Below are 72,089 nucleotides of genomic sequence, written 5' to 3' on the forward strand. Positions count from 1 at the left end.
ACATCAGAATCGAACTTCTTTAAACTGAGTTTAATTGCATGTATTGCAGTTTGTTTGTTTATTCTACATTGGCTAGAGGTATAGGGGAGGATTGAGATCTCACAAAACGTATAAAACCCCACCGCAATTCTTCCTCTGGCCTTTGCTACTAATGTTTGTTTTTTTTTTAAATTTTGGTTCATTTATATGTTTCAGTGTTTATTGTGACGTACATTTTCGCTGGACTAGTACACATATTTTGGCCTCCGGGAGAGGGATTCTCTCGCTTGGTTTACTTTCTCATTGACATATTCTCCGTTTCAATTATCTGGGGTTTTTTTCAAATAAATTTAACAAAATCTTTATAACGAATAATATATGACGTTTGTCATCTTCCTTTTTAGCTAGGGTATAAGGTAAGTTGAACCCTTTTCGACTTCTGTGCTGACATGATTATCATTGGTATGGTTATATTTATAAATTAACTGTTTACAAAACTTTTGAATTTTTTAAATACTAAGGCTGTTTCTACCCCTGGAATAGATTACCTTAGCTGTATTTAGCAAAACTTTTAGGAATTTGGTCCCTAATGCTCTACAACTTCGTACTTTATTATGCCTTTTTAAACTTTTTGGATTCAAGCGTCACTGTTGAGTCTTTTGTAGACGAAACGCGTATCTGACGTAAATACAAAATTAAACCCTAGTATCTATGATTAGTTTATTTACAGAAGTAAAAAAAAATGCGGTATTGTTCTCGTATGTAATAACATTTTCAAAAGATATGAGAAAAAGATATATATACGCATTTTTACAGATCTTTTATTGAAATGGAAGTATAACTCTGAAAAGAGAACTGTTTGTCAGACTGTTGTATATCTATTGATTTTTTTGTGATAAAATGTGTGGTTAACATTTTTTGAAATTCTTATATTTTTGTCAAAGGGTCAAAGTAAATAATTTGTCAAAATTGTATAATAAACACGCCAAATTAAATTTAGTCAAGGTGTTTGGTACTACCTTGAGAGGAGGTTTCAAGCCTTTCATGGAATAAATTCATATCCATTTAAAAAGTGTATTGGGATAATTATAATGGTAAATATATTTCTTAGCCTGTTGAAATTGCGTTAAATGATTGACATAAATTTGGTGACATAAATTCTTTTAAAAGATATGATAAGTTGTTAGAATTCAAACCCATAGCTTTCTTGACCAGTAAGAAAATTTAAATTTCGAAGGATAATGAAACGATATGTAGTGTCAATATTGAAAGTACTTACCAATACATTATTAATATTATAAATAAAACATCATAACAATTAATAAGCTTAACATACTGAGGGTTGGCAATATACATACTTTTGCAATCACCATTGTGGTTCATTAGTCTTCTCTTCGAGTGGCACGCATGAGGTAAATATAATTACATGTATATAAGTGACAAATATATTTGCATTGATGGTATACAAGTTAAGCAGTAAGTGAAGTTTACTGTACTATCGTTTATTTGATACAACTGTCATACAAGTAAGAGTTTTAGCTAGCTATAAAACCAGGTTTAATCCACAATTTTCTAATTAAAAAAATGCCTGTACTAAGTCAATGTCAAGTTTATGACAGTTGATATCCATTCGTTTGATGTTTTTGAGCTTTTGATTTTGCCATTTGATTAGGGACTTTCCTTTTTTAAATTTTTCTCGGAGTTCAGTATTTTTTGTTATTCTACAGTACTATCGTTAAACGAAATTGCTGCGTTTCGACTATCTTGTAAGAAAGTTGCTAAACATGTTGACAGAAATAAACATATTGTTATAATTTAGTAATGGAATTCATGAGGAGATATATCTTATCGATTGATTGTTTTTGGCAAATAGTATATGCATGTTGAGGATGAGAACAAATCAACACTTAAGGATTAATGCAATAGGAAGTAGATCACGCAATAGGGTTTTGACTGAGATGAGGGTATATACGATAGGGACAAAATTGTTTTCCTCGCAACAGACCAAATACGGACCCCTCAACAAAATGATGTATGAGCTCTGTGCATTCTATGTGAACGAGGCAGCGGAATTATCGTTTCCACTTTGACCGCAAGTGACTGTGTATTTATTCATCCTGCAAAACCAAAGGGATATTAGTAGAATTTAACCAGTTATTCCTCAATTCTTATATTTAAAACATATCTCCGTGTTCTTCTTGATTCATTTTTGTGTCCAAGCTTTGAATATGACATACGAAAAAGAAAGAATATTTACCCCATATTAAAATCTGTTCAAGTTGTTTTTGATAAGATGAGATGCGAACATTTATTAGCGAGACAACAGTTTGGTTTGGCTGGTACTTATCAATTTCTATCTACAATATCTGAATTAGAGTAAAAAAATATTTGTATTTTTTTTCTAGATCTGCTCAGCGAACATGAAGACTCTTTTATATTTGACAGTCCTAGTAGGGATTTGCTATGGACAAGGTAAATATATATATGAACAATTACATTTTGTTATTCTTACGTATTTTTCTCTCTCCTAGATTTACATAATATCAACAGAGATTCGGTATTACAATGGGTAGTAAGTGTACACCATCTTCTGGCCGTTTTGTTTTTGTACTAATATGAACTGATTCATACAGAATTTTCTCAAGAATGAAAAAATGTAAGCTTCGAACAAAATTCTGTAATTCATCATTTAGATATATTGACGATACCACCTGCCACTCATTTTCCAACCTTGTATCTCATATATCCATGTTAACTTGAGATAAAGGTTACTACCGAATCTAGAATGTCTTTTCTACGTCTTAATCTTTTCTGTGACAAAAGCGTAATGATTTCATCTTCCAATTACGCAACAGAAGCATATATCCTCTGCCCAATCGTATATCTACTTTGGTAGACGTACACAATTTCAATCTTGGTACATATGATGAGTTTATTTACTACTAAAGTTTAAATATTTGTTTTATAATGGTCAACAAAACTACGTGCATATACCATTTGTTTGGTACACAATATATACTTTATATATTTTTTAAATCAATCTTAAATTTATTTAATTTTTTGTTTTTAAGTTTGCAAAAAAGTATGAACTTGATCTTGTTTTGTTTTTTTGTACTCTTGTTATGCTGTTCTCTTTGCATGTACATAATGGGAAATAGTATGAAGTTTTCCAGGCATTATGTTGCCATTTTGTGTTCTTTGGAAAGCTACTTGAAAGAGCTTTAATGTATTAGTATAACCTATTTGGTTTTTTTTATTATGAATAACGGCAGTTTGTTTATTTGAATAGTTTCAAAACACACGGTAATATTCTTACATTAAGTTTGAATTTTCAAAAATACATTTTTTTTTGTATATATGTATGATGACTACTAAATGATGGTCACTGTGGATATGTTTTTTTTTTAAGTTCAAAATGAAGATGGTAATACTTGTATATCTTCTTAAACAGAGTTCAAATTTAATGCAATTCTATCACACTAAAATAACTTTCACTCCAGGTTAAATAACAAAATGCAATCAAATTTAGAAAATGTGATACATTGTAATTGTCGCCTATGGTGACAGAAAAGCTGCAAACAACGCACCACTGATGTACACAGATTTTTATAATTTTTACCTATTATGTCTGTTTGTTTTTTTGACACATCGTTGTCAATATAATGAAATTTTATACGACTGTCATACAAGAGAGAAGTTTAGCTAGCTATAAAACCAGGTTAAATTCACCATTTTCTATATACACATGTAAGAACTTTCCGTCTTGGATTTTACTCGGATATAACTTAATTTGAAAAACAATACAAGAAAATAATTCATTGGTCTGGATGAATATAGAGCGATATTTAATCATAAATAATGAATAAATATACATTATTTAATTTAGTTGGCAGTGTAAATGTGTTAAATACATATTAATTGTATAGTTGTAGTATATTAATATTATAACAGCGATTTCGCAAGTATCCTGTTCTTGTTTTAAAGCAGACACATTAACTGTAAGGTTCCACCAATAGAAAGTACTGCCGACAACGGCATCAAATGTAACGTCTTTGGAATATTGCCACACTAGCTTTTCTAGGTGCGGAAAAGATGTGATATAAGAATGGTCTCTATCTAAATGTAAGTTGTCCATTGTTTATGTGGTTCATAAGTGTTTCTCGTTTCTCATTTTTTTTATATACATTTAGATAAGACCGTTGGTTTTCCCATTTGAATGGTTTTGCACTAGTCATTTTTGGGACCCTTTATAGCTTGCTGTTCGGTGTGAGCCTAGGCTCCGTATTGAAGACCGTACCTTGCCCTATAATGATTTACAATTATAAATTGTGATTTGGAGGGAGAGTTGTCTCATTGGCACTCATGAGCACTCATAGTCTCATACCACATCTTCATATATCTTATTAATTAGTTTTCCCAGTACTCGTTTCAGTAACAGTCTGAGACTCAAAGAGCTGTTCAGTCTATTTGAATTTGAAATAAAAATATAAAATAAAACCTTTAAAAGATTTCCCCGGATCTTTGCTTAAATATCAAGATGATTCATGAATGTGCTTATTAATACTGACAAGTTGCCAAATTGCAGTCATTAAGTCTCGTTTCTGAATATATAATTCAATCTTTAGAAATACGACATTTTTTTTGTTAGAACATCAAAGTACATACTTGATGCTAAGTTACTGTAAATTTTAAAATGGAACTAGATGACTTTTCTATTAATAGTCCTGACGTAAAGAGGGCCTGTGTCAAGTTAGATAACACGTTGAATGTATAATTATATACTTGTTCTTTTAGTGTAACAATATGGTTTTTAGCATTATAAATAACTGTTCAACATGACAAACACAGTTCCCCTCTTTTTTTAAATAAATGGTAGTTTTTATATTGTTGATTTTAAATGCAGAGAATGTTGTAAAGACAAGACGGCGCGAATAGCGCACTAATTAAAGTCTTACATCTGTGATGCGGTTTAACCCTTGTCAAAGAGATATGGTCAATGAAGAAATGCCCATCAGTAAATATTTCTTATAAATGTTATTTTATTAATTACAGGAAGAGATAACCAAGGCACAGAGTTTTTGCTTGGTTTTATGAACAACAGAGGTAGGTAGTTTACAAACTGTCAAATGATACAGTAGAAAAATGATATTCAATAGGATTGCAAAAGGTACATAAGGCAGTTGCGAATCCAGAGGGCAATGGGTTTTGGGATTCGATGCGTCCTTTATTTTTCCTCCCTTTTTTCCTCTTTGAAAGAAACACATTGAGGAGAATTTCATGTTTTAAATTGTAGACTTAACTTTCATTTTATCTATATAAAAATAAGTTGCTGTGGTATGATTGCCAACAGTAATCAACGAGGAAGATAAGATTAAATAATATACGTCACCGACGGCCTTTAACAATGAGCAACCCCTATACTATATAGTTACCCTGGCTATAAAAGGTACCGACGTAAGCACTATGTAAATACACATCTTATGATAAACAAACTTCCAATTTTACTGGTTTCTGTAATCTTGATCAGGTTGATAGCTACGGACGCTTCCATCAGTCAAATGCCATCGAAATTAAGGGCATCTCATTTTTTTGACAAACTTGAAGTCCTAAAAAATGTGTATGCAGTGATAGAATTAAAATTGAGAATGGAAATGGGAATATGTCAAAGAGACAACAACCCGATCAAAGAGCAGATAACAGCCGCAGGCTACTAATGGGTCTTTAATGTAGCGAGAAAAGCCCTCATTCAGTAGTGGGCATCAGCTGGCCCCTAAATAAAAATGTGTACTTATTCAGTGAAAATTGTCATCAACTAAACTTAGAAATATATTATTAAATGAACTAAAATTAAAAAACATACAAGACTACAAGACTACAAGACAAGATTCGAGAGTTAAATGGGGGGGGGGGGGGGGGGGTTGAGATCGTACAAAACATGTTTAACCCCGCCGCATTTTTGCGCCTGTCCCAAGTCAGGAGCCTCTGGCCTTTGTTAGTCTTGTATTATTTTAATTTTAGTTTCTTGTGTACAATTTAGAAATTAGTATGGCGTTCATTATCACTGAACTAGTATATATTTGTTTAGGGACCAGCTGAAGGACGCCTCCGGGTGTGGGAATTTCTCGCTACATTGAAGACCTGCTGGTGACCTTCTGCTGTTGTTTTTTTCTATGGTCGGGTTGTTGTCTCTTTGGCACATTCCCCATTTCCATTCTCAATCTTATCTAACAAAAGCCAGAGGCTCCTGAATATAGACAGGCGCAAAAATGCGGCGGTGTTAAGCATGTTTTGTAAGATCTCAACACTCCCCCTTTAACTCTCGAAAATGTAGAATAAAGAAACTCATAACAAAACACAGAGTAAAACTCAGTTAAAAAGAGGTAAAAATCCAATGTCAGAGTAGGTAACAAAAGCAACTGAGCAAAATGACAATGATACATACATTAACAAAGGACTACTAGCAGTTTCTGAAATGTCATCTCTAGACCTCAATTAGACTAACAGAATGTTTATCTCTTCATTATAAGTAAATTTATCTTTAAAATATTTATATAACTTGGTGCTTCCGCATTTCCAGAATACTAAAAATGTTCTCATCTTTGTTTTAATGTGCAAGCTTTTGTATTAAACTTTGTTTTCTTCATATAACCAGAGGCGGTCAGAGCGACAGCAAACCAGATTTTATCACTTACAGTAACAACATATTAAAATTTTAAAAATTTAGTTGAACGTTTCATGAGTTAAAGTACGGACATGACTTGAAACACCACTTTTCAAATTTTTAAGGACCATAACTCCTGAACGGTGAAATTGAAAATCGTCAATATCAAATTTGACTTCCATTCTGTCATCAATAACAATATATTAACATTTGAAAAGCTTCGGTTGAATGGTTCGTGAGTAAATGAACGACGTGACTGGAAACACCATTTTTCAATCTTTCAAGAGCCATAAATCCTGAAAAGTATAAGTCAAAATCGTCATTATTGAACTTGACCGCCATTTTGTCATAAGTAACAATATATTAAAATTTGAAAATCTTTGGTTGAACGGTTCCTGAGTAAATACACGGACACAACTGAAAACGCCTATTTTCAATCTTTCAAGACTCACTACTCCTGAAAGGTAAAAGTCAAAATCGTCATTATTGAACTTGACCTCCACTTTGTTGTAATTTACAACATATTAAAATTCAAAAAAGCTTTGGCTGAACGGTTCATGAGTTAATGCACGGACAACTGAACATTTTGCTGCCGTCCGCCTGACCGCCCGCTCGCCGTACGTCCCCAAATCAAAAACCGACATTTTCGACGAAAATCCGGTTAATTATAATCAAAATTTAATCCTCCTGGCCATTAATTTTACAGAAAGACATGAATTTCATATTTATACCTTACACATTTTTACTAATTGAAATGATATGTTTTCTATAGTTTCAGGATCTTCAACTAATGACCTTGAACTCTTTGTGACCACAAGCTCTAACGCAGCAGTAGATGTAACGGTAACAGCTCCTTTATATTCACCCGGAAGTACACTTGCGTCTACAACTGTCACTCGTGGTAATATTGAAAAGATAACCATAACGATGAACCTTCGCGGGGAAGATGTAGAACTAGGAAATAAAGGTGTCTTGGTCGAAGCAACAGACGAAATCACCGTATTCGCTGTAAACAAAGAGTTATACTCCACAGATGGATTCGTAGGTTTTCCGACCGACACATTAGGAACAGAATATGTACTGATCACATGGTCTAAAGACGGACAGTTTATGGTTGTTGGCGTAACTGATGGAACCACTTTAACCATTACACTTCCGACATTTGTGTCTACTACCTTATCCGTTACATACAACGGCAATACATATACTAATGGTGATTCATTCACCGTTGTTCTTGATCGCTACCAAACATTTCATTGTTATCAAACCGATGGTGACTTCACCGGAACAAGGATCCAATCAACTCATCCAGTATCAGTTTTCAGCGGAGCTAAAAAGGTAGCAGTAGAAGATACAATGACAGGTTCAAGTTCTGACCATCTTGTAGAACAGCTAATGTCAGTGGACACTTGGGGCAAAGACTTCTTCACAATAAGTACACCAGAAAGAACTATTGGTGATTACTTCAGAATAGTCGCAAGTGAAGATTCTACCACTGTGTCATTGGCCGGTTCAACACATGGAACCATCAATGCATATGAATACATTGAACTGAACGTCGACACAGGGGATTATAAAACCATTACATCTGACAAAGCAGTCATGGTCGTTATGTTCGGGAAAACCGTTAGTTCCCAGGTGGGAGATGCACCTAACGGCGGTGATCCACAGATGACGGTAATACCACCTCTTCCCCAATTTCCGTCAGACTATACCTTTAGCACAGTTGAAACACCAAGCGGCGATTTTACAAATTACGCCCTGATTGTTATAGATACATCAAAAACTTCCGATTTAATGGTTGACAATGTTGCTGCAAGCGCATCATGGACATCGATTGCTGGGTCAGCCAATTTGGTCACTGCAACGTTTGATATAAGTCCTGGTTCACACTCAGTCTTCAGTAACGACCCGGCTGCAACTTTCATGGCAATAGCCTTCGGCAACGCTCAGACTAATTCATATGCTTATGCATGTGGTTTTCGATTAGCACAAATCAATGCAGTAAGTATATAGATTTAGCCGTTTCAGAATCTAATGTATTCTGGGTAATATTTCCAAAAGTGTATACCAAAACGTAGTGATTGGTTTAAAACGTGATAAACAATAGAAATTCAACCAATGACGTCATGCTATTTTCATTTTGGTGTACGAACAATGAGATTACCCATAGTCCTTTAGATTTTGGAAAGGTGAATAAATACAAAAAGTAGATAAAAAAAGAAAACACTGATGGTTTTAACCCATGTAATTTGTACTTCAGCGCTGTGTAAAAAAAACATGTCGTCACCTCTTTGCCTATCAAAACTTATTGTTTCGCCGTGTGATATTATTTGTTTACGAGAAATTCTGCTTTTAATTGCATTCGATGAATTAGTATTTCCTTTATGTACATATTTGAACACCAGAAATCCTGATGTGATGCTTACTTTCACTTGCTAGGTTTTTTTTTAACAAATTTAATTATTTCTTTGAATTTAACAAAAAGAAAAAAAGAAATATCAGAAAGTTCTAGCTTTCTTAGACGGTGTCATCACAATGCCTTACTGTCTTGTAGTGTCTGCAGTTCGTTTAAAAGTATAATTATTCGAAATATCATTTTAAACAATTGTAGCTTTAGTAAGTATATTGATACCGAAATGTATTATATTTCAAATCAAAACAACTTCGTTATACCTTCGAAGTATTGTATATACTAATGAATATAACTCTTTCATGGTTAAACGAATTTTAAATGCCATTAAAAAAGAGGATCTGTAGGTGATAAAAAGAATGCATTACACAAAAAATACATAGATAAAAAATAATAAATCGATGTGAAACCGACTTAATACGAAATACAATGTATGTAATAGAGTAATTTTTTTATTTTGGGTTTATGAAATAATATTTACCCTTTCTTTTTTACAAAACTCATGTTTATCAACGATTTTAAGTTAGATTATATAATTTGCCTGTATTGAAAAATTATTTTCTGTCAGACTTTAAACGAAAAATAATTAAACTGTCAAATTTGGCAATATTATAGACATAAGCAAGTGATTAAGAAATATCAGTTTGTATGTTGTCCAGCCCTGAGTCATAAATTCAAGAGTTAATAAAATACATTTGTATGTTATATAGCCATGTAGCACCACATCAACAGTTGCCGGTGACATCTTGGATAACGATTGCGATGGATGGATTGACGAAGAGACCGACAACGGAATAGGTAATGTAATACAGGACCCGGATTTACAAGTAATCAAATATTCACTTTTTTTTGCCAATATAGTCACATTATCATTGATTATAGAATTTTTTAACAACACGATCAAACAATACAAAACTAAGAGCCTTGATTACCAAATAATCAAATAATCATGAAATATTTAGATTGGTAATCAAATAATCACTATAAAACGGTCAAGTAATCACATAATCAAAACCCCACGAGGAGGCTCAATATGTGTAGTTTTAATTTGAAGTGTCACTAATAAATCTGAAATGTAGCACAATTATTTAACAATAGGAATCAAATAAAGAAAGTGGTTATGTAATTCAAGTAATAAATAACGTAACTTGCATCATAACAATGATATCCGCTTGATAGTTTGCCGTCCATATTAATGCTATTCTAACATTTAAGTATTTACTGTTCTCATCTAGATTTAAAACAACAACACTGGTAATTTCTAAGGCATTGTATACATGTTCGACAGATGACTAAAATAGCCTATATCCAGAGAGTCATCACAGAGTGTGGTTTCAATTTTGTTTAAAGATTCTTTGTGTCGTACATGTACATTGTACCATATATATTTCATACCTAACGTTAAGCAGTTTGCAGCTGTACAGATATAATTAAGATCGAAATCAATTATAAATAGTTTGTATTTTATTTTTCGAAATAAAATTTTGTCTTTTTCAATTGTATGAATTCAAATTTCCCTTCTCGGCATTTTATCCAAAGGTGGGTTTCGTCTTTCAATGTGATTCTTTGAAGAACTTTCCTCTAGGCTAACTTAATCAATTAATAAAAATAGCAAAACAATAACACATGCATCTTGATATCGGACATTTTTTTTATAATTGCAGACGATGACGGTGATGGACTGATAGATGAAGATTTAGCTACTGCTCCACGAGGTAATAATTGTATCATATTTATAAAATGATGATTTTCCACGTTCAAGTTCCATATTTACACATAGAAACTTATTCAAAATGTACGCTTGATAATTTCAAGATTAAAAAAAAAACTTTCTCACGTGGGAATAAATATTATTCTGTCAATTGTATACGTTTCTTTTCTTTTTTTCAGTTGACGGAAACTGGGCAGCTTGGGCTGCTTGGAGCGCATGCTCCGTAACTTGCGATTCTGGATCCGGTTCACAGATCAGAACGAGAGCATGCACAGACCCTGCTCCTGCGAACAATGGATTGGATTGCACTGGTGATTCATCCGAAACACAGTCCTGTTCATCTGTCACGCCTTGCCCAAGTGCGTATATCCATAATAAGTCAATAAAATTTTGCAAGATAACCTAAATTACATGAATTCAGAATTGTAATCATTGTAACCCCTTAATATTTGTAGAAATAGTAAAAGTTACTTGAAAGATCAGATAGAAATATTGTAGGTACATGTATTGTGTAGACGTAAGAAAAATTGTGTGTTTCGCGGATATATATATATCAATACATTATTTAAAAAAAATATTCGCAACTTATCTCGACACGGGCTGATTAAGAACTCCCCCATACATGTACTTTGCTATTGTCTATGACAGCATTCTGACCCATTGACCTTTTGTTAGAATTTTTTATTATTTTTTAAATTGATTTTTCAAGGTTGCCTTATCCGTAACGTATATCGCTCATCGATGTTTACCGTAATAAAACTGAATAATTTAAACAAAGAATCATACACTAGCTGTGACAACATTTCTATCATTACAGTTGATGGAAACTGGGGATCATGGGCAGTATGGACTGACTGTATGGTGTCATGTGGAACTGGTGAAATCAACAGAACACGTGAGTGTGACAGTCCAGCTCCTCAATATGGCGGGGACAACTGTACTACCGGAACTGCTGTAGAAACTGACAGCTGCTGGAATGGAACCTGTTACCCGTCAGTTATTGGAAATATTGATAGAGTATGTTTGTTATTATATATTACTCCATTTATTGGATTTTCTAATGTGGTTTAGATTTTCAGAAACGTTCTCTGATTGAAAAAAAACAACAGTCCATTATACAGCGTTTCAACAGTTGACAACACTGAACCATCAACTTAACATTGCAATTGAAGCTTCTTTAAAGTATTAAAAAACACAACAATCATATAAAAACAAGATTTGATGCCTTTTTATTGGTTGTATGCAAGGTTACTCAGTATAAAAATATACATCAACCTCGACATAAGACCTCGGTTAATATTAATTTTCTTGGGTCACCAATTGTATATTATGACATGGTAGAAAAAAAATGACATTTTCAACTTTTACTGTGTACAATTTCGATAGCAGTTGGATATAAAACTTTATAAGTGTTGACCTTCATGTATATATGTTAATATAGTGCCTTTGTGTTTTATAGGCGTGCTCGAATTCTCAAGGGAGGTCAAATATCAAATATATGTTTTTGGCATGATAGTTTCTTAATGTATGAAGGGTGAATTTCAAATATAATCTAAATAATGTAATTGTTGTGCTTGTTTGGTGGTTCTACACGCAGCGTTCAAAACCCCTTTCAAACGCGTATTAATCTTGTCTTTTGTTGGTATGAATACAGTTTTACCACTAATTCCTTCAAAAAAGATTACACAATTGTGTATCTTCTATTGCCCATAATTCAAATTATATGTCGCGCTTAATTCCATATTGCTTTGAGTGAAACGCTTACGAAAACGTGCACTGTTTCATGTTTGTATACATCGATTTCAGAATTGTTCTTGGACATGGTTTGGATGTAAAGATGGTGCCATTACATGTATAGATTTCTCCTTCCGGTGTGATGGATCCGAGGACTGTGACGATGGCAGCGATGAGTCAGCAGAAATTGCAGGATGTCCAACACAGTGTAACGGAGCAGGTAATTTATTTTTAACGTGAGGTAACTGATCCGATTACGAAATGATATGATGGACAAGGTTTGTGATCACTAAACCAAAAATAAGTCGATGTAGTGAGATTGCCAATGAGGCAATTATTGACAAGAGACCAAACGACGTATATATGTCAGCAACTATGGGTCACCTTACGGTCTTCAACAATGAGCAAAACCCATATCATATAGCTATAAAATCTCCCCGACAGAATAGAAAGTAATACAATTTAAAAATGTTGCTTTATCGGAGCGGATATCCTTCTCGAATAGAATTTGATAGATGTTTTGTTTTCATTATACAACGGAGAAGGTCTGTAATTTTAAACAGGGTGTAACATAATTGTTGTTTTAATAAGGATGCAAAAGAAACATTGTTTTATTTCATTAATGATACGCAAGGTATTATGAGCGCGAGGAAAGAATATAAACTAAAGAAATATTGAGCATTCGTTAATGAGACAAGAGCCTAACGAATCTAGACAACTTAATAAATGTCGAAGAGCTTTTCCAGATTTACTTTCACTAGGAACGTTCAAACTCTAGAACATTTTAAAACCAAGCTTGTGTAATACGTAGAATCGTAAGAATCTTTATGACAGAAACGGAGGAAAGAATAGACGAATTCAGTTAACATATGGTCGTCCTTTAATTAGTTATATCTCATTTCACGTTCTTCATTGCCATTAGCCTTAATGAAGTTATGAATACTAAAGCGCAAAAACGAAAAATGACGTTATGTAAGTTATGGTACAGTTTCCAAGTATTTTTAAATGAGTAAGTGCTTAATTTGTCATCTTCTTATTTTTAGGTATCATGTCAGTATCCAGTATTTTGATTGGTACGATTATCTGCTTCCTATATGTGACAATGATGGGACACTTTTAACCTTTGAACTTCAACTAATTAAGTTATTTAGTTGAAATGTATGTTATTGATTTGTATATTTATTTATTTTCTAAAATGTATTTTGTATTATTAATTTATGTAATAAACTCTACCATTTATACGTAGCTAGTAGCATTTTACTTAATTGTTCTTTTTGTACTCTTAGTTAGCAGAGGCGTCTTAGTATAATAGTTAAGTCTGACTGTACTTTTACGATTTATGGTTATGATTGGTCTGTGTTTTTTTCTTATCGATCCAATTAAGCATATCATCCATAGAGATACCAAGATGCAGGTTGTATCGTCGTCATGTCGATAAGCGTTTATTTAAGTGTCATGATTTGGTGCAAAGGGCGTGATTAAGTTAGGTCACTCCTCCAAATGGTATAAGTTCTCTAAAAATAACAAAACAGACAAGATTATGATTCTAATCAGTAGTTGACATTAAGGACCATCAAGGTTTCAGTATTGAACTTGTGTTTGTTGAAACAATATAGAAAATTGACATGGTTTTACGGTCGCCATCATGAGCTGAGGTAGCAATACACAGTTAGGAAAAAAACTTAAAATTGACACTCATAATTTTTAAACACCCTCTTTCCCCTCCTGTCTAACAAAGAAGGCTTTATATGTGTGTTATGCATGTATATGCTTGTAGAAAGAAAATCTTCCATAGATTTGATTTTTAATGGTCATAAGGGTAAAATATAATCCCTTTTGGCTGTAACCATGGCAACAATCTGCATTTCTTAGATACAAAATATAGCAAAAAGGGGGGTGAACATGTCACAAAAGTCTCCAAAATTTGGTCTAAAGGAAAATTTCAATGAACTACAGTGATACCTTTCCTGAATCCATAGGTTTATATCTATCAAGTGGTCCAAAAAAAATCATATGCTTTCCTGCTCGTTTTTCCATAAAATTGAATTGAAAAGATCGAGCGCAAAATCTTTGTTGATAAACACTACAATAATTTATGGACCTATGAACGGTACGGATAGGAAAATACGGACTGTCAATCATAGAAATGGCCTATAAAACATGTTAAAATCAATCTAAATGGTCATATAAACCCACTAAGAAGGCTATATTATTCTTCAATTATCTAAAAATCAATTTTATTGTACAAAAACTTTCATATTTAAAAAATTCACAGGGGCCATAATGCGAAACTAAACTTCTAACTGTGTATTGCTACCTGATTGGCCATTATGACAAAAGTGTGTCAGAAATCATATCTGATATTCTTTCTCAGTCATATTGACCTTCCATCATTACCGAACTGAACAAAGAAATAACACGACGGGTGCCGTATACGGTGCAGGAAATGGTTACTCTTCCGGAGCACCTGATTTCACTCCCGGTTTTTAGTGGAGTTCGTGTTGTTTCTTATTTATTATTTATAACTGTTGATGTAAATGTCTTTCGGTTTTATGAGTCTTTGTTTACTACTTGGTTTTGATTGTTATTGTTTGTTTAAGCAATTGCCATGGCGCAGCTTATTATAAGTGTTCCTAATTTTATCATGTTAACGTTTAGATAAAATTGAGATTATTTTACGTAGATATTTTTAAAAAGCGTCTGTCTACAAAACACCCAATTCACAATGTATACCAAAACGACTATGAAGCAACGTTACATTAATCCCGTTTTTTGTGAGAGAAAAATCGCCATCAAGGCCTCGAAATTGTGTGCTAGCAAGGGAGTTTTCTAGCCACCAAGAAATATACAAATACATGTAGAAAGAAATGTAGTATCTCATCATCAATACCTACCAATGAGCCAATGGATGGAGTATAATTGTTTTTAAAAATCGTCGTCAAAATACGTTTCTTGTGACAGTATCACCATATCAACATAAGGGATCGGTTTGGATGACGACGGGACAAATATCCGCCAAAGTTCAAATGAAGAGTATATAAGCAATTTTACGCCATGTATGTTTCGTTATTATTTTGGGTTTATTTGGTTTTTTCTGCGTCAATCAAAAACGGAAATCAAGTAAATAAATCAAACTAGCTAGCTAGGCATGGGAAAACACTACTGAATATATAACAGACATATTCATTTTTAAACATACCAAACAGTCTGAAGCCAAAAATGAAACTAAAACCATTCTTCTTCATTTCATTATATATTAGGAGATATGGCGTGATTGCCAATGAGCCAAGATGAGATATGGCGTGATTGCCAATGAGACAAGAGGAGATATGGCCTGATTGCCAATGAGACAAGAGGAGATATGGCGTGATTACCAATGAGACAAGAGGAGATATGGTGTGATTGCCAATGAGACAAGATGAGATATGACGTGATTACCAATGAGACAAGAGGAGATATGGCCTGATTGCCAATGAGACAAGAGGAGATATGGCCTGATTGCCATTTCATTATAAATTAGGAGATATGGCGTGATTGCCAATGAGACAAGATGAGATATGGCGTGATTACCAATGAGACCAGAGGAGATATGGCCTGATTGCCAATGAGACAAGAGGAGATATGGCGTGATTACCAATGAGACAAGAGGAGATATGGCGTGATTGCCAATGAGACAAGAGGAGATATGACGTGATTGCCAATGAGACAAGAGGAGATATGGCGTGATTGACAATGAGACAAGAGGAGATATGGCTTGATTGCCAATGAGACAAGAGGAGATATGGCGTGATTGCCAATGAGACAAGTATTCACCGGGGACCAAATAATGTAGAAGTTATCAACTATAGGTCATCGTTTTGCATTCAACAAATAGCAAAAATCCAGACCATAAAGCAAACTGTTTTTTTTAGCAAACTACACTTATTTTTATTAGAACCTGACAATGTTTAAGAACAAACAAAGATACATGTACCAGATAGTTCACAACACCCCGTTAACGAATAATTTCTTAAATTTGTATAGATTTTCTCAATTTGAACTAATGGAAATGTGCAGTTTCAGTTAATAAACTTAAGTGCCACCTAAATCAAATGACTCTAGAAATAAATACATTAACTTTTTCAACAGTAGGCATATGTAGTCTATACAGTATGGCTGGCTCTAAATCTATAAAAGTGAATAAATTAAACAGAAACAATCAAAAGATTTATGTATATTGTAATATTTGTATATTTTTGTATTGGTTTCACACCATAGACAAAAGAAGCTACGGCAAGTTAATGCACAGTCTTTACATGGAACGAAGAGGTAGAGTAAACTCCCCAGACATTTATGTCAAAGCAGGGTCATTTTCAAAAGGTCTTTCAACTCCAAAAACAGTATTATATGTGTTGTAAAAACGTAATGGCTTAATTCTAAACAAATTGCTCAGTTGTAAGGCATGAAAGATAGTCCAAAAACACAGCTTTTGAGACAGGTTTTATTTATTAATTATCTTTTATTCTGTTGAACCAAGAGTTCCAAGTGTTGAAGTTAAAAATTCTTATCTTATATTTGCATTTTTTCTAAATAACCCTTCACCATCGTTTCGACTACTCTGTATTTTATGAGACAATCTGGCGGATCGTACTTTGCACTCAACCTCTTCAACTTTGTTTTTTATTTGGCCTTTTCAACATTTTTGATTCGAGCGTCACTCATAAGTCTTTTGTAGACGAAACGCGCGGGTGGCATCAATATAAAATTTCAATCCTGGTATCTATGATGAGTTTATTTAAAACCACTGGGTCGATGCCACTGCTGGTGGAGTTTTAATTCCCCGATGATATCACCAGCCAAGTAGTCAGCACTTCTGTATCACTGATGAGTTTTTTTTAGACGAAACGCGCGTCTAGCGTAAATATAAAATTTCAATCCTGGTATCTATGATGAGTTTATTTAAAACCACTAGGTCGATGCAATTGCTGGTGGAGTTTTAGTTACCCGAGCGTATCACCAGCCCAGAAGCAGCACTTCTGTGTTGACTTGAGTTACCATTGATATGTTCATAATTGTTAATTAACTGTTAACAAACTTTGAATTTTTGAAAATACTAAGGCTTTTCTACCTCAAGAATAGATTACCTTAGCTGTATTTGGCATAACGTTTAGGATTTGGTGGTCCTCAATTCTCTTCAACTTTGTACTTTATATGACCGTTTTAACATTTTTTTATTCGAGCGACACTGATGAGTCTTTTGTAGACGAAACGCGCGTCTAGTGTAAATATAAAATTTCAATCATGAGTTTATTTACAACCACTTGGTCGATGCCACTGCTGGTGGAGTTTTAGTTACCCGAGGGTTTCACTAACCCAGTAGTCAGCACTTCTGTGTTGACTTGAGTTACCATTTATATGTTCATAATTATAAATTATCCGTTAACAAAACTTTGAATTTTTTAAATACTAAGGCTTTTCTACATCAAGAATAGATTATCGTAGCTGTATTTGGCAAAACTGTTAAGAAAGTTTTGATCCTGAATGCTCTTCAACTTCATTCTTTTTTTGGCCTTTTTAACATTTATGATTCGAGCGTCACTGATGAGTCTTTTGTAGACGAAAGGCGCGTCTGGCGTAAATATAAAATTTCAATCCTGGTATCTATGATGAGTTTATTTAAAACCACTGGGTCGATGCCACTGCTGGTGCAGTTTTAATTCCACGATGATATACCAGCCAAGTAGTCAGCACTTCTGTTTCACTGATTAGTTTTTTGTAGACGAAACGCGCGTCTAGCGTAAATATAAAATTTCAATCCTGGTATCTATGATGGGTTTATTTAAAACCACTGGGTCGATGCAATTGCTGGTGGAATTTTAGTTACACGAGGGTATCACCAGCCCAGTAGTCAGCAAGGCGTAAATATAAAATTTCAATCCTGGTATCTATGATGAGTTTATTTAAAACCACTGGGTCGATGCCACTGCTGGTGGAGTTTTAATTCCCCGATGATATCACCAGCCAAGTAGTCAGCACTTCTGTATCACTGATGAGTTTTTTTTAGACGAAACGCGCGTCTAGCGTAAATATAAAATTTCAATCCTGGTATCTATGATGAGTTTATTTAAAACCACTAGGTCGATGCAATTGCTGGTGGAGTTTTAGTTACCCGAGCGTATCACCAGCCCAGAAGCAGCACTTCTGTGTTGACTTGAGTTACCATTGATATGTTCATAATTGTTAATTAACTGTTAACAAACTTTGAATTTTTGAAAATACTAAGGCTTTTCTACCTCAGGAATAGATTACCTTAGCTGTATTTGGCATAACGTTTAGGATTTGGTGGTCCTCAATTCTCTTCAGCTTTGTACTTTATATGACCGTTTTAACATTTTTTTATTCGAGCGACACTGATGAGTCTTTTGTAGACGAAACGCGCGTCTAGTGTAAATATAAAATTTCAATCCTGGTATTTATGATGAGTTTATTTACAACCACTTGGTCGATGCCACTGCTGGTGGGGTTTTAGTTACCCGAGGGTATCACTAACCCAGTAGTCAGCACTTCTGTGTTGACTTGAGTTACCATTCATATGTTCATAATTATAAATTAACCGTTAACAAAACTTTGAATTTTTTAAATACTAAGGCTTTTCTACCTCAAGAATAGATTATCGTAGCTGTATTTGGCAAAACTGTTAGGAAAGTTTTGATCCTGAATGCTCTTCAACTTAATTCTTTTTTTGGCATTTTTAACATTTATGATTCGAGCGTCACTGATGAGTCTTTTGTAGACGAAAGGCGCGTCTGGCGTAAATATAAAATTTCAATCCTGGTATCTATGATGAGTTTATTTAAAACCACTGGGTCGATGCCACTGCTGGTGCAGTTTTAATTCCACGATGATATACCAGCCAAGTAGTCAACACTTCTGTTTCACTGATTAGTTTTTTGTAGACGAAACGCGCGTCTAGCGTAAGTAAATATAAAATTTCAATCCTGGTATCTATGATGGGTTTATTTAAAACCACTGGGTCGATGCAGTTGCTGGTGGAATTTTAGTTACACGAGGGTATCACCAGCCCAGTAGTGAGCAAGCGTAAATATAAATATTCAATCCTGGTATCTATGATGAGTTTATTTAAAACCATTGGGTCGATGCCACTGCTGGTGGAGTTTTAATTCCCCGATGATATCACCAGCCCAGTAGTCATCACTTCTGTGTTGACTTGAGCTATCATTGATATGTTCATAATTATAAATTAACTGTTAACAAAACTTTGAATTTTTGAAATACTAAGGCTTTTCTACCTCCAGGAATAGATTACATTAGCTGTATTTAAAAAAAACTTTAGGATTTTTTTTATCCTCAATGCTCTTCAACTTAGTACTGTATTTGGTCTTTTTAACATTTTTTGATTCGAGCGTCACTGATGAGCTCTTTGTAGACGAAACGCGGGTCTGGCGTAAATATAAAATTTAAATCCTGGTATCTATGATGAGTTTATTTAGATCGCGTTGTATTTTAACAGGATGCATAGCCTATTTTGTTTTCTGCGGTCTTGAAGGCTTTCCCATTTTAATGATTTTACCATATTTGTTACACAGCCAGATGTGCAGTCTGTAAACTTGTTGTTTGCAAATCTGGCTGTTCTTTTTTTGCAACATCAGTTGTCTTTATTTGGTCTGGATTGTTTTGGGGGGGTCCCATACTAAGCATGCATATTCAACTGAAGGTCTTACTATTGTTGAATATGCTGTTGCTTTAACGGGTTTAGAGAAATCTTTTACGTTTCTTCTTATGAAGCCTAGTGTTTTGTTGCCTTCACTCACTATGTTGTCAATATGTCTGTCCCAGGTTAGGTTATCACTTATTGTTACTCCTAGGTATTTCCTGGCTTCCATGGTGTTGGTATTACTGGACGGTTGAATTGTATTTGGATTACAATGCATTTTTTTTTTGGCATTGAAGCTCATTTATTTTCCCAGTCCTCTTGTGATGTCACCAGCCCAGTAGTCATCACTTCTGTGTTGACTTGAGCTATCATTGATATGTTCATAATTATAAATTAACTGTTAACAGAACTTTGAATTTTTGAAATACTAAGGCTTTTCTACCTCAGGAATAGATTACCTTGGCTGTATTTTGCAAAATTTTAGGAATTTTTAGTCCTCTCATGATGTTAGGTCTTTCTGTAGTAGGTTGCTTTCTGCTTGGTTACTTATTGTTCTGTGGAGAAGGCTGTCATTCGTAAATAGTTTGGTCTCTGATGATGTTGCTGTCTCTGGCATGTCGTTTATGTAGGCCATGAACAACAGGAGTCCAACACACACTCATTCACTGTCCAATGCACATTCACTCATCTACTCTTCCTCCTTTTTTTACTCACTTACTCACATTTCCACACTCTCTTACACTACCTCGCTTACACTCACACTGACTCGCTTACTATCTGTCCCACATTCACTCACTAACTCTCTCCCACACTCAGTCTTTCTTCTACACTAACTATTTCTTCCTCCTATACTCACTCTCGCACTCTTCTTTCTCCTACTGAAACTTTCTTTTACAGTCACTCTCTCTCTCCTTTCCCCACACTTTCTCTCCTCTTCTCCTGTCTCTCCTACTCTCTCTTACTCTCATTCTATCTACTCTCTCACCCCTACACTCACTCTCTCTCCTACATTATCTCACTTGGTCTCACTCACTCCCTCCCTCCGTCCATCCTTCACTATCCACTATGTCTAATGTTGGATAATCTTCAAATGCTTGGTTAAATTTAGCGTCCTTTTTATTTACATTTTACTATAACACACTCGCCCATTCGTCACCTGAACAATAAATGTAGAAATTTAAGATGTTTTATTGTTAAAATTATGTTCTCTTCATTCAAATTGCTACCCACTCATCTAATAGTTACATCACTAGATTAATATGAAAATCCCATGATTTTTTTTTATCAAAGAATCTTTATCATATTCTGAGATTTAAAAAAACCGATGTCGTACACCAATTTTATTTTTTAAATGTTTCTTTCTTGATTATTCATTTTAAAACCGAAAGATTATTTTGTTTATTGACTTGACAGTTTCACATTTGTACGTCATTTTTTTACATTTAATTCCTTAATTTTTTTTTATATTGGTTTCTCAATTGAAATATGCTTAGATCACATATTTTTGTACCATTAATTAAAGAATCGAATTCTTTTGTACAGCACAACGATCTTCGTATTAAAAATATTAAAAATGTACACGATCAACCCTTTAACAACCCTATAAAATTATAAAAAGAAGCATTTCATTCTTACAATTACATGTTGTTCAGTCGACAACCAAGAACTAAGAGTTATTCATACTTAAATTATTTAAGATAGTCATGGAGCGCATGTGAAGTCAAAGCTGTCAGTGTATTTCATTTGAGAAAAATAGGAGTATCTAGCGATTGTTGTTATCCAATCAAAATTACGGATTATAATAAATGCCTTATAGGTAATTATTTATAGATATGATTGTTTGTTCAAATGATATTGTCGCACAAATTCATATTCGCTGTAAATACACATTCTTCGGTTATTATAATTCCTTCACAAAATTATTGGTTTTAGATTAAATAAAATTCAAAATGATCTGCAGTATTTTGATTATTTATTAAATATTCAAATATCTTTTTAAATTATAATATTAAAGTTAATATTTTGGTTTCGAATTTCATAATTATTTCATTAAAATACGACCAAAAGTTCGAAGTATATTAACTAGTAAAGAAGATTACAGCAATAAAAATTGGGATCTTTCTAAAACTCTTCATCTTCAAGTCTAGGAACACAAACGGTATGTATTATAATGCTTTTGTTTGGGGTTGTTTTTTTTTTTCGCTTTGAAACATATTGAGGCTAACAGTTTAAACAAAAGGACCTCTGGTCCAAAAAGAACAGAACGGTAGGTATATAGTTATATCATTAGTCTTACACATTAAAACAAGGTACTAGTCAGAAATTTTCCTTATGGAATTTAACAGCGAGTACAAATGTACAAGTTGACGCCTGACGTTTTTGTTTTATTTACATTGCGCTTCTGTGTTTAATTTTCTCCCCCAAACATATATAAGGGAATGTGAAATCCATATATATTCATTATTTATCATATTATATTTACTTTGTCACAAGCTTCAGAAAAGGGAGTTAACACCGGAGGGAAAATATGATACAAGCCCAAACGAAAAAATATAAACGAGTCTAAATTGAAAACTACGTTTAAACCTATGATTGCGTTGGATAAAAATAAATATATATTCTGAAACTGCTACATTTTGAAACAACGATAGTCGATTTTCTTAGACATAGACCCTTAAGAAGACACGATGTATAGTATATTCTGTATTTGTTCATAATAGCTTTCGCCTTTTTGAAATAATAACATTTGCATTTGTTGCCAATAGCTATTGCAATTGCTGATAATAGCTTTTACATTTGTTGATTATAGCTTTTGCATTTGTTGATTCAATTAAATTGCATTTGCATTTTATGATAATTCCATTTACATTTGTTGATAATAGCTTTTGCCTTTGTTGATAGTAGTTTTTGCATTTGTTGATTAAAAACTTTTGTATTTGTTAATTATAGCTTTTGTGTTTGATTTTATCTATTTCCGTTGACCTTACTTGTTAGGCATGCTTATTTATTACAGATTTAAAAGCGAGTTATGAGGACAGCTTTGGTTTTGGTGGCCCTCTTTGGCGCTTGTCTTGGACAAGGTAAGCTAAATAACAAAACTATAAGGGGAAATGTACAAAGCTTTTGGGAAAATTATATAAAAAAAAAAATATGCTAAATGCATTGTTCTTTACATAACAATACTACTGTGTCATGATTAATATTATGTTAAACAATAACTCATTTTTTCAGGTCGGGATAATCAAGGCACAGAATTCTTGTTTGGTTTTATGGATAATTTAATATATGGTGGTAAGTAATGACCCTTCTTTCAAAGTATAACACTAGAGGTATCGGGTGAGAGTTGAGATCTCACATAAAATGTTTAACCCAACCGCATTTTTGCGCCTATCCAAAAATAGGAGCCTCTGGTCTTTGTGAGTCTTGTCTTTTTTTTTTAGTTCATTTGTATGTTTTGGAGTTTAGTATGACGTCTATTTTCACTGAACTAGTACACATTCTCATTTAAGGGGCAACTGAAGACCACCTCCAGGTGCGGGATTTTCTCGCTGCGTTGAAGGCCCACTGATGGCATTCGGCTGGTATCTGTTCTTTAGTCTGGTTGCTGTCTCTTTGACATATTCCCCAAATTAACTATACAATAATATCAAATATAGAGAATACGTAAAGAAAAATAAAAAAAAATCAACAATTACATTATTTATGTATATTCTGATGAAAATAATCAAAAAGAATAAAATTGATACAGTTGTAAAATTATATTCGTCATTTTTTACTTTTTACTAAAAAAACATTATAATTCAAATAGATCAGGTTCTTTTCATCTTTTTATCTCTTAAAAGGTACAAACGGAAATGACCTCGAGTTGTTTGTAACAACATCTTCAAACACACCTGCAGATGTAACCATTACCGCACCACTTTACTCACCCGGAACAACTCTTGGATCAACCACTGTCAGCAGAGGAAATATAGAAAAAATAAGTCTATCTTACAATCTGAGAGGGACTGGCGTTGAACTAAGCAACAAAGGAATTTTGATTGAGGCTACAGAAGAAATAACAGTGTTTGGAGTTAACAAGGAAACGTACTCTACCGATGGCTTCGTTGCTTTTCCCACCGATACACTTGGAACAGAATACATACTGATCACGTGGTCCTCCGATGGACAGTTTATGATCACCGGTGTAACCGATGGTACTACTGTGACTATTACACTTCCGACATTTGTTTCCACCACCTTATCAGTTAATTACAATGGGAACACATATTCCAACGGCGATTCGTTCACAGTTGTTCTTGATCGCTACCAGACATTTCACTGCTACCAAAGCAACGGTGACTTCACTGGAACAAGGATCGAATCGACGAATCCTGTAACAGTTTTTAGTGGTGCCAGAAAGGTTGGCGTCTTTGATACCATGACAGGTGGCAGCTCTGACCATCTTGTAGAACAGATGATGGCAGTGGACACTTGGGGCAAAGACTTCGTCACCATAAGTACACCAGATAGAAACGCAGGTGATTACTTCAGAATAGTGGCAAGTGAAGATTCTACCACCGTTTCATTGGGCGGTACAACACATGGATCCATAAATGCACACGAATACATTGAACTGAATGTTGACACAGGGGATTATAAAACCATCACATCTGATAAAGCAGTCATGGTCGTTATGTTCGGAAAAACTGTTAGTAACCAGAATGGAGATGCACCTAATGGCGGTGATCCACAGATGACAGTTGTACCACCTCTTCCCCAATTTCCCTCTGACTATACATTTAGCACTGTAGAAACTCCTACTGGCGATTTCACAAATTATGCAGTGGTTGTCATAGATACGTCAAAAGCTTCCGATTTGATGGTAGATAATGTTGCGGCCAGTACAAGTTGGGCTTCTATCTCTGGATCAGCAAGTTTGGTTGCTGCAACGTTCGATATCACACCCGGTTCTCACTCAATCTTCAACAACGACCCTTCTTCAACATTTATGTCCATAGCATTTGGCAATGCTCAGACTAACTCATATGCTTACGCATGTGGATTCAGACTTGCAACTATTAATGGGGTGAGATTTATCTTTATTAAACAATCAAATTTGAGACGTTGTTTAATGTCTGTTTAATTATTTTTTGGTTTGGTTTTGATTAAATCCTCATACAATTAAGAATATTTCAGTTTGTATTCTCTTGAAACCATCTTCGTTTCCGAACTAGCTACAATGTATGTCATACACATTTGTCATAATGATCCAATTGTACGTCTTGCGCATGGGTAACATATTTTTTGTTTGCTGCTTACTTGATATATGAGATGTGTTCGGGAGTTTTGTTTGTCTCTTCCTTATTACATTTATCAAAAAGTTATTCTTTTATAATTCAGCCATGTAGCACCACATCGACAGTGGCTGGTGATATAGTGGATAACGATTGTGATGGATGGATTGACGAGGAAACTGACAATGGCATTGGTAAGTCATATATCTATTTTTTCTTTTAAATGCGATTTACTCATTCTTACTGTATGATACGAAAACAGTTTTTGAGATTATTGTTATGTCTTGTAAAATAGAAAAAGAAGAGATATAATGCATCTGCTGCAGCCAAGAGTGTACTTCTTTCTCAATAATCAGTTTTGATATATTTGAGTTTTCGATTTTGTGTAGGTTTATTTTCATAGTTTTGTATGTCTTTGTGTCAAGTTTTTCTTTCAGTCATTGTCTGTTGTTGCTTAAAGATTACTTTAAAGTAAGGAACTATAGACACTTATTTAAGATACATTTTCATTGAAGTATGTGTAATATAGAATTAACCTCTTCCATTCCAATGTAGGTGCATGGATAACAATTCTACATTTACATCTAAAATTGTATCATTTAATTATAGATGATGATGGTGATGGATTAATAGATGAAGATTTAGCAACTGCTCCACGAGGTGAGTCTTATTTAATTGATTGATTGTGTGTTGCTTCTCGTCCAGTGGCAAATATTTCATGCATGTTCAGGACGATAGTTTTATTTGATGTCAGAGCCGTATAATAATAATATTTTTTGTTATTTATAAAGATACAAGATATTAAAAAGTCTTGGTGCTTTTAAGTCTGTAACATATTTTTAAGAAATGTGTTGGTTTCCTTTATCTGTCATATTGACTTAGTTATAATCTTTTAAGTAATAATGAAGTAATGCCAGTCATCAGAAACATGATGAACGGTTTCCCGTTACATCGTATCGAAAAAAGGAACTACATTTCTAGTTCAAACAAATACCCCAATATAATATGTCAACAAAGAGAGGCAAATGTGACTGTACTGATCTAATAGAATGAATGAATGATTTAAAACAATTATTATGTCTTTTTAATTAAAATAGAGTTTGTGATGTTGACATTCATATAGTGTTACCTGTTCATGGTTTGCACGAATCTGCTGTTTGTTGTTAACCCTTTTAAGATAGAAATAAGATAAAATATCAATGAATTTAAAACAACCCATCATAGACTCCGTATGGTACAATCTTAATAAGGAAGGCGACAGTTTTCGTTTTTCAACTCGCAGGCACTTATCTCTGAAAAAATACCTATTTAATTTATATTAGGTAAAAACAACAAATCAGAATCAGAGGCTCTGATTCAACTGAAGTATGCTATGAACAGAATATTTTTTGAATAAAAAAAAAAAGTTCAAGAACAAATGAAATTACTTTCCTGCGTTTGAAAATGCCTAATCCAATAGTATATTCTCTAATTATTATCATTTAAAAGTGATCTAAGTATAATTTTGTGAACTGAAATGTAGGCTTATAAGAAAAATTCACGTAGTAACAATTAAGTCATAATTATTCTCTTTAAATCTGTGATATATAATGAACAAAAACATGTTGTTCCTTAAAATTATTTAGTGTTGTAATGTTTCGATTTGTAAGGTTAACTTACGGTTTAGTATGTATATCTTCAATACGGCGTTCATGCAATTAAACACTTCTATATAGATGATATTTTCAAAAGTTTTTTTCAACTAATTAATCCTTGAATAACCAAAAAGTCTACTGTCCCTTTACAGAAAGTAGTCGACAAAAAAAAGCATGCACAGAGACAACAAGAATCAAGTTTTTGTATAAAACTATAATAATTCAGGGACTGCATCAATGAAAGATGTTTCTAATTTCACATGGCTAACACACTGTAGTTATGAATAAAACACGAAAAAGTAAAGAAAAGAATAAGGAAAGAATAAGGAAATTTCTAATCCCAAGTCAGATAAATATTTTGTTTATTCCATGTTACATTTTACATTGTTTTATCGTATGTTAATTGCAATCGGAACTAGTCGGCCTTTCTGGTTGCACGAAGAAATAACTTTGTACTGCATAGCGAGAATGGCCGAGTAGTTACGATTGATGTTAATTGGGAAGGGTCTCTTACCATTTTGTTCTCAACTTGATAAAATATTGCATTACTATTCGTCTTCATTATAGGATTAGATAGACGTATTAATATACACGCCAAAGTAGGTCTTAGAATATAGAAACGAAATTGTACGAATTTCATGTGTGTTTGTGTTATATGACAGAATAGTGTCCGGGAGCATTTCGGCGTCAGGCTCTGATAACCTGATACATTTTGTCCACTTTAAACATCCTACCTATATTTACCAATACTAGTGGTCTGGAGACTAACGGCTGACTTTGTCAGTCATCTATGTACACAGACTGTCATCCCAGTCTATTTCTTTACATGACACTATTATACCTTTTTATTTATTCAAACACTCGAACATTTCTCAAGACTACTTATTCTCACCAAAAACAAACTGAACTATCAATGGAAAGAAGACCAGAGAATTGATCTTAGTTAAATTATTCATATGATAAAGTAAACTATTTGCTCTAACTTTCTATACGGGATGTATCGTTTTGTTTGCCTTTTTACTGTCATGACTTGATCACACAAGTTGACAAACAACGTGTTAGGAACTGAAATATACACTGTATATATGTGGAACAACTATATTGTGAAAATGTTCTTTCATGATTGTGACGAAAACTAAGAAAGGTGTGTGTCTTTTCAGTAGCTTATTGTGTCAATGACAACACGTCATATTTATCTTTGTTGTTTCTGAACAGATCATAATTTTAAAAAATGTTGGATGTTACTATTGATTACATATCTTTTAATACAAACAAGTGTGGACACATATGAGTGTGGATAGTATGTTTGGATGTTTGACAGTGTCTTATGACAAAAGGAGTTCTATGTTTTTCCTATATGGTGTTATTAGTTGTGTTGCACGAAGACAAACAATCTGAGCATTAGGAGTGTTGTTTATTTATTATTTAGTTTTGATGTTCAAGACGGGCATGGAAGAGAAATTAATTGCATTAGTTACCAAATGATTATGTTAGAATATGTTCCACATCTTTGATTTTGGATACATTTTGTAGCTAGGAGAGCAACACATAATACATTTTTCTAGGTTCATTTTTTCATGTGGTTTTTTTTTTCTAAAAGGGAGATGACATCTAGATTTGAGAACATGATATAAGGAGCCTGTAATTCAGTGGTTGTCGTTTGTTTATGTGTTACATATTCGTTCTCATTTATTTTTAGTAAATAAGGCCGTTAGTCTTCCCGTTTAAATTGTTTTACATTGTCATTTCAGGGCCTTTTTATAGATGATTATGCGGAATTGGCTTTGCTCATTGTTGATGGTCTTACGGTGACCTGTAGTTGTTAATTTCTGTGTCATTTTGGTCTCTTGTGGAGAATTATCTCATTGGCAATCATACCACATCTTTTTTTTATATGTATTTGCTTACTATTTGTATGGTTCTATTTATATTAGTAAATAATTTTGTTAAAGGATCGAATTGTTCCTCAGATTAGAATACATTTATTGGATTTTAGTGATGACAATGCCTGAGAAGATGCTAGGGCTAGATGAGCTAGGAAGTAAACTTCTGTGCTGACTTTTATCAATTCTTTGATAATATTTACTCCAAAGCTGGTCGAAGCAAAAAAAAGTTGACAAATATGAAAATGATTTCACCAAAAGAACTTTTTTGAGCATGCTTCAAAGACTCAAAACTGCTCCAAAAGTAATCTGACTAATAGAATTTCAAGCATGTCAAGTGGATATTATCAACATCTACTTAATTAGTCTTAATATGTCTAAATATCTAAAAAGTTATAGTATTCAAAAGGTATAGCAAAATTATTCTCTTTTCATTTTTGTTTGTTATATAGATACAAATATAAGTGATACATGTACCACAAATACAGTATGTGTTGTGGTATGAAAGTGTAGTAATTAACATTTACTGTTACAATGTTAATTCACACAAATTTATTAGAAATAAACAATTGAATGAAAAATGTTAAACATGTACAATGAAACATAGTTTTAGAAATCAATTAGGCCAGATAGGCCTTATAATTTTTTTAAAACATAATCGAATGACCATTTACACTCAGGACCAAGTCATCAGTAGGCAGTACAGATGTATTAAAACAACCTAGCATCATATTGCTAGTAGCGGGAGTAGCATTGTCGGGTAAATTTGTTCTGTTATTTGGAGTAGGTTTCGGCCTCAATTTTCAAGTTCATCTTACGAAAAAATTTAGACGCTTTTTAAACACTTAAGTGTCTATTTCAATTGATTCAATTAGTTTATGGGAAAGATTTTAACTGATTACGTCATTAAAAATGCTCCGATTCAAGCTTAAATATGAAAAATCTATCAAATATGCCAAAAATCGTCACTTTTCAGATGGTTTTTGTCAAAAATGAATGTGGCCGCATCCGTGTTCATCCTCAACCTTTATATATATTATGTATTATCATAAAATACAACTTACATTTCAATATTATGGATGAACACGAATGCGGCCACTTTCGTTTCAGACGGAAACCGTCTAAAATTTAACTAAAATGATCAAATTGTGAAGATTTCAGTAACTTAGCACGACTTAATGATGCTAGTACTCGATATATATGCATTTTATTGTCAAAAACAGCCCATATTTATATAGCAGAAGCATTCTACTTTTCAATAAATATCTTAACGATTACATATTCACAATTTTCTAAAACTGCTATATTTTGGGGCCAAAAATGGGTCTTACTGAACCTACTCCTTTGGTCAAAGGACATATAATGTTTGGTTCAAATCGATATATGCTTTTTATCTCCCTATTACTTACATTGAAGAAAGAGATGATACTACTTTGACAAATCCTTGTACATGAGAGTTGTCTGTCAATTCTTTATTTCACAAAGAATGAATTGCATAACAATGAACTGAGCTCAAAGCAAAGCACTTTAATAATACACTTAGACAAAGAGCTAAATCCAGTGATATACTTTGTACTGCAGGTTCTTCATGAACATCCATTGACCATAAACATATCTCAATAAAATGCCATACTACATGGTTGGATCAGAAGTCCTGAAAAAGACATGTTTTTTTTTATTGTATTTTAGGTATATATGCACAGGTTAAAACTTTCTTGTGGTATAATCATTCAGTATCTAGCAACTATCAATTTGCTTCATGCACAAATTGATATAGGTTGAGCGCTCCTCTGTTGGAAATAAGAACACACCTCCTGGCTCCACCTAATTTAAGTCAACTGATGAAGAAACATTCAAAACTATAAAATGTTATCCAAGACTTCAGTGTCTATTTACCATTGCCACTGAAACAGTGATATGTACACATATATACATGCAAGACTAAAATTTTAAAGTACTACATATATAAGACCAAAACTGATATTCGGTCTTTACTACATCTTCATTCCCCAAGTCATTTTCAAATTTTCCAAATTTAGCTATATTTAAGCTAACTACTCCTCACACACATGTATAGATTATCAGTTTTTCTACACATGAGTATAGTAAGATATTTGCCAGTGAGCCGCAATGAATATTTTTAGCGGGGTGAGCCCAGCTAATGAGCTAATTAAAAATGAATCAAATTGTGTACTCAGTCAGAGTTGTTGATATTTTAAGGTATCTTTACAAAGAAAACCTGCAAATCTCAGTGACAATTCAGCACTTTTCATAAAGGGGTGGCCTCTGACTTTCCAAAGGGCTGCCCACTCCTGTCAAGCTTTGATGATTTCCTATATAATCAACTAAATTTTCCCCACCAATAGGAGGATCTAGGGGGCAGACCCCTCCCCCCTTTTCGTTGGAAAAATTTTGTTGATTATATAGGGAATCACTGAAGCATGACTGGAGCGGGCCCCACCTTATGAAAAGTTCTGGATCCGCCACTGCCACCCCCTGGGTCTGTCTTTGCATCTGTTTATGGTTCTGCGTAATAGTACCAATACTGGTTTTTTTTTCACCTACTTTACTTGGCCCTAGACAGTTGCTTATCTGGTTAAGGTTCTATCACTAGCTTTTCTTAGACTAGAGATTTCATGCGTACAAATTAAACCGGACCTCAAACGCATGTACCACAGACGAAAAGAGACAAATAATTTTATTTATCGGTCGTCCAACTGTCTATATCAATCTGCTCAGCTCTTAATAAAACTCCATATCACGGCTTTGTGACGTCAAATATGTTGACCTGGCCTTAATAACTTTGACCCGGACATATCAGCGACGTCATAATGTTTGAACCAACGTTGATAAGTTTGACCTGAACTTATCAAGTCAACTTCCGGTTGCTGGTGAAACTAAGACAATACTTCCTAAAGACGCAAATACAGCCCGATAAATCGATTATCAGGTTATCGGCATATTAATATTGTAAAATATCAGCTGCTCGACATAATATGAAGGCTTTTTGATCTCGTTCGCTGCGCTTACCCGACAAAAAGCTTCATATTATGTCACGCAGCTGATATTTTACGATATCAACATGCAGACAACCTGATAATCGGTACATAATAACCTTGAGTTTACTTCCACTACTGCTATGCAAACCAAAAAACAGACACTAAAATATCATAAAATAGCGATTGAAAGATTGATTGCACTTTGAATGTATAATAGTTCAGACTGAGACACGTGTTACATGAGGAGCTGGTTTGTTTACAAATAATAATGTCACGTGATCACTCACTGACGTCACAATTTGCATCGATCTTGCAGTACACTAGACAGTTCGCTCAAACAGTTCCCATCATCATGCAACGCATATGTGATTGGTTATCAAATAATACAGAAATAATGCATGTACAGTTTTAGAAGAAATTAGTTCATCAAATAGATTAGATTTTCACTTTTGACACGAATAGGTCGGGTTGACATTTCTGTCATCGGGGATAATATTGAGATAAATGGGATTAAACTGACCGTCAAAGATGTCTAGAGAAGCACATCTGGAGAACTTTAACATAAATAAGCCATACTTACCAAAATTACTCTATATTAATAAACCCTATGTCAGTGAAATTTCACAATGATTGCGATAAACAATTTTGATACTGACGATGATGCTGGTCAAGGTTAAATTGGCGCAAAAAATATTCTTACTCCCATTGCTTAACGTAATAAAGTTTGTATAGAATTGAATTTGACTGAAGTTCAGCATACAAAAAAACGTGGATATGCAGAAGCATGACAATATATTACTGATAAAGTGTGTATATATTTCTGTAAACGAAGTTGCCTGTATACTTCACTTTGTGAATCGGTTTATTAACCCTTTGAACCCAGGGTCGAAGTTCAAGATGTTAACATATTAACGGAAAGTTTTTTTGGTTGCTTTTACATCATTGGGGCCATCTATTTTCATTGCGAGGTTTCACATATTTCAAATGGAATTATAGAAAAAATAGAATGTTGTTAGCAGAATCAAAACAGAAAATGATGAACACTTGATTATTTTTAGCAATACATAAATTGGATTGAGGGTCTGTGTATTCACATTATTTGTAAATCTCTCCTTATTTCTGTGAAGCATGTGCTTTACATCGAGGCTTGCTATGCTTTACATCGACGCCACAGTGCTTCAACCAATTAGGGAATGTTTATTTGGGGCATTCGACCTATTCTAACTCAGATTTTTGGACATTTTAATCCAAATTATTTAATGAATGGCTATTAGTTATTTTGAATTTATTGAACCATAAAACTAATTTTTGACTCTTCACATTAAATAATCCGGGAAGCGGATTATGTAAAATGTGAAGAGTCAAAAATTAGTTTTTTGGTTCAATAAAATCAAAATAAATTATTGCCATTCATTATAAATGAATTTCTATCAAAACTAAGGCTTAAAGAACTTTTTATATTATTTATATTAACAATAACAACATACACAAATGCTGGCGTATGAATACACGTCAAAGTGGGCGTGTCGCCATCAAAATTGACAACATTGAAAATAAACTAATAATTTTAACCAATCAGAAGACAGTAAAAACACAAAATTTATTTATAGAAAAATGGAATATTGTTAGTACATATAAAATATAAAATGATGAATACTTTTAGTTAAAGATGAATTGGATGGGGGTTCTGTATATTCACATTATTTGTACAACTCTCCTTACTGGTGCCATATTTTGGAATTTCCGTGACCTAAATGGTTAGGGAAAATTAATATTTTTATATGTAGTATCACTACTGGACGAAATAACAACTGTCCATACCAGTAACAGTCGTTCTAAGACTGTAATTGTTTGTTAAAGTTGTAACAGTTGTAAAATTTTACTGTTTCAGTTATTTTGTGACTGTCCCAACTTTTAAAGTGTTTGTCTCCAACATAAATCGACTGCAACAACGCTAGAAATAGCTGTCACAAACATTAAAGGACTGATACAACTAATTTCGAGTTGTAACAGTTGGTTTACAACTGTCCCAACTCGGAAAACGTTGTAACAGTCATAAATAAACTGTTCAAACGCCAAAAATGTTGTCACAGTTATAATACGACTATTGCAACCCTTTGAAAGTTGTAACAGTTATTTAATAACTGCCCCAACACGCAAAACGTTGAAACAGTCGTTAATAAACTGTTTAAACGTCGAAAAGGTTGTTACAGTTAAAATATGATTGCTACAACCATTAATTTATAAATGTCGCAACTTTCAAATATTGGTAGTCATTTTATAGACCTAAAAGTCACGGATACCAAATTTCTATCTGACAGTCCGGGATAGGTTAAATTGTTTTAAATACAATCACATCGTATGCAATTTTTTAAAAAGGTTGTTATAAAAAAAAAGACACAACTGCCACACCCATTTAATACATTAGTATAAATAGAAACTGATTGTAAAAACAAAAAACAAATTGAAATATCTGCCGCTGAAAATTTTGGGATTCCCCGCTTATCTGGTAATCTTGTAAATTAATAACGCAATTGACACTCCCTTGTCTCGCATCTCTTCGAAAAAAATCAGACCACTGTTAGATACCTGCAATTTCACAAGGGACTGGTTTATGCGCATTTAATGCTTAAAAACATATAGTTTAATATATGCACCTGTCAGATAAATTGAACAAGGTGTCTCAATTTATTTATAAAAAAAAATGTATCTTTAACTATAACATAAGACACTTTTCGAAATAATCATAATGACAACGTTTTAATTTTTATAACCTAGTTGTGAAATCATTCATGCATGCAAGGTTTTACCTCCAATACCCGTAGATTTACAAATCACATTTAATACTTCATAATTCATAATAACGGTCAATATACTATAAACCCAGCGGGAATATACACACTTGTCAAACTTATCCCCATAGAAAACTGCCGAGGGCTTAGTTCATACGACATGGACACTTTTAGAATTAATTTGTTTGTTTTTAAGCTCTTGTGACTATTTGAAAATTATAAAAGTTACTGTACTCGGTTCTAACCATTTTGATTTATAAATTGAAAAAAATCTAAGTTATGCTGAACTCATATTTCTCATATGAATTGTTTTACATTGTCATTAGTAATATGTTAGAAACTGTAAGCTTTGTAATATTTGTAATGTTTGTTCTTTATGAGGGCCTCAAGGTAGCTTAGAGAAAGTCATTACTTACTTACTATTTTACATGTGGCCTTTTATAGCCGACTGGCCTTTTATAGCCGACTAGCCTATGCAGTATGGGCTTTGCTCATTGTTGAAGGCTGTACAGTGACCTACATGTACAGTTGTTAATTTCTGTGTCATTTTGGTCTCTTGTGGAGAGTTGTCTCATCATGCTCATTGACAATCATACCAGTGTAACCACATCTTCTTTTTTACATCATATACATACATGTACAAATGTATATACAATTTTTTTTATCCAATTACAAAATGTACTTGTATAAGAGAGCATCTCACTGTTAGAAAAACAGTATTTTTACATGCAGTCACTAAACCATGAAAATGAGGTCAGGTGCAATGGACATATAATGACAGACTGAAACTTCATAACATATTAGCTATCTGAATACAAAAATTGATAAGAAGATAAGAAGCATCCAGCTCTTTCAGCTTTTAAAATGTAAAGCTTTATAAAAAAGTTCACGTCATCAGCCCAAGATTGTAATACCTATGTCCTGCATACAATCAACTTTAAAAGACTTTTGTGGAAGGCAAGACAATAAATGTAAAATGATACTTTGAAGTACATGTATTGTTTAATGTTTTTGACCAGTATAAAATGACAGTTCAGAATGAACATTAATTTAGATGATTATATTAATATACTGTATGTACATTCAGACTCTTACATTTGTATATAAGTACAGCAAGCAGTGACCCACCACGACAGACCTTCATGGGTAATCAAGGTAGTTTAAGTTAACTTGGGGGTACATATAACAATAGGAACATGAGGAATGCAAGCATTAACTTCAGATGTGATGTACTATAAATTTCACACAAATCAGATATTCTCAATTTCCAAATTTATATAAATTTATTATCCAAGGTATTCATGAATTCAGATATGATGCACTATTGATATTCACTGAAACTATGATTTTTTTTATTAATCCAATTTGCTATTCTTGAATAACCATCCAAGGTATTTCATAGAATTCAAATATGATGCACTATGATATTAATATTCCCAGAAAACTTTGAATTCTCTTAATTCCAAATTATTATTTCAATTTCAAATGAATTAATTATCAAAGGTATTCACTGTCATCAAGTAATGTAGTCTTTTTTTTCAAATTGTAAGTTTGCTATTTGTACAATGCACAATTTTCTTCTTGTCCAATTTATTATGAAATCCCATCAACATCATGGCTTATTGCTGTAAGCCCTATTTGTTATTTCCAAAAACACCAAAGTCAGTAACACCAAATTATGAATTAATCCACTGTTTCACAATTTACAGCTACAGGTATGCAAGATACGTAGTGTCACCTATACTTTTTAACTATTTTGATATGAGCGTCACTGATGAGTCTTATGTAGACGAAACGCGCGTCTGGCGTATAAAATTATAATCCTGGTACTTTTGATAACTATTTACACCACTGGGTCGATGCCACTGCTGGTGGACGTTTCGTCCCCGAGGGTATCACCAGCCCAGTAGTCAGCACTTCGGTGTTGACATGAATATCAATTATATGGTCATTTTTATAAATTTTCTGTTTACAAAACTTTTAAATTTTTCGAAAAACTAAGGATTTTCTTACCCCAGGAGTAGATTACCTTAGCCGTATTTGGCACAACTTTTGGGAATTTTGGGTCCTCAATGCTCTTCAACTTTGTATTTGTTTGGCTTTTTAACTATTTTGATATGAGCGTCACTGATGAGTCTTATGTAGACGAAACGCGCGTCTGGCGTATAAAATTATAATCCTGGTACTTTTGATAACTATTTACACCACTGGGTCGATGCCACTGCTGGTGGACGTTTCGTCCCCGAGGGTATCACCAGCCCAGTAGTCAGCACTTCGGTGTTGACATGAATATCAATTATATGGTCATTTTTATAAATTTTCTGTTTACAAAACTTTTAAATTTTTCGAAAAACTAAGGATTTTCTTACCCCAGGAGTAGATTACCTTAGCCGTATTTGGCACAACTTTTGGGAATTTTGGGTCCTCAATGCTCTTCAACTTTGTATTTGTTTGGCTTTTTAACTATTTTGATATGAGCGTCACTGATGAGTCTTATGTAGACGAAACGCGCGTCTGGCGTATAAAATTATAATCCTGGTACTTTTGATAACTATCTATACATGCTATATGTATTTCCTTTTTATGCCGGCTTCATAATCTGGCTGGGAATCATGCTCAAACCAATGAGAATTCTACAAACAAAAAAACATATATTAAGAATAAAGTATTGAAACTTATCTAATATTGTATGATTATCATGATTATAATTACTTAACCCTTTACTCCATGGAAATTATTTTTTAACATACTTGATTTGCATAGGATTTTTCAATAAAAAAAAATCATCAGGTTTAAAGTATTAAAATGCATTGTTAAAACAAATATTTCATCAATGAAATTCCAGTCAGATATTCTCATGAATAACCTGTTTATATTAGATACAACTTTTATTAAGTCTGATTCTCATATGTCTTCGGCAAGACGTTTTAACTGAGGCACTACACAGGTGTCAAAAGGCGTCATTATGGAGTAAAGGGGGTGGCGTCAAAAAGCGTCATTATGGAGGAAAGGGTTAATACTTCTTTAAATTTATACATGTTATATAGAAGATATATTCATGTACAAATACTAGTGATCATAATTTCTTGGCAACAAAGTTCTATGATGTACACAAATGAATTTATGAGACTTATACAATTGAATTTATATGTATGAGAAGAAGAATAAAAGTTACCCTTTTTTTGGGGTTCTATTTCAAAAAAATATGTTCTCTCTTTCTACATTAATGTTTTCTTAAGTGTGTACTTCATTGAAGGGTTACTGTCTAATTGATGCTAGCACTATATAAGATTGTTTTGATCAATTATTTAAAGCCAGAAAAAGTTATTTCTCTCTAAAACATAACAGGTGATTTCTTTGGATCATTTTAATAGGAAATAAATGCTACAAAGATGACCAAAAAAAATGCATTGTTGAATGTCATTTTGTGTCATGAATGAATAAACCTTTTTTTTTTTAAAGTAAATCATGAAATGTAGAATCTTTGTTCAAAGGCAAAACCCTTTCTTTAATTTAAACAGTTTTAGCTACCTAAAAAAAGCTAGTATTTCCTTCTTGTGATTAGTAGTAATAAGATGAGTTTAATTTGACATCTTAATTACCCGGTATACTTTTAACTTATTACAGCTTGTATTAAATAATGCTTTCAAAATTGTGGTTTATTTAACCAGACAACACATTTTCTTTATTTTATATTAGAATTTACCCATTTTTATGTTGATAAATCAATACTTGGCTGCATGACTTAGACATGTTAGATAAACTTTTAATATAATATCCAAAATAAAAGATTATATCCTGTTGTTTCATATTTTTCATAATTTTAAATTACTTTCAATTATAAATTTATCCACAATTTGAAAAGGACATTTTAAATTTATTAATATCATTATAAAATCATCTTCAATACCCATGACATTTCAATTTTCATCCCTCTCAAGGCAATAAACTCATGAAACTGTTGTGTCTTAATCTGTTTATTACATATAACATGTATATAAGAAGTCCTGATAATTAACTTTTCAGTGTTAACATCCTGATTATTACCTTTTTAATATCACATTTACATGGTCATGAACTGGGCTCAGTAAATATTTTTTTTAAATTATTTATTTTTGAAGTTGAATTATATAAACATGTAAAACATGTTAAGTATCTTTTAAACCAAATTGATCTGAGCATGAAGGTAATATTTAAATCCATGATCTGAGACATACCATGTAGTTAATTAAGTTGTTTTTTTGTAATACAAATTTAAAATATCTATAAAATTCATAAAACGCTTAAGTATAGGCCATGTTTACATAATATAATATGTTTGCCTTACAGATAGTTGTTTTGTATCACCCCCCACATACTGAATGTTAAACATATAAAAATAAATATAAATAAAATATTTTAATAATTTGGAAAAGGCAAAATACATGTATCTGAAATCAGATGTGAATAAGCATGATGAAAGGAGATGTGGAATATATATATCAATGATACAGCAACCAAACAATGAAGTAGTCAAAGAACAATTTAACACATGTAGAAAATATGACTGTTGAATGGAAAGTCCTTTAACAGCGGAATAAATTAAAAGACACTTGAAACATGTTTAAAAGGAGATGATGGGTATATATGCAAAAGAGAAAGCAGCCCCAAGACCAAAACAAGTTAATAGGCATAATTGAATTTTGACTAACTATGCTAACTGGGCAAATATATAAAAAGTTAAACTGACAAGAGTTCACATGAAAATAAATATAGTTACACTGATTTGATTAATAGTTCTTGATTGATAATATGAGACATGCTTTAGAATTGTAACATATATCCATGTTTTGTTATTCTTGACTTAGAAATTATTTTAAATATATATATACATGCATACTCAAACATGCTAGTTTCACAGTTTACACATAAATATTTGCTTTGTCATAATATTCAACTTGAATATATTCTCAATTTAAAAAAAATCCAGTAAGAAATATTTCAAGCAAATTTAGGATGAGTCGTGCAGTTTTCAATACATTAACATACAAGTCAGGACAGGAGCCTGCAATTCAGTGGTTGTCGTTTGTTTATGTGTTACATATTTGTTTTTCGTTCATTTTCTTATATAAATAAGGCCGTTAGTTTTCTCGTTTGAATTGTTTTACATTATCAGGGCCTTTTGTAGCTGACTATGCGGTATGGACTTTGCTCATTGTTGAAGGCCGTACGGTGACCTGTAGTTGTTAATGTCTGTGTCATTTTGATCTCTTGTGGACAGTTGTCTCATTGGCAATCATACCACATCTTCTTTTTTATATACAATATAAATATAGGTTTTGTAGTAGACCATCCCACAAAAACAAACCATTGTGAATGCCCCACATCATCATGTAGGGTGTAACACAGTAAGATGATGAACAGGATGGATCCAGCCATTTAAAAAAAGGGGGTCCCAAACCAGGATCAGGATAAAGGGGAGTTCTAACTAAATGTACCCTTTCAAATGCAATTGATCTTCTAAAAAGGTGGGGTTACAATCCCGGGAAAAATTTTTACAAGCCCAAATTCTTACTTTGCCTTGGAACATTCTACTATATATATAGAAAGATGTGTAATATGCAAGAGTGAGGTGATATAGAACGTCGATTCATACCTGGTGCATACATGAAGCATGAGGGTAGGCACGAAATGTGCATATTTTCCCGGACCCATTTTCCCTTCAAAATAGTGGATCCATGATTATTCTGACAGACATCATGCTTTAAAATATTGTTCATTTCTACTCACCGATTGAAATTTCCAGCTCATCCGTTATATTGTATGTAGTTTCCCTCTACCATGCATGTCTACGATTTTTTGTAAATGCAGACTAGACTGGTATAGAACAAGGTGATTATATATAGCGGGATCCAGTTGAAAGGCAAACGCCTGAATCTGACAGATAGAGGTCAATTTGTCGACAAAAAAAGAACCCGTATGTAAAATGTTTACGCCCACAAACAGCGCCACCTATAATTTTTTCTGCGGCATCTTTGAGAACGATGTCCCATTCTGTAGTAAATTAAAACATTAAATTAACTAAAACATAGAAAAGTAAGTGTAAAACACAAATTGAAAGATATATTTGCAGATGACTGTTTATGCATGATACGCTGGCAATGTGCGCAATGTCCTTTAATCCAAGACTGAAAATTAGTTTGTTTCCTACGTCAAGATGGCGGATTTCAATGTTTACATTTTTTCACCTATTTATAATCTGACACAAATTCGTATCCAATCATTTATTAGCAATTTTATTATTGATCTTTGAAGATCATCCAATTAAATTTGCCGTTAGAAAGTGGCTACACGTTACCAGCCGTCGTTACAAAGTAGCCATGTGTTTTGTGGGGATACCTTGGGAATGTTGTGTATTCAAAAGTTACGGTAAAAATCAATGTTATCTTCCTTATATTTCCATGCATACACAATTTATAACAGCAAATCCATTCTTAACAGACCCCATATGGTAAACGGACATATTTTACTGTCTGCTTGAGCAAAAATTTGTGTAAATAAGTCTGATGGGTCGTTTTGAATTCAAGCACAGCAGACAAACACGTGGTAGATTGTTTATGTTTGAAAGTGTGTTTACCTGAATTGCACGTTGATGTTACTATATACTTACCAATAACCTTTATCGTGTTATACTTTCAAGAGTTATATAATACATCTTACCCAAGAAATACGTCTAGGTAGGTGCAGGGACTTCCTTTACTTGGTCCTTAACTAGTGAGGGTGTAATGATACATTACAGCATTTTTTGCATTTGATATATTTCATGTACATGTACATTTTATGTACACAAAGAACAATAAAGTAAATGAACGTACATGGGTTTAATTCCCACCCTAGGTATACATTTTGACTCTCATAACAGGTTGGAACAAATAGAACAGATAGCAATTGACAATAATGTAATGCTAAAATGCTAATTGATGGGGTTAAATCATCAACATCATTTTTTCTAGTATACAGCAGCTCCTCTAAGGATTAGTAAGGGCATACTTTACTAAAAGTCCAGTGGCTATAAGTCCTGTCTTTTTTGCCTCTGATATTTACTTATTTATATTATAATTTCTAATGTTCTCTTGTGCATGTAGTAAGGCAAAAGCTATTGTTACTCTTATTTTCCTCATTTGCCTTAAAACAATGGAATGTATTGATTGTTGATGTATGTAAAGTGACTTGTGATTTAACTGTCACTGCTAACAGAGACTTGGACTCTGGTGATAAGTTTCCAGAATGTTATCTCATTGGCAACTATACCATAAATGTCAGTTTCCCCTTTATAAGTTTTAAGAAAAGAATTTAATGATAATATAATAATAAGTTGTAAAAAAATTGAAAAGTTAAACACAAGTGCCAAATCTAATTGGCTTTTCATTCAAGAAAACCTAGAGGCATTGAAAAGTGTTGAAAAATAAATGTTTTGAACTCAGAAAACTATCAATATATAGAGTACAGATATTGTTTTAAATGGGCCTTTGGGAATATTTGCCTGTTAATTGAAGATATAATTGTTATATGCCTTTTCAAATATATGTGTGGCTCTGATCTGGCTGTGGTTTAAAATCTAAGAATGGAGTTGGTTATCTCCATATTTATCTGATTTATATCAACATCATTGTTCCATTATATATACTTATATATAAATCATTGTAATACATGTACATTACTTTGCTCTTCATATGCCCTTTAATTGGAATAAAATATCTTGTCTTATACCACATTTCTTTATTTTAGTACTGACAGGTTAACTTTTAAAAGCATTTAAAGTAAGTGAGTTGATGACAAGCTTAGTCAATGATTGTAAATCCAGATAATATCATGAGTTTTTTTTTATATAGTAAATAATGTTATTAAACTGGTTATCTCAATTAAAAGAACTGACATTCCGCTTTGAATTTATTTCTGATATCAGAATAATAAATTTCTTTTTGTTGTCCTTTTTCAAAAAAATTCTGAACATACTGTTTTAAGTCAGTTTTGTTTTTGTCTGAGACTACCATAACATGGGAGGTGACCACAATCTCTATGTTATACATTGAAGTAGTCTCAGATTTTTGTAGTCCAATTGACTATGCATTTTAGAGCAGGTAAATGTTAATTTGGATCAAATTTGAAGTTGATTCAGTATATCTAATGACATAATACAACTATTTTATTTCAACAAAGCATTTTCAAATTTTATTTTATACTGGTCAGCTTAGGTTATTATCCAATCAATAATTCAATTGAAAGGACAGTTGGTTGCAGGACTTTTGAATTCAAATATAAGAAAGAAGAAGAAATATAAAGCAAAACTTGAAATATTACATATAATAGGATTTATGATAACTGCAGGATATCAGATTGCAATACAGCTTTTGTTCAGTTATCTTTGTGTTGATTTAATATTATGTTTTAAATCCATTTCTGGTTCTTTGGATGTTCAGAATGGAATATTGAAAGGTATTCAAGAACTCTTCGAAATAGATCTGCAATCATTAATTTTACTCAAATTTACTGTTGTGAACTTGCAATATCCTACGATGCGCGTACCGAGTTATCTCCCTTTGATCTCCGCTTCGCCACGAATAAACTGACACAATTGCGTATCCGGGGTTTTTGTGATCTGATTTTGTTATATTAAGAGCAAAAAACGGTTTTACTTCATATTTTATACCCCTCAACACGTTACCAAACCTATTTAAGGATTTATTAAGGATTTTCCGTGGACCTACGCAAATTTTCAGAAAAAAAGTTTCACTTCAGTCGTGAATTTATAACATTTTAACAATACTTTTTTATTATAATTATATAAAATAAGAAAGCTTATTCAATCTAGAATTGAACACTTTGGTTTTTATTAATGTACGAGTACAAATAAGACGATACGAGTCCAAAAACCACGAGACATGCACGTTTACCAAAAAATCGTAAACTCTGACCTTTTATCACGTGACCAATGTCTTGAACTTAGACGCCATTAAATCGTTTGCCGTTCAACTGGGATCCCAGTCTAAATGCAGACCCGCTATTTCTGCCGACAAGGGTACAATAACGTCAAATCGTTTACGGGTGAAGAATGATTTCCGTTTTTAATAAAACTTGACAGATTTGATTTATTAATGTAGGGTAATATCCCTAATGGATAGTAATTAAAATTAATCAGCTTTATTATTCTGTATAATATATGTAAGCTAGTCATATTCTTTTAAATTTACTTCAGGTACTTTATATATATGTGCTACTATATATGTGCTGATATTAGACAATTTTTCAAAGTTTTTATGGCTATTTACACAAGAAAATTTAAATGTGTATAAATGTTTAGGAAAGTATTTATCTCAAAATCTAGAGATAAGGAGAAGTTCAAAAATAATAAATGCAAATTAGACACAAATATACATATTTTGAGTGGTATATAATTTTAAATGGTATAATTTAAAGATGTAAATTGTATTATCTCATGTATCTGGTTCTGTCCTGGCCTTTTATAGCATTTTTAATAGTATTAAACAATGTTGTTTTCCTATATTATATGTCACTAATTTATGTCTAATCTTACGTACTTATATGTAATGTCATGAAAGCTCTTTATAGGGCCCTTTAATTGGAAATAAAATATTCTTATTCTTATTCTTATTCTTATTAGACATTTGTTTTAATATATCTTGCTTAGCTTTTATTCTGCACGTGCTATCTATGTATTAATATATATATGTGATGTCTGTATGTTTGTGTTGTATGTGTATCTGATGTTATTACATGTATGTTTTGTTTATTAATATCAGTCGGTTAAAGAGCTCTTAAGAGCTCATGTTCTTTGTTATTATGTATATATGAATATATGAATATTATTTAAATAAAGATTACTTTACTTTACTTTAGGTACACCGACGACTACATGCTAATTTATAAAAGCAATTTGAAATATAAATTTCAATGAATTCATAGTCTGCAATAATATTTAAAACTCTATTTTTAAACGAAGGCTTTTGGTATCAAACTACTATTTTTAAACGAAGGCTTTTGGTATCAAACAAGTTATAAAAGACTCTTGAATAGACTGAATAAAAAATAAAGATAGACAGTCAAACGCACAAGTCTGCCACAAATGAACAGACATAATTAAAATGCCATAAACGGAATATACGACAAAAGACATAGAACGATCGCAAAAAAATAAAATAAAAAACAACAACAGTAAGAAGATGAGGGATCATATAAATTATGGGTAATTTTACAACTGTATCATCAATACGTGACACTTACATAAAATACATTTATCCATTTATCCTGTATCAAACTTTGAGAAGGTGCACGTGAGACGTACGTGTACACATTGTTTTAACATTCGCAACCGTCACACTAAAATATTTGTATTAAACATTTACCGACTGTTACAACCTATGAAATGTTTGTTTTAAACATTTTACGACTGTGGCAACCTTTTTAAAGTTGTAATAAACATTTAATGACTGTAACAACCTTTAAAAAGTTGTAACAAACATTTTACGACTGTTACAACTCTAAAAACATTGTAACAAACATTTTTTGACTGCTTCAACGTCTGAAAAGTTGACACAAACAAATTTCAACTGTCACAACTATAAAAAGGTTAGGACAAACATTAAAGAACTGTTACAACTTTTAGAAAGACTGTTATGAATAGTATTTGGCTGTGACAACGCCGTAAACCACTGCAACAGTCCTAAAATGACTGTTGATAGCATTTAATGTTTTTCACAACCCATAAAAGTGTTGGGACAGACATAATTTAACTGTAACAACGAAATAAGGTTGATTTGACAGTCTTCTTCAGTCTTGCACAGACTAAAATAGTCGTACAATGACTGTTACTGGTATGGACAGTTCTTTTTTCGTCCAGTAGTGTATAGTAATTAAACTATTATACAGCGGCTTCACTGTTGTGCCTTTAAAATACACCTATACTGCACGTACAAACTATGCTAGAGGAAAAACGATGATTTTTCAGTGTTATTTCCAACCCTTTTCAGATGCATAAAGCATTATATTTAGGACTATTTGGAAATGCCCTTAAATTGTATGAAGATCAAGAATAACTGTATTTACCAATTTCATTCACAAATTATTTCTAGAACGGGTTTGTTGTGACGCCTCCGGGTGTGGGAGCTAAAATCCTCTGCATTGAAGACCCATTGGTGGCCTTCAGCTGTTGTCTTCTCTATGGTCGGGTTGTAATGGGTCTTTCCCGCATAAGCAATTTCACACAGCAAAATATAATGAACATGTTTACTTTTATATAAAGTTTCTTTAATAAAGAAGTTTATTAGTAAATTGAGTTGTTTTTGCATCACTTAAGTAATTACATGTAACGAACTAACATAGGTCCAAGTAATGTGCATGTTTCAGTGGCTGATCCAGGGGAGGGTTTTCAGTTGGAACCGCCCCTTTTTTGGGGTGATCAATGCATTTGAATGGGCACATGGTTGGACCCCCCCCCTTTTCACAAAATGGCTGGATCCGCCCCTGATGTGTTTCAGTTAAGATTAGACTAACTGAGACAGATCCAACCATTTTTTAAAAGGGGGACCTCACCCAGGATAAGCAGAGGCGGATTTAGTCATTTTTTCAAAAAGGGGGACCTAATGTAAAGAGTTTTTTCGCATCACTCACTAAATAACATAGGTCCGAGTAGTGTGCAGTGGCGGATCCAGCAGGAGGGTTCCCGGTTGGAATCGCCCCTTTTGTGGGGTTATCAATGCATTTGAATGGGGACATGGATCCTAACCCAGGATAAAGGGTCAGTTCCAACTGATATCCCTATCCAAATGAATTGATCGTCAACAAAAAAGGGAGGTTCAACCTCCGGAATCCCCCCTTCCCTAGATCCGTCACTGACCAGAGACTTAATGTGTACAAACCTGACGTAAAATTATGTACTATTGAATAATAAATAATATCACATTACCTCCAAAAATCAATAACTGTTAAGTACATTTCTCATGTTTCAATAATCCAAATCCGATGTTTATGTAAGAAGTTCCCGCGCAAATGTCATGTGTTACCGAAACGGGAAACACACAAAAGAATTGTAGGTGCATGTTGTCATTCGCATTCCGATTAATTTACACAGTTCAATAAAATATATATGTTAACATTATCTATATTGGTTTTGAATTTAGTTACTAAATCAGAAAAATGATTTGTTTCTCGCAGACAACACACAATAATATACATATATAACTCGACACTTAATCTAAACATCCCTACAACAAAATGGGACGACCAAACAGATTTCCTAATTTTGATAAAGGTGAAATATGTAGAATAAGAATTGTGCACTCTGGAATATGATCATAAATAAAGCCCTATATAAAGTGTAAACCAAAAAACAATAATGTATGAAATCATTGTTTATTACATCTGCTTGCATAATGATATTAAAGTTGAAACTAACAACGATCACGTGTATCCTGTCAACCCCTGAAAAACATAATATTGTCTTCTTGACTACTTCCGCAAACCGTGGTCTGATAAAATGATATATTGTTATAGTGTATGTTAAAAAGCAGCTGATTTTTACAGTTAGCTATGTGTTGTGATATTAAAAGCACAACCACAGGTTACATGTTATCCCCAGCATGTGCTTAATGTGTCAGTCCCAAATCAGGAGCCTGTAATTCAGTGGACTTATTATTTATCAAATTAATTCGTGTCTGTCGTTTTTTTTTTTTTTTTAAATTGAATTACTATAATTTAACCCTTTACTACTCTCATAATCGTTTCACAATATAATTCATGACAGGCCTTTTATAGCTAAATAACGGTATCTGTTTAACTCGCTGTATGTTCACACTGTTTTGGTGTAGGTCGTATATGGAAATATACAAATAAGAAGATGTGGTATGATTGCCAATAAGACATCTCTCCACAAGAGAAAAATGACAAAAGGACACAAAAATTAACAACTATATATATATGCGTTTTTATCGATAAAAATGACACAAAAATTAACAACTATATGTGTTTTTATATATCGATCATTGACCATGCTAGCTGCCATTGGTAGCCTTTTACTCGTTTTAGAGAGAAATTCACTTTTCGCTATAGGATCATTATGGTTTTGGTCGGTTCCTTGCTGCTAAATCTAGTTTTTTTTAGTTTTATTTTGTGTTGGGGAATTATTACATGCAATACATACTGTGTCAAGACTAGATACACTCCTGTATCTATTCTTTGTCGAAATAACTGCATTCTGGTTGTGTCAGGCTACAACTGCCTTAGAAATGTGTTGATCAGATGGATTTAATCTACCATTACTTAATAAAACATGTTATTTCGTTCAATAGATTTTTGTATTTTATTTAAGTTAATGGAGACTGGGCAGATTGGAGTACTTGGAGCGCATGCTCATTGACATGTGATTCTGGTTCCGGAAGCCAATCTCGATCAAGAACATGCACAAATCCGGCACCAGCTAATAATGGGTTAGATTGTTCTGGTGACTCGACAGAGACGCAGTCTTGTTCTTCAGCAGTACCGTGTCCAAGTAGGTATTCTATACTTTGTTTGAAAAGGAATTCTGTCGATATTAAATAACCAAAGTTAAACATACTCTAAATTTGAAACTGAAAACCCTGAATATTAAAATTTGTCATGTTACATTTTAGACTGTAAGACCAAATATTAAAGGACAAAATAAGTCAATCGTGTATATGAATAAATACACTAAAAATAAACCACCAGATTAGAAAAATTAGCTTGTTATTTGCTTTTTTGTAAGCAGACATTCAAAAGATAGTAATTAAAATGACAAAAAATATGTTTTCACTCATTCGTCAATGAATTTTCCTTTCAATACAATTAACAATAGACTCATCCACTTCATATTATCTTTCCGTGGAATATTTAAGATACAAACATCATGCCAAGAATAAAGATTAAATTGTAGACCTAACCACGAGGGTATAAAAGTGTTGAATTAAAAAGAAAAACACTCCAAAAGAATGTTTTCAAAGTGCAAAATGCATTTTAGGCAATATAGGAAAGGTGTACTGACATAAGAAGTCTCTAAACACATTAACTCCAAATGGAGCTTTCGTTAGTAGAAGCCATATTAACTATGTGTATCAGTGAGAGAAATGTGAAAGCATGAAAATATAGCATATATACCAATACACATAATTAACAGCGCCTGGTGATGTTTCATAGCCTGACCGGTTTCGGTCCAAAAAGGACCTTCATCAGAGGCAGAAGGCAGAATGCTGGACCGCCGGTTAAATCTCAACCACCGGTTAAATCTCAACCGCCGGTTAACTCAACCGCCGGTTAAATCTCAACCGCCGGTTACCATATCTATATAAATAGGGTGCAAACATTAATCCACCATTCTACCTTCTGCCTCTGATGAAGGTCCTTTTTGGACCGAAACCGGTCAGGCTATGAAACATTTTTCTTATCAGCTAGGTTATTTCTACCCTCATATACGCAGTAACATAAATTAATCGAACATACGTACGTAATTGATCATAAAACGTTATTCGAATTGCTTTTTTGAGATTGTATATTTCAATTATTATCATGATTACAGTTGATGGAAACTGGGGATCGTGGACTGGATGGTCTGACTGTATCGTGTCATGTGGAACTGGTGAAATCAACCGAACACGTGAGTGTGACAATCCAGCTCCTCAATATGGCGGGGCAAACTGTACTGGAACTGCTATAGAAACTGACAGCTGCTGGAATGGGACTTGTTATCCGTCAGTTATTGGAAATATTGATAGGGTATGTTATACGTTATAATCTAGACAAAAAAAACTTAAATTAGAAAATTGTATCAAAAGAGAAAAGAGAGAAAAAATTATGAAATAAGCATTTAATTCTAACTATAACATTTGTATGCTACCACTGTGAAATGACGAGTTTTGTCAAATATTGTATTTGAATGTCTCCTATGCATTGCTGTGACGATGTAACGAGAACGACGCGCTATTATGAATGCTACAATATGCTCTAAATGGTTGTCATCCAATCAAAAGTATAATTTTTTTCCGGCATGAAGCATATATGTAATGTAATTATAACTATTTTATTGTAGAATTGTTCTTGGACATGGTTTGGATGTAAAGATGGTGCCATTACATGTATAGATTTCTCCTTCCGGTGTGATGGATCCGAGGACTGTGATGATGGCAGCGATGAGTCAGCAGAAATTGCAGGATGTCCAACACAGTGTAACGGAGCAGGTATGTGTACAAGATATATGTAGTATGATTCTCTAGAAAATACGACTTGCGTTGCTATATTTATAATTAAAAATCTTGTTTTTTAATGGATAATGACAAGTACTACAATCCTACCCATTTATTAATTTTTTTCAAACAAGTGAAACATATTTAAAAGTACATAAATATAATATAAAGAAAATGAAAAAGGAGACCATACAAAAATATTAATTGCCATCACTACACCCCCCCCCCCCCCCCCACACACACACAACGAATAAACTTATGACTTATAACAATTACTGTTAATTTTATTTTTTCAGGCGCGTTGAAGCTCTCAATCGTGTTGGCAGGTACACTGTTAATGTTGCTGATAACGCTTAGTTTTAACAGCCGAATATAAAAATGCATCCGACGACGGCTACACGTGACAGCCGAAGATGATTGAATTGAGGATGTTAATGAATTTCAGCAGTTACTATTTTTTTGTAAATATATGTTGTGTATCCACTTGAGATGAATTGGATTTTTTAAACGTATTGTCATTTTCAAAATGAATAAAGTACATCTTTCTTTTCAATGTGTTTACTAAAAAAAATCTATTTATTCAACAATTTCATCCAATAAAGCCTAGTGTACAATTGTTCTCATCCTAGTCCTTAAAAGTTTGGTCTCTGATGAATCGCTGGATCGTTGGAAATCATACCACCTTTCGCTTTCTAAAACAGGTGGTACTGTATAGCGGGTTATTTTCTCGGGTGTAAAATATCGCGATTTTCATTGATATACAAAATATTTTGGAGGCTATTATTTTGGCGGATTTAAAACTTTATCAATACCTTTGCATGTGCACTTTTAAATTGGCGGAATTTATTTTGGCGATTTTGTTCTATCCGCGAAAATAAGCGAAAATTTATACCCCGCGTAAATAACCCGCTATACGGTATACATAGTGACGTGAGAGTCCGTCCTACATTTGGTTATAGTTAGTCCGTTCGTTCGTTCTTGTCTGACACACACATATATATAAAACTGCTCATGTACTGCCATAAGCAGAATTTTGTGAAAGTTTCATAGAATCTTAGCATTTGGTGTACCTTCAATCAGGAACCATTTGTTCAGTGGTTGTCGTTTGTTGTTGTTGTTCTTAAGTGTTTCACGTTTCAAATATTACACTCATTTTCCAGTTGCAGTCTCAGTGGCTTTGTATGTAATGACTATCTTTTGTACCTGACTTCGATTGCTAATCTATACTGTATATATATATATATATCAAAAATTAGATGTGGTATGATTGCCAATGAGATAACTCTCCATAAGAGAACAAAAGACGCAGAAACTAACAACTATTATGATATGCGTCACCGTATGGTGTTCGACAATAACCAAAGCCCATACCACATAGTCAGCTATAAGAGGTTGGAATGGCAAATGTAAAACAATTCAAGCGAGAAAACTAACGGCCTAATGTATGTACAAAAAAAGAACGAAAAACAAATATGTAACACATCAACAAACGAAAACCACTAAATGAGAGGCGATAGCAACCAAGATCCATTTCAAATAAGCTCATAGAATTTAAGAGCGGAGTTCTTAAACCACCTGCAATAATAGGAAAATATTTCAGCTACTTCCTTTCAAAAACTCAACAAACCGTTACCCTACGGTATTAAATTTTAACTTTTTGCATGAGAATGCCGACCATATAGAAGGCACCAATCCCTAGTAATACGGTTTACTATTAACTGAAATTTTCCGTAATATACCTTCTTGCTTGTGGAATTTTCGATTATTTTTATTGCCAATCCAACCATCTTTTGTTTGTACGAGGGTGTGTCTTTCAAACCTAAGAAATGCGTTCCTTATTGTTGGACGGCTGAAATCATAAGGGTCAAATTAACATTGATTTGACGATTTTCAAAACAACCAAGTAGAAAATAAACAATAATTAAAATTGAAAAAAGTAAAATAAAAAAAATACTGAGCTCGGTAAGTCCCTAACAATCTTAATATATTTAGATATGCATAATTAAAAATATCTTATATGTAGATCCAACAAACATACTATACATGTAAAACAAACAATCTGCATAATGCTTACATCAATCCGATTGTCGTTTCTCCTGTCGTTAATATATTGTTACTGTTTAGCATGTTTCATAAAAACTATTCAACTTTTTGTTATTTGTTTTTCTGATACTTTGTTCTTGAAAACTCAATAAAACAAAATCGAATATGTTTTTGTCCTCATAACTATTTGTTTTCATTGAATCAGCGTTCTGTTTTTCGTTGTCCGTGTCCATCTCGTCTAAATGATGTAGTCTTTGTGAAAATTTTAGATATTAACAAGAAAATCATAAGCTGAAGACGGACAAACATAAATTAAAGGCAACAGTAGTATCCCGCTGTTCGAGACTCATAAATCGATTGAGAAAAAACAAATCCGGGTTACAAACTTAAACTGAGGGAAACACATCAAATATAAGAGAACTACGACACCACAGAAACGAACTATAATAATATAACAATGGCCATTTCCCTGACTTGGTACAGGACATTTTAAGAAAAAATGGTGGGCATTTCCTGACTTGGTACCGGACATTTTAAGAAAAAAAGACGCGATCATACAAACAAAAAAGTATTCACAAAACATTCACGGAAAACAAAATTGAATAACACAAGCTGTACTGATAACAACGAGGCAGACTGGGGTGATAAGTAGGTGACTGATGCAGCCACATCAATCTGGCTATAGGTTAACAATATTCAAGATCTATTGTAGCTTACTATACGTTTTCCTCATCGTTGAATTAAGGACAATGACCTATAGTTGTTTACGCCCTTTTCCTGTGGTATGATCTTTGATAGAGCAATTTATATTTGGTCTTGAACAAACCCATTCCAGAAGCACATGTCGTTTCTAGGAAGTCTAAATTACATGTTCGTATTATCATAATATAGGAAATGTAATGTTAAAATTAGTAAAAACATGTAAAAAAACGACAAATAAATCAGAAAGTTTAATATTTGTCAATTAAATAACTTCTCAAGCAGAAGTAAATATTTATATTGTGGTTCAAATGCATGTAAAACATGACATTAACAATTGCGTGTAATTGTTTAGGTGACGGTTAGTGCCGGTGAATAATAATAGAAAACACGCACGCGCAATGATATAAAAATGACGAACAAAGGTGCTGTTTGCATATTCTCATTCCAGTTAACCAGACATCAAAGGAAAAACAAGTAAGATCTGTTATAGCCAAAATATTCTGTAATTTTAATTAAAATTTAATTCGACCAAAATATTGCAATTATTTGGATATTTAATGAAAAAAACATATTTTCAATATTAAAAAAAATTTTATATAAAAAATATACATAATTCCACAACCATGGTTTTATTTTAGTATTTAGTATTTTTCTTTCTAAATGCTCATTTGTCTAATTTATACTTGTGAATGAAATATTTTTTAATAAATCCTCGCGGTTAAAGAAATTAAATGCAACTCTTCCCAAATAAGCACTAATTAAGGTGCATAGTCAAGGACTTAATACAGATTTTATTCTACATATAAGAAAAGCAAAGTTTTGTTTTTTTAAAGACAACAAAACTTGTTTTGAAAATTGAAAAATCACCATATTGATTTAAAAATCTGTATTTGTAAGAAAAGTATGACAAATTTATTGCATTTCTCCTTTTAATATGATAATTCTAGTAAAAAAAAAATATCCGATCATTTGCGGTAAATTTTTACCATAGATGATGGGATGCTCGCATAGTTTTTGAAAAAGTTATTTGTTGAGTTCTCATATAGCATGTGATCGACAGGAGAAGAGTGCTTCAAGTTGTTATACTAATGTGAAACACTTAATGCAAAACAATTTCCACTTGAGAAAATACCTGTACAAAGTCAGGAATATGACAGTTGTTATTCATTCATTTGATGTGTTTGAGCTTACGATAATACAATTTGATAAGGGACTTTCAGTTTTGAATTTTTCCTCGGATTTCAGTATTTTTGTGATTTTACTTTTTAACTATGGTGTTTCTAAGCCTTTAAGAAGACTGTCGTGAATGCGTACGTGGATAAGAGTGTGAGATACATTATATCTTATTAAAGAAGAATGTTGCAATCCCATTTGTTATTAACTCTAGTGTAAATCACACCCATCTCATTTCAACATAGGATAAAGTTTTGACAAATCTTCGGGAAAAAAAAACTTTTGCCAATTGTTTTTTAAAGTCACCAAATATGCCAAAATTCTACAAACCGGTTTATAAAAATGAGTAAAGGAACGCGGTAACAGAAATAAATTCGTTACTTTGCTGATATCAGGGGTGAACATAATTTTACACCGTCACCATGTAAACCCTAATTACTTACTACATCCGACTATGATCCCAAAAATGACATTTATTGTAAAATTTCGACATTCTAAAAATAAAAGAGTGCTGAAAACTTTCCTTCAAGATTCAAAACTGTAATAAAACTTTATTTATTTTAGGCATGATGGTGAAGTGTTGTATTACTTGTTTCGCTCTATTGCTAACAATTTCTCTTACTCATGCTACTGGTTTATTAGGAGGCAGTGGAGGAGGTATGTCATACTTATTTCATAACTTAAAACAACACATTGTATCTCTCAATGATGCTCAGTAATCTTGTTTTTGAAATTTATAAAAATCAATGTAAATACATGTAACTTTGTTATCCTGCAATAGACCATTTTACTTTACAAACACAGTTTTACTGATAACAAAAAGCTATAAGCGTTAAAAGTCTCCTTGTATCCTGATTCTGTTGCTAGTGTACAATTATATTTGAATTACTATTTATATCACAGTTCAGTTTGGGATCATCATTCCGGTCCGCGATTAAGTCATCCAGATTTAATTGAAAAGAATTTAACGATTTAATTTAGAATCGAAAATAATAATTATACAATTAAGCTCAGTGTTAAATTACAGGATAAAAATATTATGTGTACATTGTAGGAAATAGAAAACTTATTCGGACTCACTAAGAAAGAGAAGAAAAGCTCGGCGAGCCTCGGTCTTTCCTCTGTTTAAAGGTCGTCAAATAAATTTATATAATCATACAATGTACGGCATTTATTTTTATAATGTGTGTGAACTTTATTTACAATCGCACCTTTTATACTTATATAATCATTTACTAGTAGTTGATATTTGAATATTTTTAAGAATATTGCAGATGCTAAAATGTAGTACACTCAGTATATTTTTTGATATTGCAGTCGCTGGTCTAGGAGGTGGATTTGCACGTGGTAACTTGGGTCTAAATCTTATCGGGGATAGTGGAATATCCGGTTCTATTATTAGAAGTGCAGACGGTCGATCAATAAGTCTCACTCTCAGTCTATACATCAGATTAATGTATTATGTTTCCGCTCTTGAAAAAGTTTGTTACGATGGTATCTTAGGAGGAAGGTTGCCTAGGGGACTAATCAATAATCTTGGTTATGGATTTAATGGTCAATTTGGTGGTGGAATTGCCGGAGGGTTTGGAGGTCTTGGTTTGGGAGGCAGAACTGGTGCATTTACAGGAAGTTTAGGTGGAGGAATTTCTGGTGGATTCGGCAGTGGGTTTGCTGGAGGAGCTAGTGGATTTGGCAGTTCTAGGCTCTCTGGTAAATATAAAAAATAATTCTTCAGTAAAATGGCATAAGTGTCAAAAGATCCCATAATCATATTGATGATTTACATACCTATAAACCTCTTGTCTCTAGTTAAGAAAGTATACTTACATGCATTGCAAGCATAGACTCCGATTGAACCGATTCAAATGAAATAGTGGTTATTAATAGAAAAAACAAATAATTGTGAATATTAATTATGAAAGCAAAAAAAAAAAAAAAACGAAGTTGTGTCCTGTTATCTTTTTAATTTACGTATTTGTTTGATTGTAAAATTTGCTCTATTACTTAGAAAAAAATGAAACGAACAATATCAACGAATACTGTTTTATTTTCCCTGAATTATATAGCACATACGAATTGTCCTTCCAAGTAAAATAAATAAGTGTTTTTGTGCTTTAACGAGATGGTGTCTTATAACAAAGTAAAATCACAAAAAATACTGAACTCTGAAGAAAATTCAAAACAGAAAGTCCCTTATCAAATAGCAAAATTAATCAAACGAATGGACAACAACGTTTATCATATACTTATAGAAAATGATGGTATGATTGTACTCTATGATAAAGCTAAATTGTACATATATTTATTCATTAAATTTGAAAAATTGCCGTAGCCGTGTGATATCACTTTTGTTATCAACTGCTTCCGGTTTATATCAACTGCTTCCGGTTTATATCAACTGCTTCCGTTTTATACCATCTGCATCAGGTTATTATCGCATGCCTTTCTGTAACGCGTGACATTTCGATGTCATTCTACAAATTCCAGAAAATACATATCAATGGTACATTTCTTGTGAAAAGGAGAATAAAATAAAACTCCAAATATTAGGAAACAGGAAAATATATTATTGAAAAATAGATATTATAAATGCATTTTTCAAAGTTTTATAAAAGTTCTTGTTTGTATGTCTTCTGTTGAAGTATATGATAAAAATAACATAGCACGTCATTTTTCATATCAGAACCCTTATCAGCCCGTGGTTAATATCATCCTTTTGGGTCTGTCGGTTCTCGGGGCTGATATCATGAACTAGGGCTGAGAAGAGGTCTGATATGAAAAATGTCATATTTTAATATTTATTTAACACGCAAATGCATATATAATATTATCATTATTGTATAAGTATCCCCTCTAATATAATTAAGACTAAGCGAGTGTGCCTTTTACAGGTACCCTTCAAGGAAGTTTAAGCGCTGGACTAGGTGGTAGAGCAATAGGAAAAGGTAAAATTATGAAGATTTATTCTTAATACTAGTTTTAAATAAACTGCTACGATAAAATAAATTTTGGAAAGTCAGTCTTAAATTTTATATAAAAGAGGGACGAAATATACCAGAGGGACAGTCAAACTCATAAATCGAAAATAAACTGACAACGCCATGGCTAAAAATGAAAAAGACGGACAAACAATAGTACACATGACACACCATAGAAAACTAAAGAATAAACAACACGAACCCCTCCAAAAATCTAGGGGTGATATCAGATGCTCTGGAAGGGTAAGCAGATCCTGCTCCACATGTGGCACCCGTCGTGTTGCTTATGTGATAACAAATCCGGTAAATAGTCCAAGTCGGTAGTTCAAGGGAAGGGAAGGAATTGTAGTTATGACGCAAGGAACATACCTGATATCATTTGCGAAACGATTATTCAATAACGGTCAACCAACTCGTGATGGCGTCCGTAAAATTTACGAAGTGATGATTTTAACTTCACCATTTGGAACTCTTGATTTAATAGCTTCCTTGTGAGCATCAACCCTCTATCAAGAAAATCATGATAGGTAATGCAACCACGGGAATAACGTATCAATTGGGAGATATGTACACCATATGCAGGTGCTGCTGGAATGTTGCTACTTAGAAATGGAAAATTCACAATTATAAACTGCTACATAATACAGATATTTTAAGGGGAAAGCAAAATATTAATATAAAAGCTTTCTATTAGAAAACTATTTTAACCCTCGACTTTCACTTAGATAAAGTATTTAACTGATAGTTCATCCTTTTGTACAAATATTTCAAATGATTGAATTGAATATGAACTAAATATACTATAATCATTTTTAATATTTTCAAATAACTTTTGTTACGATTAAAATGTTGTATTATTATCACTATTACCATTTATGTAGCGTAAACGGGAAAGTAACTTGGTATTTACTTTACATATGTTTATTTGTTGCTTTACATGAATCATTTATTTTTACAGGTGCTACTTATTAAGTATTTATTCACCAGACGACAACATTTGTTGAACAGATATTGTACCCTTACATTTTTTTTTATCTTCGTGGTGATTGTTATATCTCATAAAATAAATTATAATAAACTCATATATCAATCTATTGTGTTTAGAATATAATTGATCATACACATACACGTATACACTTTATGAACAATGATTGCAAGATCTTTTATTAAATTGATTTCATGTAAATTCAACTTTTAAACATCCAACTTTAAAGATAAAGAGGTGGGGAAATCAGGTCGAACTAACATTAAGTGCAAATAAGTTTAATTCAGGTGTGTTAAACCCGATTTATATCTTCATAAATCTCACACAGTGTGTACACGATTACAAATTCATTATAAATGTGATGTATTAAAGAGTTTAATAAAAAATGTCGAACTCAAAGTTAAATCCAAAAACGGGAAGTCTATAAAAAAGGCATTACTTTTTAAAAAAAAAAAGAGGCGGAGGATACAAGAGGGACATTCAAACTCATAAAGCAAAAACAAAACTGACAACACCATGGCTTACAGTACACAAAACACAAAACACAATATAGAAAGCTAAAGACTGAGCAAATCGAACCCCACCAAAAACTTGTGTTGATTATATCTCAGTGAGCACAATTTTGAAAGCAGTGATATATGAGAATCGACACTTGTAAAGAGTTACAAAATATATATGAACAGAAAAGACTAAAACGTGTAAATATAATAAACTGTAATTAATATCGAGCAAAGATATTGAATTCACTGGATTCAGGACAGGATGGCTATTTTGTTTATTGTTTATTGTTAATTTGAGAAATCGGTGTTTGGTGGCCTTGGTATCGTTTGTATTTTTTGTCCAGAACTTTCTTGTACCTTGTCTTGTATATTTTGCTTTCTTGGCGTCTTTCTGTTGTTATTATTACAATTGGTTATCCGTCTGATTTATGTTTAACACACAGCGACTATCATGCTGATGTTTTTAGAAAACATTAACAATAAAAGTTAAAATGACCCTTTATAAATGTGTTGCTTCCAAGGCACTTTGTCGGACTCATTATCACTACTACGCGCAATTGAAACGATTTGATAGCCGACTTGATCAGTCACAGAACAATATAATATGCATTCTCGACAATAAACAGGTGAAAAAAGTGGGAACATATAGAAACAACTGTTGTTCTATTATTTCACAATACAACTAATATATTATGTTGACAAGTGTACCGACCATGTGTGTTGCGTAAATCTAAAGGAATGTTTAAACAGTTGGTGGTTTAAGGAGAAGTCTCAATAGATACGTAATGTTTTAAAAAAAAAATACTTATCTGCAAGTCACATTGACAAATTAATAGGTACATATAAAGGCAACAGTTTGTATACCGATGTTCAAAAGTAAAAACACGATCATTATTAAACAAATCTGGGTTACAAAATTAAAGCAAGGGAAACACGTCATCTATAATAGAAAAACGGAGCAACAGAATCACTAACGAACAACAAAAACAATCAACAAGTTAACACGCATATATAAGAATATATAAGTTCTTGAAAACGGGAGTAGCCTTATAACCCAAAAGGGCATAACAAAAACAATGCTAAATTCCATTTGAAAATGCCTGGGAATATGACAGTTGTTGTCCATTCGTTTGATGTGTTTGCTCCTTTGATTTTACCATTTGATTGGGGACTTTCCGTTTTGAATTGTCCTCGAGGTTCAGTATTTTTGTGATTTTACTTTCTATGTTTAACTTAGCCTTAGGAATTTGAGGCATTAGTATCTTGAAAAAAACTTAATATTAATACGGATAATTTAACACATGTAGGTATGCTCTCTTGGAAACTATCTTGAAATCAGCAAATTATATATGTATTTACAGTCATATTTTTTAGACTTTAATAAAGCGACAGTCATTTCCTAAATCATATATGCTCCTCAGCTCTGTCTGTTCTCGAAACCCCAAAAACCCTTCAATTCTAATAAAAGGGCACCGGTTATCGAACATTTTGAAGTACAAAGAGGCAAGATATATCCTTATTCAATTTCATTCAAATTTTGTATGATTCATAATTAAATCCACTGAAGGTTCCATAGTAATATCTAGTCCATAAGCTTTCATTTCACATCAAAATTACTCAATGTACTACTGTACAATATGTTCTTCCTAACCAGACATGAAGAAAGGGTTTTATACCTTAACAAACTGGAAATATAACACCGTGATGAAAAAAAAATCCTCCAAGAAAACAGTGTTTCAATACTGGTATGATCTAGATGATTAATGATTGACAATTGCAAATTCTTTTTAAACCTGCGTCCTCATAAATACATGTGATAAATTTAAAGGTCAAATATTGTTTTCACTGTCAAATTTCACGTCTTAGACAACAGTATTATTAACGTGTTATAAACAAGACCAATACCGAGCCCGGACATGTGTCGCTACATGCAATTCACTGAGGTAATTTAAACTGGGACATACATGATCAATACTTTTTATTGAAGCCAATAACAATTTGACAAACTTTTCCTATCGGCAATCATAAAGTGGGTACATGGTGGATGTAAAATGTGCCTACTCGTTGCAATTTAAGCTACAGACAAAATAAACCACCATATAAAGTTCTCTACTTAAGGTCTTTGGACGGACGGAGTAAAGCGGTTACTATGCCTACTCTGGTGATTTGCGATGTAGGTGAAAAGAGTATTGATGTCCATTTGATACATGCCCCGCATGCACTAACATTTTTAATGTTTAGTGAACCGCGTAAAATGAGTCAACATTTTTCTTTGGCATATGATATTAAACGTTCACATAGTACTGTGAATCTATTATAATTCGTTGGATACCAATTTGTGTGGCTATCGTGATTACAGGGTAACACGAAAACGAAAAGTTTTCCTCAATCCACGATCATTGGTACCCACAAAATTAAATCAGTCGCCAGTATACTAGTACTCAAGTTATCAATAATTAATAAAAATTGTACACTGATATGGGCGGTCGAATGGATGAACGTACTTACGGAAGAAAGCATAATAACTCTTAATCTTGTAGATTGAACATACACTTAATAAAAACAAACTTATAATACAGAATCGATATATTTATTTTTTCAAAACGTAAAGGAGAAAAAAATGTTTAGGTGAATCACAATAGTACATAAATCTTGATAAGTTCCAATTTAAAGTGTTAGATTCATGGCTTCTTTTACTGCTTAAATATTTTCATAAATATCCACATGGATGCTACAAGCATTACTGACATCGTCATAGAATCTGAAATTAGAAAAAATACACAATTATTTCACAACTTTACTTCTATAGATTCTTTATTTAAAATGCAATCTTTGTGCTGCATATGCACATTGACATTTATTAAATGTCTATGAATTATTTGAAGGAGGCAACTAAAATAAAAATGTATTCTGCAATATCAAACATAAATTGAAATAAGTTAAGCTTCAATACAGTCTTATTTGTTACTTATTGTGCAACCTAAAGAATTGTAAAATAACACATTTGATTTGACAACAATCTCAATTACTAAAAATGGTTTGCCTCATTTTGGTTTTGATCGTTCCTAATGAATCAGGAAAAGCGGTTCTGTCACATCAGCATTATAAAGCGATATTTTCATTTTACGTGCAAACCATAACATAACAGAACTAGCTTATCTAAAACCGGATATTATAAATGGACATGTTATTATGAGAACTGTTACGTACCTGCTCCTGAACATGTTGTTATACAACCAGCATGTGTAAGATCTTCGTCACTACCATCAGAACAATCAACGGCTCCATCACATCGTTTAGCACTGGTTACACAATTTACTGAACCGGATACGCATCCATAGTTATCGGCACCACAATTCTGTAAAAATTCAATAATATGTGATTCACGAGTTTAATTTTCTTTGAACTATACAAAGTTCTTATACAAGAATAATCTTCATTAAAAAGAACATGAGAAAAAGACTACATTGGTTTTTTTTTCTTTTAACAATACTTGCGTAAGAAAAAATCATATTCATCCTGTTTAGGACATTAAGAGGAAACTTTCTACCTCATCGAAATTGTCTTACCAATATACGTATTTTTGTCAATCATGAAAATGAAAACCGTTGTTGCATTGTCTGGGTTTTTTTTTTTTTTTTGGAGCACTTCATTGTTTCTTTTGTTTCGGTTGTTTTCCCCTTATAATTGATGTGTCTCTCGGTTTTAGTTTGGAACCCGGATTTGTGTTTACTCAATCGATTTATTACTTTTAAACAGCGGTATACTACTGTTGCCTTAATTTAATGTACAGACGATTTGTTTTCCGTTAACTCCATCTTTGAATTCGATAAAATTTTCGAAATACATTTTAACATGTAAAATTCTATTTTTATTTCGTTGAAGGGTTTACAAGAATTAAGAGAAATTAAAATATAACAAACCATTGATTAGGCAAAAACGTTATTCATTTTAAAGATCTAACCGTAAGTCTGTCGTCAAGGGTTTTATGTAAAAATTTAAGAGGGAGGGAGTGAGTTGTTTTATCTGACCTTTTCTTTTGTACATAATCATGAATATAATAACTAACATAACATTTTTTTTTTTCAATTTAGGAGATTTATGATATCTTAAAGTTCCATTTGATATAAGATTAATAAGTATATACGATACAAAGTAAGATACGCCAAGCACAGATAGAATGAAATTCAAAACAGTGTAGCTGTGGCCATTGATTGACACATTAAATTTATCCATTAACTGGGACAATTTACGTGAACGTTTGTCTGTAACGACCACTGTTCACGACGCACCTACGATAGACATTTAAACTGTGGGGTCACCAAAGGTTTCTTAACGCCTTTAATTATAAAATAATTCGAAAAGTTAATCAGGAATAACCTTAATGTTTTGATTTATATAATTGATATAAATCAAAACATCGTGTTATTTCTGATTAATTTTTCGAATTACTTTATTAAGGTGTTGAGAACCTTTGGTGACCCCATAGTTTAAGTGTCTTTAAAAAGTACATAATGAGCAGTGGTCGTTACATACAAACGTTCACCTAAATTGTCCCAGTCAATGGATGAATTTAATGTGTCAATCAATGACCACAGCCACACTGTTTTGAATTTCATTCTATTTTCATTGCAAATTTAAAATTTGACTTATGGTCAGTTCAACGTGAGATATTTAGAACAGTAACCTTATCTAAGTTTCCAAGTTGATTGGGATAACAAGTTGTGGTCCAGCAACTGTTAGTTTCTGAATCGTCACCAGCACAGTCCGTTCCACCGCCAGATGCAGCCGGGTTGTCACATTGTCTTGTCCGGGTGTATTGTCCATTACCACATGTCACTGAACATGATCCATAAGCTGACCACGTACCCCAGTTTCCATTGACTGAAATTATGTTATAAATTCAAACCATGAACATATATACCAATGCATATTTCTTTTTCTATTCAGATATATTTTGGTCCGTAAAAAAAATATATTCGCGACGGTTTCGTAGGTTGCATGCCATCAATTCAAATTCCTATATAGTCAACCATTTTTTTTATCTTCATATGTAACTAAATCATGTACCCGAAGTTTAACAAGTTTAATTTCATGAGAACCATGCATATATACATATATATAAGAATTCCATACCAGAAGAACATTTTGTACGATGTACATTTTAAGTTTAAATCTACGGTCATGGAAGAGCAAAATATCAATTCAGCATTGGAATTCTTTTTATCTCACTTAACGGTATCGTACGATGAATTATATCTGATTACATCCATGTCATTTAGTCTGTTGATAAAAAAAAATTGTCACATTGACAATCAAACAATATCCCATAATTATTTATGTCATAAAATCATATAAAATCAGAAATGTCACTAATAAACGATAACTTGAAACTACTTACCAACTTGACCACTTCCTAATTCCACAAAAGCGAATACTGTCATAGCCAACAATAACCGGTTCATGTCTGAAAATGTTAGAGATTATTGTCTTTATTTTGACTGCGTTTGCACATTTTTGGCTTCTTTAAAATAAAAAAAAGACGACATGCACTTCGATATATGTCTTTTTGTTTGGTACTTTTGAAACTGTATTTGATTTGCCGTCACATCGTGTTGGGTTTTCGTCAATGTATTGCTTATATTTTTTATGAAAACGTCCATTTAAAAAAACGACAAGAATCTCTAAATAATTAAGTTCGATAAGAAAATAAACCTATTAGTTAATTAAAAGCATTGTACAGTTTTACATTTATTTGAAAATAATGTTAAATTTTAAAAGATATACCTGCAAAGTGTTTCCTGCTGAATTACTTGAACTGAAAACTTAGAAATACACTGTTCACTTCGCAGTTTTAAATTTAATATCGAGTTTCTAAAGAGTGGATCTTTATCACAATATTTAATATTTAGATAAATACATAGTATAATATTAAAACGCAAAAATGCATAAGTCAAATTATATTAACTCAAAAATAATATTTAGAAATGATATAAATATTTAGCCTATATTTAATAATGTAGGTCTTAATCGGATATAGCACACCTGATCTAGTTAAAGATTACTTAAATTGTCGGCATAGGTATCAAACCATGCTATTGATTCCATCTTGGGTTTGTTTATGCCAAAGCTTAATATCTTCTATTAAATATATATTGTCTGGCTTTCTTTTTCATCAAAATGAAAGACTGGACTACTTATCCCATTCACGGTTAGCAAATGACGTTGGGCTTCTCTGTCAAGAAAAAGGAACGTGCGCTCTATTTCAACACTGCATGACTTTTGAAAAAGGGAAACAAGGTTTCAAGAAGATATAATATAAAACATGAAAAATGGGGATTACAAAGAGAGGCACCGGTTATGCTAATTAATCTTGTAATAGGATGCATGCAGCATTTTGCTAGTAGTGCTCGAACTTATAAAACTGGCTGAATGGTGCATGCCCGATTAATCGATACTTTGTCTTTTTGGGCATGCCCAGGTCTACAAATATCTGTACCCATTCATACCTGCCTGTTCAATGGGTGTTCAAAGAATTTTCAAACAGGAAGTAACTGACGTGTAGATCTCAAGGCGCTTATACATAGTACAACTCGTCATTATAAAGATTCAGCCAGAATTTAAAACCTATCAATTTAAGGGGAAAAGACTTTCGAAGGGACAAGTGTATCATACCCCCGGTCCTAAAATGCGAATATATTTTATTTATTAAGTTATTCCTATATAATAAGATGGTTGTTGCTTGCTTAATCAATTCTTCAAAACGTGGTATTAAAAAGAGTATAATACACGTACCTAAATAATCCAGGAGACTGCGGCATACAATAACAAAACCAGAAATTATGAGTTAAAATTTTCAAATTATACATGTGAAGAATAAAAACTATTGAAACAAGAAATAAATGAGAAAACTAAATCTTGATCTCATGAAAGGTTACAACGTTTATTGCAAAGAATAATATATAAGAGGCCTAAAGATTAAATGTACTTTTTCTCAAAATACATATAATTTCATTTGAAATACCATTTATTTGAGCATAAACACTAAAGAGAGTTGCTGCAATATGGTTTTCGTTGTAATGTTGCTCTGCTTTTACAGGCTTCACATGGTTTTGCAATACCTATATCGGGTGATTCGCTTTATTTCATATTCTATATAGTCATCAAAACGTTCACATCTGGGCGTTTCAATCCAAATATTTTGGGTCTGAGGGCTAAGTCAAAATCCGAAAATTTTAAATTGTTATGGCTAAACAGGGATTAAATTTCTCTGTATTTGTAGTCAAATTTTGAAATAAAATGCATAATTAACAAAGTAGAGTAGTCATTATGATAATGTTAGAAATTACTTTATTTGCTAACAGTGACCCAGTCACAAGGGTAATCTGCTTATCAGGTAATACACATTTGTTGATTCACCTGTTTGTTTAATAAAGGATAGTTTAATAACTCATCAAATAATAATCCATGTATATTTTTTATCTATATTTAAATAGTAATTGAAAAATGAAATTAATATTTTATTGACTTAATTCTTTTTTAATTCAAATTTAAAATTTATATTCCTTCTTCAGGTCATATGGTCAATGGTCTTACTTTGTAAACAAGAACACTGATTTTAATAAAAGAATGCATCCATGGAAGATAGAGCATCATGATGCTGGACTTATTTCATTTGTTGAGTTTGATGGATTGACTGTGTGATCACGTTTCTCCAACATTTGATATTTTAATGTATATACAAGTATTTTTTAGAATTTCTTTTTGGAGAAAAGTGACATTTTCACATTACGGATTAACGGAATTTACTTGTAATTTGAGTTACAGTAAATCCTACTCAAATTAACTTTTTTTATAATATGGTAATAACACTAAATTCAAAATTCAAAATTCATAAAAGTACTGCATCTTAGACCACTTATATCATACAATTTATATAAATTAAATATTAGATTAGATAATTTATGCATGAATACACAAATACTCTAGAAAATTATGAAATATTTGAAGTTGAGGGAAAATTAATACTCTTATAGTATAATTCAACCAGTTATGCATAAAAAATAAAATTTTAAAAAATATTTTGAAATACAACAAGTCATGTAATTAAAACATAAATTTGCTCAGATAAATGCATAATTTAGCTAAACTTTTATTAGTAGACTGAAATTGAACAAAGTAAATAATTCAGAAAACAATACAATTTATACTACTGTCGAACGTCCAAGTGGTGGAAGAAGTTTGCTCACCTTGAAGAATTCGTTCTTTCAGTGATAATAGTTTGTTGTTTGTATTTCTGTACTTCAAAGATGTTGGTCGCTTGGTATAGCTTGTATCTGGTTGGCTTCTATGTTGGCTTGTGTCTTCCTAAGAACTTCAATCAGGATGTAGATGTTTAGGTGTGCATGGTTGGCGTGCTTCTTGAGTTTTCTGTGTCATCTCTCTAAATCGTTATGGATGCGTGCGATCTCCTTTGTGTCTTATAGTGTTGTAAACAATAAATTTTCAACTAGTTCTGGTAGGAAAAGGTATAGAATTGCAGCACGTCTTACTCGTGGTCATAGGTCGTCGTTGTCTTTGTAAAGCGGTGGCGAGTCCCAAATCCTGTATCTTCCTCCATATGCATTGAGTTAAAAGGCGGACAAGCGGTATAACTGTCATGCTGTTTTGGGGTAATTTAGATCTTAGTTATGTGTTATTCGGAAAATGCATTCGCTGTTAGCTGTTATTGTCCTATTCCTTGTTCGCTGTATTTTTTTTATTTTTTTTTGTTATCTGTTACTGTGAGAATGCATTTGCTGTTAACTGTTATTGAAAATTTGACTGTTAGCATTTTGTCAGTTAGTCTTGATCAGTGTTTAGTAGAAATTAAAAATCATTGAACATTGGGGTCTTACCACTGGTTATATGGTGGTCCCTTACCGGTATTCAGAGAAAGGTTCCAGTAGCATACACATCAAGTATTATTTTCTACGAACATGTTTATTTAGAGTTACCTAGAATTTGTTTACTCAATGTATGATAATATTTTTTTGTTATGGAATACTATTTGTCAGCGTTTATTTTTGAGCTTTTAAAAAGAAACTCACATGTGCATTTGATTCAAATGGTGTGTGTAAAAGAATCACAGAGCGGAGTCTTTGTTTCTTGTCATATCTGGCATTTAAAAATAAAGTACAAATTCAGAATCTGAACTTTAAAAAAAAAAAGAAGTTAAAAATATATAAACGCTAATTAATTTAAAAAACCAATAACATATTGCTTTGTTAATATTTTTCAAAATATGCAATCTTACCAACACCTGAGAATTTGTTTTAATTAATGGTGTGCCAGCTGGTGTTCAATTTTGTCCATCCTGTTACTTTTTTTAACTGATAGCAGAACAAAGAAAATATCCAATGAAAAGTGTGGCTCACACTTGCATAGCAGTGTTCATTTGAAATCACATTTACATTTATCATTTAAGTAGATTACCCCCCCCCCCCAAAAAAAAAAAATCTTCATATAGTCAGTACGTTCAGAAAAGTCATCACATTTCTTAGTTTTCAAACGCTCTTAAAAAAAATTGGAGACAGTGGCAGTGAAAATTTACTATTATGTCCCTTTTTGACGATACTGACTGGGAACTTAGTCAATAGATCAGTTCTGTTGATTGTCAAAATTATTTTACACATTTTATGGGGTAACAGGAATGAACAAATGCAGTAACAGTAGAGACAAAACATCATTTAGGTCACACAAATCAATATAAAAAAAACTCGATAATTAATTTATATTTAATTTCCTAGAAATACAAACGAGATATATAAGTATTTAAACATTATACACGAACCATTTATACGTGTATCATCCCTGTCCGGGTCAAACAAAAACAAATAAACCAAACAAATGAAATATTGGTATTGCTGTTTTTTTACGCTAAGTATGAAGTAAGTATGGTTGCCGCAAGTCGTAAAAAACAGTGTACATAAGATGACATGCCTTTCTGTGAACTACCGCTTTTCAGATCAAGTTCAGCATGTTGGTTCTTATTTATTTATCATATTCTCTTCCTGTATATGCCTTTAAGTGTCCATTGGAGGCTAAGATATCACCAGAACAACCACCCATCGTACCGTCTTAGAGAAGGTTGAAGATGTAGGCGTAAAAAGCTAAAATAATTTCATAGGTTTAAAAACATTAAGACATTTTAAAAAACACTACAATACAAAAAAGTAAAATCATAAAAATACTGAACTCAGAGGAAAATCAATTCGGAAAGTCCATAATCACATGGCAAAATCAAATAACAAAACGCATCAACAACCAATGGACAAGAACTGTCATACAACTGAACGAAAATTCAAATAAAACAATTTTTTATTGTCAATGATTCTGATATACATCTTTCTAGTTTCTTACACATTTTAACACTGAAGGCTTGTCATTCTTGGATTTTTGGATCAATTACTAGTACCATAAGTTTACGAAGAGCTCCTGATTTTGTTTGGATTCGGAATTATATATAGCCAATATTCTGGAATTACAACAGCTTTTTTCTTTCAACTATTCTGGCAAATAAAAGCACGGAGGCGTCCAAAAAAAGGGGGGGTCTGTCATTATAAACATAGATAAAACACACAGATTTGCCGCTGGTGTGGGTATTTATATTTGGAATGACAAATATTGGCAAATATAATATCAATGACCTGCAACTTTAAGAAGGCTATGTATATATTAATGGGAAGAAATTCTTATATCATACGGGTCATACGTACGTGATGTGCACCTACTGTAGACTAAAATTTTTGTTCCATCTTTTTATCTCCTAATATCATCTCTGGCATTTAAGCAAAATATTAGAAGCAGTGAAATATATATGTGAAGGAGAAGCGATTTTCACATTATTAGTTGGCACTGGCTACGGTTACATGGAAATGTAACAATAATAAAAATATTATTGTTACATCGGAGACTAATTGCCGGAATGCAAAGTTGGGCAAGGAACCGATTAATTACGAATGTAACAATAATTATTGAGGCTACGGTTACATTGTGTTATTGTTACATGAAAAACAGCAATGTACGCTAAATTTATCAAATTTAAATCTTCTTTAGCTGTGTTGCTTAATTCTTTCATATGTACTAATTAATACTTGTAATAATGATAATTAATAAGTATTATTATTATACAAATGATGTTTATGTAGTTTTACATATTTATCTTAAAGGTAATAAAAATACCTCAGATTAGCAGTGTCAAAATGAATGCGAAAAATATAGTTTGTTGTTGAGAACTGAGGCTGATAAAGTGTTCATTTTTTGAAGTATTTAACTGCACACCTTCTCTTATTACTGTCATTATATACTTTGAACAATGGATGCAGAGATTTATTTTACCAATTTAGTTTTGGATGAAAAACTTGGGGTGCGTTTGAAACGAAAATGAAACAATATCAAGACACAAATTTCATACAGCTCTATACAAAAGCAACTCTAAAAAATTGATACATCAACTGAAGCAAAGTTTGTTAACTGCTAAGTTGGATACTGAAATCTGAGGAAAACCTAACATCCGTAATGGACGGCAATGCAATCATATTGAAAGACAACATGAAACTACACCACATGCTTTCAACCAAAAGATCGGATGAGAATATCAACATTGCGAGAGTAAAATAGTATTTCTCACCGAAAGCATGGCAAACATTAAAGACCGACCGTGCAAGGGCTGTATAGCCAGCCAAGGTCGTTAAAAACTTCCATTTGTAACATTAAAGATTTCCTTATCTTCTAAAAGGAATATCGCAGAATTGAATTGCACGGTATGCGATACAGACGTTCACAGCGGAGGGTAGGAGGGGTCCTGATCCCGAAATCCCGGGCTTAAAAACATGAAGTCCCGAGGTCCCGAATTAAAAAAAAAAAATCCCGACATCCCAAAAGATCAATCTCGATATCCCGAGCTTAAAAAAACACCCGATCCCGCATCCCGAAAAAGGTCCTGCCCCCTTATTACTGGTGTGGGATGGCTGCTTGGAGTGGATTCGTCAAAATGATGTGTCGGATTTAAACATGCTCCAAAAACCACTTACTGGATATTTATAAACTGTCATTGTAAATAAAAAAAATAAAGACATTGTATGTATTGTAAATATAAAATAAATGCCTTAAACTTTTATTATTTAGTACATATTACAATTAGTCCCCATTGTACATTGCTGTTTTTCATGTAACAATAACGCTATGTTACCGTAGCCTCAATAGTTATTGTTACATTCGTAATTAATCAGGTCCTCATCCAACCATGCATTCCGGCATTTAGTCTCCAATGTAACAATAATATTTTTATTATTGTTACATTTCCATGTAACCGTAGCCAGTGCCTTATTAGTTTATGAATAGCCGGACAGGGGAGTTCAAACCACAACCGGGGCTATATTATACCCACATTTATATGATGTGCGCCATTTATACTGAGATGTATGATTAACAGTTTATTGCAATATTTAATCAATTTTAATGTTTTAAACGAGACGTTTAAAAGTTTACTGACTTCTTGGTGTCCCATTGTTGGGAGTACAATACGTTGGTACGGAAAAGACGTGATATCATTGATTCCCTCCCCATATTTATTTTCCCCTGAACCCGCCAAAATCAGAACTCAAGACCTTTGACTTTGTGTGAAGCAGTTCTAGTGAAAAACTTTAAAGATAAAGGCATAATATTGATCCTTTCTGCACTGAAGGCATGGAAATAGAGGATTATGTAAGAAGTAACATTATATTTTCTTGTAATCACCACAATTGTTCTACACTTAATTTAAACTAATCAGCCAGAGCTCAGACATAAACAAGTCGATTTTTGTTTTTGACTTAAAGAAGTCAAAACATGTATTTATTATAAAAATGTGTTTTCAATTTTAGACTTATCTAAGTCAGAAAATGACAGACTTGTTTAGGTCTATTTATGTTGATGAAAAAACTATTAATTTTACTTGGTGGCCAAAGTACACCACCTATGACAGCAAAAACCTGTCTGAGAGTTCACAAGGACTTGAGCTATCTATATTTAATTATCTAATTGAACATCCTTAGTAAACACAGATGTTTTACCTCATAAAGTGTGGTTCCAGGTGGTTGCATTGTAAGGTTAATTAACATAATAAATTTATCTCTGACTTTTTAGACTCTCATTCATATTTTTCTTTAGAAGACAAAGCATTGTCTTTCAATGTTGTCATTATTTGATTTAGATGCATGACCTTTTTATAAATATTCATGGGTCTTAGGAGTCGATATTTACAACTTTTTGATTCTGGTCAATTATTTCTTGTTTAACAATATTTGACTTATTAAAGTCGTATTTTGTCTTGCATTAAAGGGAGACAAATCCTACAACTTACAAATAAAATTAGACCCCTATGAGCTAAAAGCAGATTCAGACTTATTTATGTCTGAGCTCTGACTGCTAATTGTACTGCTCCCTCGAGACTTCTCCTCGGGGCGTCTTGATTGACAAATAGAAATTGATTGTTGTTATGTAAGAAACACCATATCTGCCAACCTGTAAAACCTTCAAAAATTAAGGAGGGGGTGGAGGGTTATGACCTTTATCTGGACTTCGGGATCAGGTGGTTTTAACCTCGGGATTTCATGATTCAAATTGACCCTTTCTGGATCTGGGATTCTTTATTCCAATTTCTGGATCTCCTGATTTAATTTCTTTAACTTGGAGACCTCAGG

At 32.7% G+C, this 72,089-nt stretch overlaps 4 protein-coding genes across 4 annotated transcripts in view; 3 read left to right on the forward strand and 1 right to left on the reverse strand.

The window, feature by feature from the left end:
- Positions 1-2,388: 2,388 nt before the first annotated feature.
- LOC139521352 (uncharacterized) lies at positions 2,389-50,537 on the forward strand. Its single transcript, XM_071314830.1, has 17 exons — positions 2,389-2,451; positions 5,032-5,082; positions 7,413-8,644; positions 9,764-9,851; positions 10,718-10,768; positions 10,944-11,123; positions 11,582-11,781; positions 12,571-12,718; positions 23,170-23,232; positions 23,384-23,443; positions 23,995-25,220; positions 25,535-25,622; positions 26,038-26,088; positions 48,100-48,279; positions 49,321-49,517; positions 49,831-49,978; positions 50,281-50,537. The coding sequence occupies exons 1-17, from the start codon at positions 2,400-2,402 to the stop codon at positions 50,358-50,360; spliced, it is 4,095 nt and encodes a 1,364-aa protein (XP_071170931.1). The 5' UTR covers positions 2,389-2,399; the 3' UTR covers positions 50,361-50,537.
- A 3,934-nt stretch (positions 50,538-54,471) lies between these two features.
- LOC139519584 (loricrin-like) lies at positions 54,472-57,928 on the forward strand. Its single transcript, XM_071311757.1, has 4 exons — positions 54,472-54,559; positions 55,220-55,612; positions 56,794-56,847; positions 57,839-57,928. Exons 1-4 carry the CDS (start codon positions 54,472-54,474, stop codon positions 57,850-57,852), a joined length of 549 nt encoding a protein of 182 aa, XP_071167858.1. The 3' UTR covers positions 57,853-57,928.
- A 3,011-nt stretch (positions 57,929-60,939) lies between these two features.
- On the reverse strand, positions 60,940-64,230 carry LOC139519585 (netrin receptor UNC5A-like). Its single transcript, XM_071311758.1, has 5 exons — positions 64,153-64,230; positions 63,767-63,832; positions 63,053-63,249; positions 61,576-61,723; positions 60,940-61,126 (listed from the first exon to the last, which is right to left on the reverse strand). The coding sequence occupies exons 2-5, from the start codon at positions 63,828-63,830 to the stop codon at positions 61,059-61,061; spliced, it is 477 nt and encodes a 158-aa protein (XP_071167859.1). The 5' UTR covers positions 63,831-63,832; positions 64,153-64,230; the 3' UTR covers positions 60,940-61,058.
- Positions 64,231-70,962: 6,732 nt separating this feature from the next.
- Positions 70,963-72,089, forward strand: part of LOC139519586 (uncharacterized) — a 7,279-nt gene continuing 6,152 nt past the window's right edge. The window contains exon 1 of the mRNA XM_071311760.1: positions 70,963-71,112. Within this exon, the coding sequence (XP_071167861.1) occupies positions 71,095-71,112 (18 nt within the window). The 5' untranslated portion in view covers positions 70,963-71,094. The remainder of the gene's footprint in view (positions 71,113-72,089) is intronic.

Source organism: Mytilus edulis, chromosome 4 (genome assembly GCF_963676685.1).
Source record: "Mytilus edulis chromosome 4, xbMytEdul2.2, whole genome shotgun sequence".
Lineage (NCBI taxonomy): Eukaryota > Metazoa > Mollusca > Bivalvia > Mytilida > Mytilidae > Mytilus > Mytilus edulis.

Bases quoted from the DNA above. Each gene is read 5' to 3' on its own strand.
- LOC139519585 (XM_071311758.1), bottom strand. From the start codon at position 63,830: ATGAACCGGTTATTGTTGGCTATGACAGTATTCGCTTTTGTGGAATTA. The intron at 63,250-63,766 runs GTAAGTAGTTTC...ACATAATTTCAG, and splicing joins ATTAGGAAGTGGTCAAGTTG to TCAATGGAAACTGGGGTACG. The intron at 61,724-63,052 runs GTTACTGTTCTA...GAATTTTTACAG, and splicing joins AACTTGGAAACTTAGATAAG to AATTGTGGTGCCGATAACTA.
- LOC139521352 (XM_071314830.1), top strand. From the start codon at position 2,400: ATGAAGACTCTTTTATATTTGACAGTCCTAGTAGGGATTTGCTATGGA. The intron at 12,719-23,169 runs GTAATTTATTTT...TATTACAGATTT, and splicing joins AACACAGTGTAACGGAGCAG to AAAAGCGAGTTATGAGGACA. The intron at 23,233-23,383 runs GTAAGCTAAATA...TCATTTTTTCAG, and splicing joins TGGCGCTTGTCTTGGACAAG to GTCGGGATAATCAAGGCACA.
- LOC139519584 (XM_071311757.1), top strand. From the start codon at position 54,472: ATGGTGAAGTGTTGTATTACTTGTTTCGCTCTATTGCTAACAATTTCT. The intron at 54,560-55,219 runs GTATGTCATACT...TTGATATTGCAG, and splicing joins ATTAGGAGGCAGTGGAGGAG to TCGCTGGTCTAGGAGGTGGA. The intron at 55,613-56,793 runs GTAAATATAAAA...TGCCTTTTACAG, and splicing joins TGGCAGTTCTAGGCTCTCTG to GTACCCTTCAAGGAAGTTTA.